Genomic DNA, 72089 nt, shown 5'->3' on the forward strand with positions numbered 1-72089 from the left:
ATGGTCTTTTTAATATAAAAAGTAATTACTTCATAGTTTTAGTGTTCAATGAACTCTAGTAATCCTATCTGAACTATATCAAGATATAGTTATTCTAATCAGGATGCTGGTTCCTGTTTGTGAATTTTAAAACAGGAGTTATCCCAAAGAATAAAAAGTAGCCTTGAATTTACCCAGTTTACCATGGTAACAGGTAAGAGAATATCACATGTGTTTTACAACTTGAAAAGGTAAGTAGCAACTTTGGGAGGGTGTATGGGGAAGGGAAATAAATTGTGCATCTTATTTAGTGCTATGCAGAAGCCTCAAGTAGACTTTTAGAAAGATTGTCTCAATTTGACTTGGCTTGTAGTTTTTCTTTCCTTTAATTTCTTTCTGAAGGGAGGATGATGAGGTTTTGGAAGTTAGTGAGTTGCTAGGCAACCACAAACTCGTGAGTCATCAAAGGCCACATGCAGAACATCAGTGAGCACAATCATTCTAGGAGTTTAACAGGAAATAGGTGTCTATTTCATATGGAAGAACAAATGTCCCTAAAACTCAGTTTGGACACAGAAATGAAAGTTTGGTTTTAAAATAAGTGTTTCAAAAAGCTGAAACAGAGGTAGAAAGTGTTTATTATTTTCCTGACACGCTTTCCCTAGGGAAAATTCCTTTTTTTTCCTTCCTTTTTTTAATTCCTTGGATTATTCCAAGTCCCAAATATTAAAAAGCAGTTATAGAACTACAAAGACAACGCTGGTAACTATACCAAGCAAGCAACTTTGATGCTCCCCTTCTCTGAGACCCTTATGTTGCTGTTGCTTCTGCCTTAGAAGCAGGCTTCTGTCAGGTAAAATAATGTATTCATTACAGGCATGCACCCTAATCTTACACTACAAGCTCTATAAACATATATAAGTTAGAGTGTGTACCTTAGCTCCCTGTTTTAAAGATCTGATAACAAAATGCTCAGAAAGCTTAATTTCTGGAAAAAAAATGTAAACATTTCCCCACCATCACTTCTATTTTTCCTCTTTTGAAGTGTCTCTGAAAATGAATGAAAATGAATATTTTTTTCTGGCCACTAAATTTTAAAGGCCCAAAATACAGTCTTAAGGTCTGTGCTCTCTTGCTGACAAAGTAGTTTTTCAGCCTTCATAGACACCTAAGTTCAGTACAAAGTATGTAGTGGGGAAATTCATGCCATAAAAAATATGGCGATATGTTTTCAGGATGGCATAGTAATCCAATTGCCTATTCCCTCTAAAAGCTGCTGTTATGTAGGGTACCCTCTGAAATTATCTTATCAATTTTCATTGACATCACCTGCTAAATATAATTATCTTTCTAAATCTCAGCTTAATTTTCTCTTTTGCTATAACTTTTGCTCCTGTGAGTGGAGGTTCTACATGAACATGGAAGGAAGAGATCTTTAACCCACTAGCAGGTTTCAAGACACAGCTGCAGTCAGACATTCAAATAAAATACAACAGAGGAGAAGCCCCCCATCTATGGCATCATGGTACAGTAAGATGATGTGAATTGAAAGAATAGGGAACTCTGGCCAAGTTAATAGAGTTAAATTCAAATCTGAGCTGCTTGCACACCAGTGATTCCATCTTGATCATGATTTCTTAACCTGTATTGGCCACAAATAACTTAGATTTAAGTAAGTAGATTTATAACATGATGCCAAAAGGATCTTTGATTTCAACTTTAAAGCATGTGCTTAACTTACTTGACTTTTGCATCAGCAAATAAAAGTACAGCTTGGGTTCAAAAGAGAAGAATTCATATAAAGGAGATTGTAAAGGAGGTGAATTTAGCATAACCTATGAGAACAAGGTTTGTCTTTAGTTTAGTGGAAGTTGAATGTCTGCATACCCACTGCCTAGGAGTTGTGTCTGTTTTTCAAGTCTTTTGAGAAGTGACCATGCTGTAGTAGATGTGATCCTGCTTCCATAAGAGAAGGCTGTGCTATCCATTTTTATTTCCTAAATTACTGTGATTCAGAGTGGTTTTGCTAAGGAAATTTAAGCACACTCAGCATGTACATCAAAAAGGAAAACAAAAACAAAATTCCAAGAGAGATAACAAGCATAATGACTGTAGAATCACTATGTGATAACCACAGGTCAACTCACCCAGTCAAACATATGTACACCAGTGTTTTGATTCCTTAAATTATTACCCCTGTCCCCTTAGCCCACCCTTTCACTCCCTTTTCCCTCCCCCTCCCCCCCAATGCATCTGCTTTCCCTCTTTCATCAGAGATAGTTAAGACTGTTGACTTTGCAACCTCTGGTATATGTGCTTTAGAAAAATGCCAAAGAGAGAACCTCTGAATGTCGACTATACAGCAGTTGCCTTCCTGTGCTGAAAAGTGGACCATCTCTGGGGCTTGTTTTTTTGTTTTTTTTTTTCTTTCATTTGTCTATTTGCTTCTGAGGGTCTCTGAAAACCTTCCTTTCTTCCTTCCATCGTTTCTTTCTTCTTTTTTACTTCCTTCCTTCCTCCCTTTCTCTTTTTTTCTTCTTTCTTTTTCTCTTCCTTTTTTTCCTTCTTTCCTTCCTTCCTTCCTTCCTTCCTTCCTTCCTTCCTTCCTTCCTTCCTTTCTTTCTTTCTTTCTTTCTTTCTTTCTTTCTTTCTTTCTTTCCTTCCTTCCTTCCTTCCTTCCTTCCTTCCTTCCTTCCTTTTTTTATTTTTTATTTTTTGGTCTTTTTCACTGTCCTGACCTCCTCTGGTACATCCAGGGTCTCACAAAGGATTTGCAAGGGATTTTTTAGATCGCTTGATCATACTGGGGTGAAACTCAGTGTGACGTCGGGCATGCTTCGTCAGATGGTCACTCCTCATGAAGCGCTTTTCACACAGCGGACACCGGAACTGCTTTTCACCAGTGTGGGTTCTGTAGTGGCGGGTCAGCTCATCTGAGCGGGAGAACTTTTTAAGGCAGTCCGGCCATGTGCAAGGAAAAGGTCGCTCACCTAGGAAAATGGAATCAAAACAGCATGAATTTTTTAAAAAGTATTTTTAAAAGTCACAGGAACACAAATCTAGAGCTGGAAGGGACCTTAGGGGTCATCTAGTCCAATCCCCGCATTTTACAGATGAGGAAACTGAGATAGAGTTTAAGTGACTTGCCCAAATCACAGTGGTAGTAAGCATTAGAGGCAGCATATAAATCCAGGTCTTCTGATACTAGAGTAAATATTCCTTCTCCTATAACACACTGCCTTCCATAAAACCATATATGTTCAATGCCATTAACATTAACTTGGGGAAAGCAATGATGTGTAATAGTACCTATATTCATATGGCATTTTACTGATTACAAAGGACTTTTTATAATTTATTAAATGTTTTTCAAAGAGATTTTCTCATTTTAGCCTCATACCATCTCTGAGATAAGGAGAACAATTATAATTATCTCTACTTTACAAATGGGAAAACTCAGGACTTACTTGACTGAGGCCATAAATAGAAAGTGGTAGAACTAGAACTCCAGTCTGACATGGTCCCTTCCCCCTATCCAGCTTCCTGAAACTTGATAAATTATGTTCTATGGAAATGGAATTGATATTTAGCACTTTTCCCTGGTCGCACAAAATCTTGGAGATTAGAGGAACTCCTTTTTCTTCATGTTCAGAACATAATGGCCACTAATTGGTTTGATTTGGGGGGCTTTATTTTTGTTTGTTTTGTCTTATAGCCAATGAGAGTCTAAAATTGCAGCCTTTAACCATATTTCAGAGTCATGAAATCTTAAAGTTGGCATAGACCTTATGGGTCATCTGGTCCAGCCTGCCACCACCTACTACTATCTGCCAATCCTTCTGCCAATCTAATAATAATAGCCAACATTTTATATAGTGCCTTAAAGTTTGGAAAGTACTTTACAAATACATATCACTTTTATTCTCACAACTACCCTGGAAAGTAGGTGTGATAATCTCCATTTTACAGATAAGGAAACTAAGGAGTTAAATGATATTCCCAAAATCACAGAGTTAGGTAATATCTGAGGCTGGATATGGACTCAGGTCTTTCAGATTCCAGATCAGCACTCTATCCACCTTACTATTAAGCTGCCCACCAAAACCTTGTGATTGAACAGTTATTGGGGATGAGGATTGTACTACTTATTAGGACATTGCCCACTGGCAACATGTTCCAATTGTTAGAAAGTTTTTTCTTATATTGAGCCAAAATCTGCCTTGCTGTAAACTTGTGCCCCTTGATTCTAATTCTGTCCCCTAAAGCAGCACAAAGGAGGATCTTTCCCCTCTTTCATGTGACAACCTTTTCATTTTCCATATTTTGGGGTCAATACCCTAGTTCTTTCAACTATTTCCCATAAAATTTAATTTTTTGATTCTTCATTAATTAGTTTAGTTAATTAACTAGCCCTTCTCTGGGTACACTCTGGCTTTTCATGTCCCTCTTAAAAATGTGCTGTCCAGAATGGGGGGGAAAAAAAAAAAACTGTCCCTGACGTGATCTGACCAGCAGAGATCTCTATGGGATTGTTTAACCCCAGCATTAGGAGGTGCAAACATATTTTAGCCGGTCTCCTCCCCCATCAAAACAAATAGGCCAAAGGAAGTTTTAATAAAAGAAAAATTCACCCCCCTTCCTTTTTATGAGATATTTCTTCTCACCTGCCTACCTACTTCTCATGTCTTTCCAAACATGATCAAAAGTGCCACTGATGGGAGATTTTACATACACAGACCCTTCTTCTCCACTGAACTTCCTAGAGACTCCTTTGGTAGGTGCAAGGAGTGACTTTTTCTCACTCCCATCCTCACCTTCCTGGAGCCCAGAGAGACTCACAGAGGCTGGGAGCTGTCCAGCGTGGTGCATCTGAGTCATCCAAAAATTATTCATTCTTTTTCCTCAGATTCTCTAACCTGTGCCAATGAGATGCAGAAATAAGGATAATAATAATAAATAAATAATTCTATCACCTTAGGGGCAAGCTATAATTAACTACATGCTCCCATCTCCCATTATTTGTTAAGAGGGACATTAACCATAAGGAATATTGACTTGCTCCCATCCAGACTAAAAGACAGGCCAGACTAAGATATAATAACTAACTCCACCCAAGACTGGAACATCTTTTTATAGTTGCAAATCAGCCAGAGCACATTCCAAACCAAAAAGCTATGACACTAAAAAGCAACCATAATAAACCTTTTGAATCCGGAGTTCTGTAGGTGAAATTCTCTTTATGGATTAGATATTATGGGTGTGAACATTCAAAAACAATGAATGAATAAATGAAAATTAATGAATGAAAAGGCATATATTAATTGCTTACTATCTGCCAAACACTATGCTCAATGCTGAAGATACAAATATAAAAACAAAGACAGTTGTGGGACCCTTAAAGTACTCATAATAAACAAGGTTTAAAATAGCACATCTTTTGTAAACTTCAGGGGATTAAACTATATTGTATCTTATTAAGTTTAGAAATGTTGAACTCCAAGGTACTAGACTACTCAAGGTGTGTATGTGCTCCTTGAAGGCAGAGATTGTGTCAAATACTTCTTTGTAACTCTTCTTCATTTTTCTCCTACACCCCTCCATAGAGCTTAGACAGGTTGAGCACATATAAGGTGTTCAATAAATATTTGTCTACTTTATATAATTAAATTGAATTAAACACAATGTTGTCCACTTAGGGTGAGCAAAGGGTTAAATTATGTCCCACTACCAATTTACTCTAGAGTCAATGGACTGCTACAAATAAATATTCAACTTGTTATCATTTTGAGACCAAAGATAAGGATTCTTGGCATACAGAAACAGAAGCAGTTTAACAAAGCTAATCTAAAGATTTATAAAGGACATGTTATTCCAAACTTGTATTAGGAAGACAGCTATTATTTTAAACTTATGTTAGGAAGACAGCTTTCCAGTAGTGACATCCACTAGAAATTTCCCATGAGCTGGAAAAAGGTATATAAATGAGAAGTGTATATGCATCTCATTTAGAGGTGTTCCATAAAAACTTACAGTCAATAGCCAATCAACTAGTTATGAAATTTTGTTTAAAATTTCAGGACTGTTTTTTCCTAACAGTGTAATTTCACATTTGTTTGTTTTTATAAACTCAATTGCTTCTCAACAGCCATTGTCACTGAGTCATATCTCCCCTATGCTTAATGCATATGGCAGAGCAGAAACCCACAGAGCTATGAGCCACTGAAGGCCACCATCATCTTCTCCTAGGCTTCTTTGGGAAAGAATCTCTTTTTAGTCTCTTCCTCCCCCTGCAATCACAAAACTGATTTTCAGTGCACTGAAAAACAAAAACAAAAACAACATACCCAAATTCCCAAAAGATATCTTAGAGAAAATGGTATTGAATGTTTGTCCATCTTCTGGTACCTTCTAGTAACAATTTTAATGCACATACCTAATCTAGCAAACAAATGTTCCTTTTCCATTTAAAGGTCAATCATTTTGTTCCTCTATAGAGTGAGAGAAATTTGTGAATTCTATTACATAATTAATACAATACTAAACAATATAATATGAAAAGGAATAAGGCATATTATTACCTATAAGTGCCCTTGTATTTTATGTTTTGGAAAACTAAAGAAGGGAGAAGAAAGTTAGGATGTCATGAAATTTGTAGAATCATAGACTATTAGCACTTGGAAAATGGGCATTGGAGAATATTAAGTCATGATACAAATGAGGAAATTGAGGGTCAGAGAAATCAAATGATTTGTCCAATATTAAAAGCTGCTTAGTAGACCCAGGGATTAGAACTCTAAATCTTCTCACTCTCAGATGAACTCAAAAGGAAAACATTCAACATTTCTAACACTGAAAGCATTTTCTTTAAGAGGGGACAATCATATACTAATGAAACTGTATAATAAATTAATTTATACTGTCTTCTGTAATGTTAATGATAATTTACATCAGAACCAGAAATCTTCCGTTTGAATAAATTGAACACCTGTAAATATTTTAGGTTAATAAAATCAAGAAAATGCACCTAGATCCTATAAACACACCAAACTCAATTATACAAAAAATATTATTGGATAACCTAACAGGCATTCTGAACTTAAACTGTTTACAAACTGTTCTTCCATTTCCATATTGAATTGAAATTCTCTGACAAATACTGGGCAAAAGAAGAAGGAAAAAAAAAAAAAAAAACAACCAAGGATTTTTTTTTTTTACAGTTATCTATTTCCCAGGGTACTCCTTAGTTTTTAACTCACAGCTTCCCTTAGAAAGTTCAAACTAGGAGAGGTATTCTTTTTCTGGATAAAGATTTTCCCGAAGTCCTGAAATGAAATCTTAATGTCTGATTACAGGTAATGTCTTAGTAGTGAACAAGCTCAAAGAAGAAATTGGCAGTCTCTTTTCTAATTTTTTTTTGATACTCATGCCCTCTTCAGGCTTAGTCATCTGCAACCCATCTCAAAATCAGGGAGATCAAGACAATTTCAGAGGTTTCTCCTCATACCTTCACATAATCATTTCTTACCTCCCTTTTCTTTCCCCCTCAATTTTTTCTCCTCCAGTGTAGGAAAGAATGAACTTTGGTCAAGGATGTAGAAAAGATCTAATGCTTCCACTCTATTCTACAAAAGCATTCTTTTGAAAAAAATCTTAATCACAAAGATTTTAGAATGTAGAGTGAATGTAGAGTGAACATCAATTTCTGTGAAGAATGATTGTTTCTGGCAGATTTGTAGAATGAGACTTTCTTTTGAAAGATCTAGTGTTTATTGATTCCTTAAAACCACAAATGCATTGTAGAGGAGATCAAAATAGAAGGTTTGGAGATATTCATTAAGGTCTTCCAAATTAGGTACATAGGTTATCTGGGCATATATTTTCTAAAAGATGGGTTTATCTTTTGTAGAGAAATGACTCATCCCCTAAAGTCTACTAAAGAGACAGTAAGAATGCTCATTATTTTGGATATAGTAAGTGTTTCCTGGGCAAGTACCTTTACCTGAGTGCCCTGGGGAAACTTATGTAAGGTGAAAAGTAGATGTTAATCTTTATTGGCAGAGAGAGTTTTCTCACATTTGTATCTTATTCCCTATCTCTAAAGCTTCATCAATGTACTGAAGGGAATGCTACTTTCTTAGAGTCTATGCCAGCAGAATTCAAGCCCAGGAAGGACCTACCAATATAGAAAAGTATCCAATATTGCTCAGGAATGGCCTACGTATGAGGCCAGTTAAGTTTGGAGAGGTTTATAATCAGAAAATTGACCACAAGGGTCAGATTTATAGCTGGCTCATTTTTCATGTGAGGAAACAGGCGCAAAGAAACTGAAAGATGTAGAATATGTATTCATGTCTTTAGAATTTCAAATCCAAGGCTTTTCCCACTGCACCATGCTACTCAATGATTGTAATGATCCTGGGGAGGCACAAAGGGGTGAAGGAATCGAGATCTGTATTAATGGTTATGAGTCCACAATAACAAAACTCATGGACCCCTGAATTAGTGATATATAACTGGAATACTTTCTAATCTCTACCAATTCACATGTCATATTTCCTTAATTAGGATCACCATCTCTGTCTCTGGGTGCCTCAGCTTTAATAAATCAGAATGTATTATCTATCATTTATCATAGAGTTTAAATCTAATTATGTGACTGTTTAAATTTAACTTTTAATAAAATGTTTTCTCAGTAACTCTCCAGGGATGTCACAAACGGTTACTAGGAATTCCAGGTTCTCCCCATTACTGGATTCACCTAAAACATTCTTATTCTGTATCTACCCAAAGTTTACCCAAGTTCATGTTATATTCTGGCTTTACCCAAATTTTATTGAATGTTTACATTTTCTGATATCCATTTCAATTTGACTTGTTTTCAAATTGCCCTCTGGGCAAAATCGCCAAACTCTGTATCTGTGGTTCCAATGCAGGTCTCTTAGTCTAAATCCTACACAATGATGAAGCCTAGAGGGAAGGGGAGTCACATCTCCTTTTTTGACTTGCTCCCCTCTACCAAACAACTTAAATTTTTTTCTAAAATTATTTTACATTTTGAAGTTTATTCTTGCAAACATCAGTTTTTGCTTTAGTGTGCCCAGGCCCAGGCCTCTACATCCTAAGCACTGCCCATCCCTCTCCTTTTTCCAGCTTCCCTCTATGTATAGTTTTCCCTCTTTATAATGAAAGCTTTTAGAGAGGCAGGTACTATCTTGTTTATATTTGTATCCTAGTAGTTAGCATAATGTCTGGCACATAGTCAGTATTTAATAAATGCTCACTCAGTCATCAATACTTAGAGAGTAGACTGAGGATTGAGTGTGGATCACAGCATAAATATTTTCACTCTTTTTGTTGTTTGCTTGCATTTTTCTTCTTTTTCTTTTTGATCTGATTTTTTTTGTGCGGCATATTTGTGGAGAAATGTATAGAATTATACATATTTAACATATTTTGGATTACCTGCTATTTAAGGGAGAGGGGGGAGGGGAAGGAAGGGAAAAATTTTTGAACACAAGATTTTGTAAGGGTGAATGTTGAAAATTATGCATATGTTTCGAAAATAAAAAACTTTAATTAAAAAAAAAGGCTCACTAACTCCATGCTACATAATGATTGTAATAATTCTAGGGAGGTCACAGAGGGGTGAAGGAATTGAGATCTGCTTTGATGTTATGGATCCACAAAAACAAATTCATGAACCAATGAAGTATTGATATGGGAAAATGAAATGGGAATACTTCCCAAATTCTACATGTCATGTCTCTTTAACTAGGATCACCTTCTCTATCTCTGTCCTTGAGATAGACACAGACCTGCACTGGAACCAAAGATACAGAGTTTACCTATTTTGCCCAGAGGGCAACTTGAAAACAAGTCAAATTGAAATGGATATCAGAAAATGTAAACATTCAATAAAAAACCTTTAATAGGTTAGAATTATCATTTATCATATTGTTTAAATCTAACTTTATATGATTAGAGAATGCTTGTATGCAGAATATTGCCTGACCTCAGTATCCAGGAATTCTACAGATGATTACTAGGAATTCTATCTCTGTGTCTGTCTATATATGTCTTTCTAATCTCTTTGTCTTAAGGTATCTTCCATTTGATTATGACAGAATGGTTTTGCCCTTTAATATTAATTGAGCTACAAAAAGTTATCAAACTGTGCATACCCTTTGATCCAGCAGTGTTACTACTGGACTCATATCCCAGAGATCTTAAAGAAGGGAAAGGGACCTGTATGTGCAAAAATGTTTGTGGCAGCCCTGTTTGTAGTGGCCAGAAACTGGAAACTGAGTGGATGCCCCTCAATTGGAGAATGGTTGGGTAAATTGTGGTATATGAATATTATGGAATATTATTGTTCTGTAAGAAATGACCAGCAGGATGATTTCAGAAAGGCCTGGAGAGACTTACATGAACTGATGCTAAGTGAAATGAGCAAGACCAGGAGATCATTATATACTTCAACTGCAATACTATATGATGATCAATTCTGATGGATGTGGCCATCTTCAGCAATGAGATGAACCAAATCAATTCCATTGGAACAGTAACGAATTGAACCAGCTACATCCAGTGAAAGAACGCTGGGAAATGAGTGTGAAACACTACATAGAACTCTCAATCCCTCTATTTTTTGTCCGCCTGCATTTTTGATTTCCTTACAGGTTAATGGTACACTGTATCAAAACCTGATTCTTCTTGTGCAGCAAAATAACTATATGGACATGTATACATATATTGTATTTAACATATACTTTAACATATTTAACATGTATTGGTCTACCTGCCAATTGGGGGAGAGGGTGGGGCGAAGGAGGGGAAAATTTGGAACAAAAAGTTCAAGGCTGAAAAATTACCCATGCATAAATCTTGTAAATAAAAAGTTATAATTAAAAACAAACAAATAAATAATATTAATTGAACTATAAAGCAATTTCTCCTAGATTTAGTGCATCTGATTTCCTTTTTTTCCTACCCACTTCTTCCTCTTCCTTTTATATTTCTACCTGCAAAAGAGAAACTCTTTCACACTTGAGTTGCCAAGATGGCAGTGCCAGTGTTGTTGGTCATGGAGAAAACTTATTGAGAAAATGAACAAAATGGAAAGAGGAAGAAAGAGAAGCAAGTAAATCTCAGAGAAGTACATAAGCTCAAAAGTTCTTGTCTCTGGGGCTGCCCCTTTACAAATACTTCCTTTGGAGGTGCCCTAAGCTACTGAGACAGCTTGTGGACCTTGGAATACAGAAAAAGTGATCCATTAACTCTGGAATTTTTCTAAAAGAAATAATTACTTGCAGATACAAATTTAAAGAAGCCACTTTTCCCTCCCACAAGTACAAAATATTCCGGTTCATGGCCAAATTTTTTTTTAAGTAGTTTGCAGCATTTTCAGGAATGGAAAATATACTTATTTCTTCTTTGCTAAAGAAGTCATTCCCACTCATCCTAATTTTGAACATCATTAAGAAACAAAACCCCTCCTGTTTTCTAGAAGTATAGTTGGTTATACAGAGATTTTTATGTAAGGATGAAATAGTCTTATATACTTTAAAAAAAATACCCTTGCCTTAATGCCAACATTTCATTTCATCAGTCTTGTGCAGTAATGTAATCATCTTTGTGATTTAGTTTTCTTATCTATAACAAAGATTTAGTAGGGCTAATCAGCAACATATAGTTCTTTTTTTTTTTTCCTGAAGCAATTGGGGTTAAGTGACTTGTCCAGGATCACATAGCTAGGAAGTGTTAAATGTCTGAGGCCAGATTTGAATTCAAGTCCTCTAGACTTCAGGGCTGGTGGATAGAGATCCCTGTATCATCTAGCTGCCTCATAAGTTGTTCGTTAAGGAGGATTCTGGACTTAGAACTGGAAGGGACCTCAGAGAAAACTTAGTTCAATCCTTTCATTTTACAGATGAGAAAACCTGAAGCCCAGGAAGGCTCTTAATTGTCCAAAGTCATGTAAGAATAAGCATCAGAGGCAAAAATATGAATTCAGGTCCTCTTATTCCAAAGCCAGGAGTTTTTCCTGTGTACCAAGCTGCTACCCTCCTTTATCCCAGTGTTGGACAGTCTAGGAAGTGTGAGTATATATGACATTCCCTCTCTAACATGTTCTAGTATGTCAACATCCTTCACTCAATTCTACTACCTGTTGTAACCTTAAATGTGCCTTGTGGTGCCAGACCTAGCAGTTACTGGCAGTGGAGGGAGTATGTGGTATATGTGTGTGTGTGTGTGTGTGTGTGTGTGTGTGCAGTAGTAGTAATAGTAGTATAAGTAATTTTTAAAATTAGACACAAATATATATACACAAATGCATACACACATAACACATATGTATAAATGAATTTGGTGGTATGCATACACATGTGGGTATTATGTATATGTATATGCATATAGGTACATAACTAAATATATACATACACATGTATGTATGTATGAATCTGGTGGTACACATACAATTATGTATATGGAGGGGTTGTCCCTTTTTACAGGATAATATATATGAACCATGATGGAATAACCTGAACATGAAACTGGCATTTTAAAATTGCAATCATTTAATTCTTTATACTTGCATCCCCAACACCTGGTATAGTGCTTGGTACTTATTGCCTATTAACTGACTGATAGGAGATGAAACAGAATCTAAATTAGAGAATTCCTGAAATAATAGGGATAGAGGGCTACCAGAGGGCTAGAATTTAGTCTAAGAAGCTCAGTCTATAGGAGAAACTGTGTTATGGGACTGTATAGGAACTCAAGAACTCTTGGAGAGGAATCATGGCAGTCTTGTTTGCAGGGTAGAAGAGGGAAAATCAAGACATTAATCTAAGATCAGTCAATAGTAGAAGGCTTTTCATTAATAAGGGAAGATGCTTCTGGCTAGTAAATTTGCTTTTGGCAAACCAATTAGCTTAAAGATTAAAGTACCATAGTTCTAGAGTAGAAAGAATTTAAAGGTAATCCGATTCAACAACTTTATTTTAAAAAGAAACTGAGGCTCAGGGAAATTAAAACCTGACCTAGGGACCTTAGATAGCATCTAATATGTGCTCTCATTTTACAAATGAGGAATCTAAAACTCATGAAACTAAAGGAATGTGTCCTATAGTAAGTAGCCACTTGGACTTGGGCAGAAAACCCACAAGAACCATCTGGAGGTCCTGGAAGAAAAAAAGATCTCATAAGTTTAAGGCTACCATCCACACCCACTGCTACAATCAGCCGAGTAGATTCTGAAAAGATTGAGAAAATAAGTGACCATCCAAGCAAAATCTATGTTAAGAAAGGCAGGACTAGAGCTAACATTCTGCCCAGAGGGATATGACCAGCTAGTCCTGATAAGATTAGAAGAAGTTTAACCAGGGCAAAACAGAGGGACTATGAAAGATTTGGGCTCAATTCCCCACATATTTGCAAATCTGACAAAGCTGAACAGTTAGAAATTCTGTAATAACATTATCTGTTTATTTATACTGCTCCCCATCCTGCCCCCCAAACTTTTTTCCCTCAAAGAAAAAAGTACTGAGTCATCTATTTGAGTTCCAAAACTATCTCTTCCATTCGCTTTCTAATGACCTTGGAAAAATCACATAATCTCTCTGGGCCTCATTTCTTTATCTACAAAATGGGGGAGGTTTGATTAGATGGCCTCTCAAATCTCCAGATCCAGCCATATGAGCTTATTGACTGAAAGGAAAGTTGTGTGCCCTTTTCAGGAAGCAAGTCTCAAGAGGAGAAGAAAGGTGGCTCTTTCAGAAACTATCTTCTCTTGAAGGCTGAGTAGGTATAGAGGATAAGAGCTGGTCATGAGAAATCAACAGGAATGTGTGTATATGTAGATAGAGTGCCTTCATCTTATTCAACTCTACTCTTTGTTACATACAGATGAGGAAAACCAAGGCCCACAGAGATTAAGTGACTTGTCCACAATCACACAGATACTGTGTCAGAGTTAGGATTTGAACTCAGATAGGTCTCATGATTCCAAGTTCAGCAAGAAAGTATAGCCACTCTTCCTACTAAATCATTGAATCCAATCCCTTCATTTTACAGATGATCAAAGAAACTTGCCCAAGAGATCTTTAAAAGCTCTGCATTTTACACATGAGGACAATGAGACAGGGACAGAGAGACAGAAGTGATCTGTTTAATATCAAATAGCTGGTGGCAGTGTTGAAATTAAAAACCTAGGTCTCTGTACTCCAACTTCTGTATTCTTTCCACTTTCCACTGTCTCAAAACAGTAAGAGGACCCAAAATAGTTGGTAATATTTTAACCATGTATGTATTAAAAACAAAAAACATAGAGACAATGAAACATGAAATTTATAGCTAGAAGGGCCCCGTGTTCTTAACTTTTTATGATTGCGTAGACTCAGAGGTGGATCTTGCTGGTAACCTCTTAGAAATTTCAGTGTTACTATTTACCTTAGAAATCAGCAAAGATGCAAATGAGAGCTTGATTTATTGTTTTTTGTTGATAGTCTAGACTTAAAATCAATGGAGAAAATGTTAATGATGCACATTAAACTTAAAAGTGTACTGTGTACTATATACCCCCAACCCCCAAGTCAGTTGTTAAACATTTACCAGCATATTACTGCACGGCACCATTGTCTAATGAAATCTACAGATCCTTTTCCAGAAAAGTGTTTTTGAATGCATAAAATAAGATACATAGGATAACAAAGTATATTATATTGAAAGTATATTTTATCCATGTTAGATATGTACTATCTTCATTATATATCTAATATTATATATTGACATATATTTATCAAAATATTTATTAAATTCACACAATCAGGTTAAGAATCCCTGATTCTAATTATAGCTTCTTCTGATTTCATTAAAGAAAAAGCTAACTTTTTCCCTTTCATATAGAATACTGTAAGTTCAAAATGATTCTTAGTAATCACCTAAGTTATAAATTGTTTTCACCTGTGACATGTGTAAATGAGGTAGGTGACTGAGACACCTAGTCTGAATGATATTTGGCAAAGAAGAAAATCATCTAGAGTACTTTTCAGCTGCTGGGGGTGGGGTGGGGTGGGGTGGTCGGGGTCTGAGTTGCTGGCTAGCCAAGAGGCAAAAACATTCTGACCTGCTACCATTAAGGCCTTTGGGTTTGGTGAATAGTTGAGTAAAGAAATGATTGAACTCTTGTTTATAAAGCTAGTAATATTTCCCCAACTTTTTTCACTTAAGGATCCTTCCTATAATATAGAACTCAAGTTTCTCAAGACCATTGATAACCCTTGATTAGGGATGGATAGAAGCGGGTCTCTGAGGAAGTATTTTTTTAAATATTACTATATAGGGTATAAATTATAAAGATATAGATAAGAACTTCCTAGCTGTGTGACCCTGGGCAAGTCGTTTAATCCCAATTGCCTCAGGAAAAAAAAAAAAGATATAGATAACATTATATCTAAGGTCCTTTGATATCACTTATATCCTTAGTGTCCCAGATAACTAAGACACTAAACTAAGATAACTAAGCATAATCTCTCTTCCTTTCAGAAATCCAAATAAAATATTAAAACTCTCTAATCTCTACCTTGCCTCAGTTTCTCCAACATTACAATATAAGCTGAAAAGATGAGATCAGGTTCACAAAATCATAGAACTGGAAGGTCAGTGGAGGTCACAAAGTCCAACTTCCTCCCTTCCTTACTGAGGAAACTGAGGCTCAAAGAGGTAATAAATGCCTAAAGTAGGATTCTAACCCAGATCTTCCTGACTTCAAGCCCATCATTACAACATACCATTACAGCATCCCTTCAACAGCCTGGCATTCATTACCATGAATACCAAATGATCAAGCTCTGGTTGGAATTCCTTGTAGTCTTTTCCCCCTTAGGTAGAAGGTAGGAGGACAACTGATCCAATAGTGTTTACTAGGACCACATCTTATCAACAATAAGAATACTCAGGGAAGCATTGTCCCACAGTGCTTTTAGCCTGGGCTGTTAATACAATGGAGGACATGAGAGATTACCAAGTTAGCACAGAAACAGTCTCCTCTGCTGACATGAAACTGATTTTCACTATACATGCATCTATAACTAATGACAATAAGGAAATAAGACTGGTAATAAAAGAAAAAACAAGACTGTTCTCCAGCATATCTTTCTCCCTTCATTACTGATATTCAAACAAACAAGTGATGGTCTCAAAACTCCTAATGCCTCACAATGGTGTCAGTGTAGGGCTTTGAGCCGTTTCTCTGAATGTGTTTTTAGGAGTTATTTTTAAGTACAGAGATTTATTGTTTTTGCCTCTAAAAATGATTATGGTGCTATGATTGTATACAGTGTGGTTAGCTACTTCCTAAACTCCAATACAAACTGTTAAATAAATAATTCAGTTTCAGGTACTATAAGTCTTTAATATATAAATATATATTAGCATATAGGATAACAAATGCTCATGTTAACATGAGATATTTATATCCATCTCCAGGCAATTAAAAACAAACAAAAAAAAATTCTGAAAGTCAGATCAGAAGAATGCATTTATCCATTATCTATTTGTTCTACTTATTTCTTTGGAACTGAATTCTGGAGAACCCATCTGTAGAAACTCCCAAAAAACAACTCTTCAAACAAAAAAAAAAAATTGCTTTTTCTATTAAAGTATTATTCCTTGGGGATTAAACATTAATAAAAGATAAAATATTATCTTGGGGCATAGAATTCTAAACCATTCTGAATGGCAGAATGTTATGACCTTGGAAGAACCACAGGGCTTATCTATTCTAATGCCCTTATTTAGCAGATCAGGAAGCAGCCTTAGAGAGGGCTCAATCCCAAATGTCGCATTCTTTCCATCTTTCCATGTCTCTTCCCTTTAGCTTTCCTACACAAACAGCAGAGGAAACTTCTATTTTACTTCCTACTTGGACTATATTATTTGTAGTCTTTAATAATCTATATACACACAATTGAGTTAGCTTTGGATGAAAGAATATGGCTTTTGTTCTGCTCAAAGGAGACAAGACTCAATAGCTGAAGAAAAGATTGAGTGGGTAAAGCCTAAAATTGCAATATTACACTGACCTGCCAGCCTTACAGAGAGCAGCAACAGAGAAATGGTGTCTGACTTTCAGACCAGATCCAATTGGGCTTTGGGAGAGAAAGGTGGGATCCATGCTTATTGGCAGGAAGCCCAGATAATCCAACCTGGATTCCTATACGTCCAATTCCAAGACTACTGGGGAAAATTACAGATGCTTCTATTGCTCAATGACTTATCTACAACAAGCCCTTATTTAGTCCAAGGTCTCTTAGGCATCCCAAATCACAGGATCATAGATTTAGAGCTAGAAGGAAAACTTTGAAGTTAATTAGTTCAATCTTCTTATTTTATGGAGAAAAGTGAAGCAGAGCCAGAACAGGACCCTAAGTCCTTTCTGACTTGTTCCTTCCATACTGCCCAAAGAGCATTTTTCAAAGCCTATCAAAATTGTCTAAAAATTTTAGCTAGAATATCTGAAATCTTAATTAAAATATGAGGAAATCAAGTGGCCATGGGCATCATATGTAAATCTTAAGAGGAAAGAAGCTTTTTTTCTAAAAGCCCTCTTCTGCTACAAAAAGCTATTCATCTAGAAAAGATGTCAGCAACTTAGCAATGACTTACTTAAATCTTACCCTTCTTATTCAATAGTCCTTTTTCAAAATCAAAGATTTAAAGCTAGAATGAACCTTAAAAATTACCAAGTCCTGGCTCTTTTCAACAACGAGATGATTCAAGCCAATTCCAATAGACTTGTGATGGAAAGAGCCACCTGCATCCAGAAAGAAGCCTATGGGTACTGAATGTGGTAGTATTTTCACCTTTTTATTGTTTGCTTGCTTTTTTTTTAATCTGACTTTTCTTGTGCAACTTGATAAATGTGGAAACATGTTTAGAAGAATTGCACATGTTTAATCTATACTGAATCACTTGCTGTCTAGGGGAAGGGGGTAGGAGGAAGGGAGGGAGAAAAATTTGGAACACAAGGTTTTTCGAGGGTGGATGCTGAAAATTATCTTTGCATGTATTTTTTTTATTAAAGCTTTTTATTTACAAAACATATGCATAGGTAATTTTTCAACACTGACCCATGCAAAGTCTTCTGTATCCCCTCCTTCCCTCCACCCCCTCCCCTAGATGGAAAAGAGTCCAAAACTTTGCACCTATTTTAAAAATAAAAAGTTATTTTTAAAAAAGTCACCAAGTCCAAATCCTTCATTTTATAGGGAAGCATAAAATGATTACAGGATCATAGATTTAAAAGAAAGGGATCTTAGAGGCCATTTAACCCAACTCCAATTTTATGAGGTCCAGAGAGGTTAAGTTACTTGCCCAGTGTCACACAGCTAGTGTCTGACATGGCATTCATTCCTGAGAAGCCCGACTTGACAAGGGAGATCTTATGCTGAATTTCTGCATCCATTTTAGCTTTTTTGCCTCACTGGCACACTTGGCAGGAGCTTTCTCTCTCAGGGATCTGCCTGTATAAGCCAGAGGTGAAGAAAGTAGGACTTATCAGGGGTCCTCAAACTACGGCCCACGGGCCAGATATGGCAGCTAAGGACGTTTATCCCCCTCACCCAGGGCTATGAAGTTTATTTAAAGGCCCACAAAACAAAGTTTTTGTTTTTACTATAATCCGGCCCTCCAACAGTCTGAGGGACAGTGAACTGGCCCCCTATTTAAAAAGTTTGAGGACCCCTGACCTAGATCAACATTTGCTCATATTTGTCTTAACAAAAAAACAGGATGAACCACATTTCAGTTTGTTTCTTCTATAAAACCAAAATTTCTCTCTCACTACATTTTTTAAAAAGGTCATTCTTAAATTTGCTTTGGATTTTATATATTTACTTTCTCAATCACCATAAAGGTTTAATATGATTATTCAAAGACATTCCATTCTGTTGTCTAAATGTCCTGTTATTCTCAGTTTTATCCAGAAGCAGAAAGGCTGGTTAATCATGGATAGTGATCATATGGATATGCTAGAAACAATGTCCAACATCCTTAGAACTCCAGTCTCAGATTCCCTTTTCCCACATGCCACATAAGATTTCCAGTAGTCTTATCATTAGGCTTAGGAAAAAGGACTCCTGGTCACATGGCACATGCATACACCTGACTTACAAACAGAAATAAGTAGCTTTCACTACTGGAGGCATGAAAAATATATGTTTCTCCTTCTTTCCTTATGAGTTGTCTCAGTGGGAAACGCCAACTCTAAAGGTCAGAATGCACCAATTTCTCATTTGCTCCAGTGATTTGCTGGAGGGAAAAGGTTGAGGCTAGCATTAAACATAAACATGAAAAAAAGAAATGCTTAAAATGGCATCCTAATGGACTCTGCCTTCATCAGTCAAATGGCATTAAGAACATTCTGATGAAATAAAAGCTCTCAGGATGGGTGGAGTCAGAAAAAAAAAAAGGTGGTTGTTCCAGTGAGGTGTGCCAAAGGACATTTGAGGGATACCCAGTGGTCAGGGGCCACCAGGCCTACGGTATAGCCTTCTGTTGAACTATCACCATTTTCATCCAGCTGACAGGAGGTGGTTTAAGGCCAAGGTGTTAAACCTTGGACTGGACTAGTCTATTTCAGGTCCCTATGGAATCTTTTTCAGGAATGTTTTTTTTTGTTTTTTTTTGTTTTTTTTTTTTTTATCAAAACAAAAAATTTCCATCTGTCTCAGTAGGTCCCTTTTTTCCTCTGAAGCTACCTTTCGAGAAAGTAATAGCTTAGGTGGCTATCAAAATTCCTTCCAGACCAAAAATTCTATTACTCTCTACCAACCTATTACCATAGAAGTGCGTAGAAAACAGTCCCAAGTTAAATCTGGTCCTCAGGGCTGAAAATTGGGCACAGAACTAAGACAGTAGTTGTTTTCAAAGAAGAAAACAGAACAGGGCAGTAGTACGAAGCTCAAGATGCTCAGGGTTGAGAGTTTTGCTCCTTTTTTTCATGCTTTTTGGGCTTGTGGTTCATAGCACAATGATCAACCCAGCAAGGATTTATGGTCTCAAAGTCTATTCAGCATTAAGTTAGAACAGAATATTCACATTTGTGCAGTTTTTATTCTAGGTTTTTTATGTATATAATCTTGAGAGGCTTGCTAGGGAAATATTACACAAGGGTTGGGCCTTAGGAGTTGTGGTAACTGGAGGATGAAATGATTAACTGGACATGGAACTTATTCCATCCAGAATACTAATAACTAATACCAGTAATCAAATTGACAGATTAGAACACAAGCTCATTGTAAGGCCTGCCAGGTTCTTTTTAAGGATTCCTGAAAAAACAGATAATGTTGAGAAATCCAGCCATTTCTCCTAGCCCCACCCACCCCTGATGAAATTACTCAGGAAGACCCTCTTTTTCCAAAATATAATATATAATACCATCTGGGAATTTCCCACAGATATTATGGAAGAATTAGTTCTTAGAATATGTCTATAGTATTTAGCAGAGACTATAATTCTAATGAATAACTCATTTTAGAAGGCCAAAAATCTACTCTCCTCAGGTTACAATTCTTCCTCTAATGTGCCTGAATTGAAATGGGTGTTATATAATACACCAATGTACTTAAAAGGTTGCTGTGAGCAAATCTTTAATTCCTATACAGGATCGTGGATATAAGTTTGGAAGAGACCTTAGACATAATCTGGTGCCAGAATAATAGAATCTGAGAGCTGGGACATCAGTGGTCATCTAGTTCAACTATACATCAAAGGAATCACATACCTGACAAGTCACTGTTCAGGCTACTTGTGTGCTTTAAGTCAAAGAAGGGGAAACTCACCAATTCTTGAGGCAACCCAGTCTCCATTTTAATAAATAGCCTAACCCCTCCATTTTACAGATGCAGAACTGAGGACAAGTCCAAGATCATATAGGTAGTGATAGAGCTGATATACAAACTTAGGACTGATGATTTGAAATTTGGTGATCTTTTCAACTTTTTACTTTTCCCCATTATTTGATTAATAAAGATCTTGCCTCCCCCGCTTTCCAAGTTCCCCAACAATTGTACTTCTCCCTCTTTCTACAACTATTTTGAGAAGACAAGGGAAATAATCTTACTGAATAATTTAGGCAGAAATCACTTTGTCCTTGGCATGGCAGACATAGGATTAAGTGAAAATAGTAGCTAGCTGCTTGCATTGACCATGAGGTTTAGACAGTAGTCTTTCTTGGCTCAGAATTCCACCCTTTCCTTCTTCCTTCTTTCCCCGTCCCATTCTGGCCTTTCTGCTTGAAATTATAGCAAAGCAGATGAGGCCTTCTTGGAATCCCCACCTCAGGATACACCTGTTCCCGCCTTGGAGATGGAACAGTCATCCTAGAACTTCATATGTAGCAGTTGCTGGTCCTTTCCCTTTTTTTGGTCATCTGTCTTTGGCATGTGAGACTCAACATCAAAACTTAACCTTCTATAAATCATCAGGCCCTTAGGATGTTTTGCAAGGCTGATTACACAATCAATTGTGCTTAAGCTCCAAACCTAAAGCTTAACATGGAAAGCAGAAATCCTGCAGGTAACCATTACTTTGTACTTGCTGGCCAATTGTTTTCCTTTGCAGCCTAATGCCTGCTGCAGTCTCTTGTTCTATTTCACTAATGTTAACTTTTATTTTTTTTCCCCAAGGAGCTTTACATAACAATGCAAAGGTTAGGAATGACCTGGCAGCTAAGTGGCAGTGGATTATCTGGCAGTGAATAGTGTCAGAAAGACCTGAGTTCAAATTCAGTCTCAGATTAGCTGTGTGACCCTGAACAAATCACTTAAAACTCTGTTTGCCTAATGCAATGGAGCAGAAAAGGGAAAGCCACTTCACTATCTTTGAAAAGAAAACTTACAAAGGATCACAAAGAATTGGACATGACTAAAAATGACTGAACAATAAAGCCCTCTGTTCAGCTTCAGGATTTTCCCAAGACATAATAGTACTACTTTGATAAAATCACAATAATGAGATACTGAGGGCTGGCATAAGACATATAAGGTCTGAAAGTCAAAGACTTAAAGATTAAGAGCTAGAAGGGACCTCCTCCCCAACCGAACCCATAAATGAGACTTCTCAAGGTCACACAAGCAAAAAGCATTGGGGGCCCAATTGAAACCCAGTTCTTCTGATAGTCCCTCAAGCAACTGTCTGGATGCAAGAGGGCCTTTTGAGTCAGCAAACATTTATTGTGCACTGGCTGAATATAAGGCACTATGTGTTCATTCTTAAGGAGGATTGAGATCATCTTTGTTATTAAAAGAAGGGCACCTTGGCAGACAATGATTCTCAAAGGCCTTCTTTAAAGTGAATGCCCATGTATATAACCTGAATCAGATTGTTGGCTGTCTTTAAGAAGGGGAAGGGAGGGAAAGGAGAGAGAAAAAAAACTGGAACACAAAAATCTTACAAAAATGAATGGTGAAAACTATCTTTACGTGTAATCAAAAAAATACTATTGAGGAAAAGAAAATGAATGCCCAAAATCTGGGGCCAAGAATTGAGGAGAGTCATATTCTTTAAAGATTTTGACTCCTGCTTAAAGTAATAGCTCCATTCAAATGACACTCTTCAGGTCTTGGTCAGTCACATTCAATCAAATGACTACAGTATTTTTCATGGAACAAGTAGATAAGAAATCACTGGCTTCTTTTAGGATATAGCTCAGATCCTACCAGATCCTTCATCCTATAGGAGTCCTTTCCAAATCCTCAGAGACATTTATTCTCTCCCCATCTTGAAATTGCTCTGTATTTTTGTTTTCCTTTGCTGGGGTAAACAAAATATCTGTTATACATATTCCCTAGTAAAATGCAAGCTTCTTGAGTGTAAACACTATTTCTGTTTTGGAACTTCAATTCTCAGTGCCCAAGCACAGAAGGTAGTTAGTTAGTATTTGTTTGCCTTGAAAGTGCTAGGGAGGAGAGAAAAGAGAAGAGCAAGAGAGAGAAACAGATAACTGAATTAACATTTTCAAGGAACTGTGAACTCAACCAGGATCAGGCTTACATACTTTTTTATGTGGCCAAACTGCCTTCTAGAAATCTTGGTTGAGTGCACTAGCAATGATAAAGCATAAATAAAAAGGGAAGGAAACAGCAGCCATCCATAAAATTTCAAATGCCCTTCTGAGCTGACCACCAGGCCAGACTGTATGGAACAATGTTTACTTCAAACTGAGATTTAAGTATCTCCCAGAACCATAAATTTAGTAGGAGGATACCAGAGGCAGGTCCACCTCCTTTATTATACAGATGAAGAAACTGAAATTGAGAGAGGTTATGTCATTTATCCAAGGTCACACTGGATAGTGTGGATAGTAAAGGATAGAGTTAGGGTTTTGAGGTCTGATTCCAAACTCAATGGCACACACATGTATATGCCATAGAGATACTATACACATGTATAGATGTGTATGTTGATCTGAGATCAGAGGGCCAGGCCTTCAATCCTCGGTCTGTGACTTTGGCCAAGTCATGTCATGGCTCTAGGCCTCAGGCTCTTCCCCTGTAAAATGAGGCTAGATGGTTTCTAAGGACACAGTTAGCTCTAAATGTATTAGGATGTAAACATAGATGTGCATATATACTTATAGAATACCTGATGCTATGTATATTTACATAGGAAACCATGTGCAGGCTTAGGCTTGAATAATTATGAGAATGTATACATATACATGTGCATTACATGCATGTATACACATACACACATATACATGCTTTCCTACACAAAAATTATGCATATGAATACTAATAATAGGGCACACATAAAACATATATGTACTACTTAATATACACTTGGAGTAATTAGGTGGTGCAATGAATACAGCCAGGCCTGGAGTCAGGAAGACTCATCTTCCTGAGTTCAAATCTAGCCTTGGACACTTACTAGCTAAAAGTATCTTTGCCAAGAAAATCCCAAACAGGATCACAAAGACTTGGACATCATTCAAACAACTGAATAACAACAAGCGATTCATGAACATATCTTCACATAAAAATATTTCTCACATAGATATATATCATGTGTGTATGTATATATAAATATGTATATACATACATACATATATAAATATATATACATACATTATATATATATATCTTAATCACAAGATTATAGACTTAGAAGTAGAATGGATTTTTGATATTAACTAGTCTCATTTTGAGAGGAGGAAGTTGAGGTCTAAAGGGTTGACTCAAGGTCACAGGAGTTGGAAATAACAGACCTGGGATTCAAATCCAAGTCCTTTTACTCAAAATCATGTGTGTGTGTGTGTGTGTGTGTGTGTGTGTGTGTGTGTGTGTTTGCGTGTGTCTGTGTGTGAGAAAAACTTTCCCCTTTTATACAAATGAAACCAGAAAGATGAACCTTCCAGAGCCACTACTGGTATAGCTGGACCAGCTCAGTATTTGGAGTGCAACATGGTTCTTGAAATATGGGTGCTAGGTAGAGCTGGGGACATAGTTTTTGGAACTTGCAGAGAGACTGAAGAATTTCCTCTCTTCTTGTAATTTGTAGGCCATTATTATGTATTTAATTTCTCTTTTTCAGAATCTTGAACCAATAAAAACTACAATTCTTAGATAATCTGTGAAGAAGAGAGAATAAAAAGACTGAGGAATTTAACAGATAATTTTAGTTTGAAAGTGCATTTAAAACTTTGGGGGAGTTTGCCACCAAAAATTCCTTTGGCCCCTACAAGGACCTTTACTTATGGTATCTTTAAATCTGCTTCCTGCAGTGGGTGTCCACTTTCCATTTATATGGGCCAATGGCCCCATTCAATTACTACATGAGGATTATAGGCCTGCAGATTATAAACAAGGAACCTGCCATCACCATAGTTATAATTTTTAAAGGAGAATTTTAAATGGTTGTCAGCAGATTTACTTATATGTATATACATAAGTATATATGTATGGGTATTTATGTGTATAGATATACATATTATACATTCATACACATACATACATATCCTGGAATTTGGAGTTTCTCAATTTTCACTAGGCAAAACATCCTATTGAGGTAGCTTGAGGCTTAAGTCTGGCTAATTGAATGGCTGCATACAGACTCAAGGAGTAACCATTTCTGAAGAAAAACTGTAAGTAGCACTCTCCACCTACAGTCCCAGAGATGGGAATTCTTATGCTCTTATTTTAAGTCTTAGGAAGCAGCAAAAATGCCTCTTCTCACCCTCCCACTTGACCTAATGGGGTCTCTCCAGATGGGGAATGTTGACCTTTGAGTTCATTCTCTCTTTAGACTGTTAAAAGTGGCAGTCAGTAATGTTGTGGACTCCTGCCTACCAGGGAACAGGCCTGAGCCTGCAAGGCCAATATAAACAGCTGCTGGGTGATAACCATCTCTGGCCAGTACAGTACTGTGATGCAATGATCAAAACTAAACTCATCCAGTTATTTAAACTAAGAAAAACCAAATTTTAAACCTTAGATAACAAGCTGTAACATGGGTGGAGGGTGGGGAGCTTTACCATGAAAATATGAGTAGCAGTTACTTGCCTTTTCTTTGAAAACAATTTTTAAAAATCCCAAACCAAAAGCAAATCTCCCTCCCCACCCAACCTATTCCCATCCTAAAATTGAAGAGTGAAAGCATTATCTTCACACTTTTCATTTACTGCCTCAAAAAAGGTCTATTAAATGCTTTCTTCCATACCATAGCTAAATCTTCTAAAGAGTATCATGCTAATAATGACTAGCAAAGGTGATTTCTCAGTGGCCAGGAACCTGTTTTATCAGAACAGCAGGTGTAACTGGGCCCTCTAAAGATGGTGGATTAAAGTCTCATAGTATTAAGGTTTTAGAACTTTTCCCTGGTGTGTTTGTCTAACAGCCAGATTTGGCTCATTAAGGGACTTGTAAATCTCTCAAGGAGAATTTTATACTGCAGATGTCTGTTTTCTTACTATCAGTGATCCAGTTCTTTATTCCCTTTTCATTTCGCTTTGCCTAAGAGCACACTTCGACACTGTTTCTAATAAGAGTCTCCTAACATTCATTAGTCAGGACCTCTGAAATGAACCACACCCTGAGTCTCACTGCTTGGCTCCCGGGTAGGAGTGACACACATAACTGAATAAGGAGAATTAATTCATATATCTGATTCGGTAAGGAGTTAACCAAGCAATGTAGTTGGCTCGTTGTCCATCATTTAGGCAAAATGCTTTGCTGCTTTAAGCAGTGTTATTTTAAACCTCTCCTGGGACTTTTGGCCAAATTTAAAGCCATCTTGGCAAGCCCAGAAAAGTAATCAACAAAAAGCTAAATGAGAGGCACATCCTCTCGCAAACAGCTGTCTATTAAACCTTCGATTTTGTCTGATTTACTCCACTTCCCTAAAGGGAAAGGTGAAGAGGCGAGAGATCCTTTTTAAATGCCTTTCTGAATTTACCTATCCAGGCAGGATACTCCAATTGTAGGGATGTAAGGAGTCTTGGGAGTAAGACAGGAGAGAGGGAAAGATGGAGAAAAGAGAGCGAAGAGAGGAAAAAAAAGAGAAGAAGGGGGGGGGGAGTGGGAATTAGAGGTGAGTCAAATAATCTGCCCAACAGGAAACCACTTCACAACCCTTTTTAATGCCCTTGGCACTCAACAAACAATCTGCACATGAGGTTTTAAAAACGTGCCATACTTTTAAAAGGTGGGATCTCATTTAAAAAGTTTCATTTTAGGATTTTTCAACAGGGTGAAAAAAAAAAACAGTAAAATAAACTCAAAGCAGGGAGGAGAAAAGTTTAAAAATTAAACAGTTAAATTATTTTAAAGAGTTCAAAATAGCACAAACTATCTCACTCAATTTGTTTCTCTCTCTTTTCCTCTCCCAAATCTGAAACCTTTAAGGAAAAGTGCAGCGTCCTTAACTACCGCCAATGTTGCATACGGCCGGAGGCTGGCACGCAAACAGTTAACCCCAACAGCACCTTCCGTTAAGTGAGAGACCACCGCTAACCTGTATGCACTCTGTAATGGGCTTTTAGATGGGAGGATTTTCCATAGACTTTGCCACATCCACTGTATGGACACTTGTGCCTCTTTTCGGAGGCTAGTTTCCCTTTCGCAGACATTCCAGGGTGGAGGAGGGAGAGAGACCCGGGCACCCCACCAGAATCCTGCCTTTCCTCGGGGCTGTGGGAAGGGCTCGACCCAGATTCAGTGGTCACGTCGCTGTCGGATCCCAGGTCCTCGTCGGGGCTTTCGACACTGTCGCTGCAGAGGGAAGGGGTCGCCAAGGGTCGGTATTTGTTAAGGTCCAACAAGCTTTTGGCGATGGTGACCAAAGCGCAGTAATCCTTCCAGGCATCCCCGGGGTCACCGTGCTCCTTCGTCCCTTCCCGCTCGGGCATCTTCAGCCTCTCCGCCTCGGCGGCCCCGTGCTCCGCTCCCGCAGCGCGGTTGGAAATAGAGACCAGGCACTGAGCGGCCACGAAGTCCATGTAGGCGGCTGCGGACATGGTGCGGGCCCGAGGGCGCAGGGAGGAGCAGGAGGCCCCTAAGTCCGGCAGCGCCAACTTTCCCCCGCTCCGGTCGCGCCTCCCGGGCTTGGCTTGCCGCTTTATTATGAGGATTATTATCAGACTTATTTTCTCCCTCTGGTCCCCCTCCGATCAATCAGCTCGCCCTCTCTCCCCAGACTAGCGAGATCGCGGAGCCAAGGGGGCGGGGAGGAGAAAGCAGCGCGCTTTGGAATCCGCGCAAGAAGGCGACCTCAACCCCTCATCTTTACGTAACAACCAGTGACTCCAAACGCAGCATCCACTACCCAGGGCTACGGCGGGGGCTTTCTCACTCTCCCAAAGCCCTCCCTTCCCCGGGACTAGCGGGCCCCTGCAGCTTTCCAAGACAATCCCAACAGACAAGCGCAACGGACTCCAACAATAAGGTTGTCTTGGAAAGATGCCGCACGGGGCGATTTCAAGTTATGATTTCTATGGGAGGAAAAAAAAAACTCAAGACGTTCCGGGAGAGGTAAGAGCTTTTAAAAAAACGCAGAAGCGGGGCTCCGCGATCCCCAGCCGTCTAACTGTCTTCCTAGATTTCTCAACGCAGACCAAGCCCAAAAAAAAAAAAAAAAAAAAAAAAAAAAAAAAACCCGGTTTGGAGATAGCGGGAAAAATCCAGGTCTAAGAAATACTTTTGCCACAGCGCACAACCCGCCCCACGACCCCCCTCCAGCCGGTCCTCACTGTTCCGGCATTCTCTTGCTCAGTAACAATTTCGCAGAATCCCATCACGTCACAATCCAAACGCCCTCCAATTGGCCAGTGAGAAGGGTGATTCAACTCTGTTTACTTTCTCCCCCCGCCAGTCAGAATGGCCTTTTGGAGGAGAGGGTGCGTCTATAACTGAGGCGTGTGGCCAATCTGACAGTTCCATCTCAATGCCTCGTGCTGCCGCTACAGCCCTTCCACCTGACGCTTAAAAGGGTGATGGCCAGGGGATGGGGGTGGGGATGAGAGAGGAGTAGGATTCCGTCTCGGCCAGCTTGGAGTCTTTCTCTAGATCCTTTTTCCCTTTGCTAGACCGGGTGCCATCCTAAACGAGGGTTTCCGTAACACCGACCGCGGTCCGTGGGCCGAGTCCCGGGAACAACCATAATTTAGATTTCCATTTCCGGTCCGTAAGCAGTTAAATGCCTTGCTGCAACGGCTACAGTCCCAGCAACGAGCCTTCCAATCAAAAGTAAGCTGGCTGATGTCACTGACATTAGCTCAGCCAATCAGAATAGACTCTCTAAAAAGTAAGTGTTGAACACTTGTAAACCGACTAAGTTCATTACAGTGCTGCAAAGAGAGAGCACTGTTTTGGTTTGGATAAAAGCAAAAATTTTAAAAAGATACAGAAATGCTCATTTTTAAAAAAATCCACAAAGCATAGTTCTTACTGGGTGACATTTTTTTGGGGAAAGAGTATAGGTTTTGAGTGAAGGGATGCTCCATACTAACTTTTTTAGGTGATAGATGTGGGAGTTAATCCTTCTTGCCACTTAAGTTTAAAATGTTATACCCCATGTACAAAATCATTTCCCCTTCAAATACATGCAATATTTTTTGTTTCCTTTTTATCCCCCACCTTTTTTTGGATGTAAACAAAAAAAGAAAAAAAATTTCATTGTTTTTGAGGAAAGGGCGGGGGAAACAGTTCATTGATTTTCTTCATGTGGCTAAGACATAAAAAAGATAGTGATTTGGAGGGAAGGTACTTTTGAAAAAAATCTTTTACAAATATTTCGTCCAGTTAAATATTTGAAAGAATAGTTCCTGATTTTGTGACCAATTAGTTTTTAAAATATAAAATAGATAAAAGTTTAAGACATGTCCAGATAATTAGAAATCAAGGGAGTATAAAACAGTATCTATCACGAGAGGTTCTTTTTTATAGCTTTTTATTGACAAAACATATGCATGGGTAATTTTTCAACATTGACCCTTGCAAAAACTTCTGTTCCAACTTTTCCACTCCTTCCCTCCACCCCCCTCCCCTAGAAGGCAGGTAGTCCCATACATGTTAAATATGTTAAAGTATATGTTAAATACAATATATACATATATATATATATATTATATATATATATTTATTTATTTATTTATTTATTTCTTGCTGCACAAGAAAAATCAGATTTAGAAAGAAGGTAAAAATAGCCTAGGAAGAAAAACAAAAATGCAAGCAAACAATAACAGAAAGAGTGTAAATGCTATGTTGTGGTCCACACTCATTTCCCAGTATTCTTTCGCTGTTCATTACTGATCAATTGGAACTGATTTGGATCATCTCATTGTTGAAGAGAGCCACGTCCATCAGAATTGATCCTCACGTAGTATTGTTGTTGAAGTGTATAATGATCTCCTAGTTCTGCTCATTTCACTTAGCATCATTTTGTGTAAGTCTCTCCAAGCCTCTCTGTATTCATCCTGCTGGGCATTTCATAAGAGAGGTTCTAAACATTTATGAAAGTTCAGAGAAAGGGGGAATTAGAAGAGCAGAAAGTTTTCAAAGATTAGGCAGTATTTGAAGAATGGGCATGATTTCACAGAATAATAGAGACAGAATCCTCAAAGCAAAATAACTCTAAGCTAGGGCAACATGGGTAGGTATCATAGGAACAGTGTGAACAAAAGGAGCTGGATTCAGGAAATAACCTAATTTTATCAGGGTTTAGGCCTAAAAGAAAGATATAGTAAGAGATAGGTTGAGGCCAACATAAGGATTTCTGAATGCCAAGTTGAGTTCAGGCTTTGAACTGAGAGAATACATGAAAGTTTTTGAATGAGAGGGTGGTGGTACAGAGATTGTGATTAAAGCTTTGAATTAGTACAATTGGTGTGGGAGTAGTATATAGGATGAGTTTGAGAGTGAAGAGAACAGAGAAGGGGGTAGACTTGCAATAGTGAAAGAAAGATGAGAACAAATTTACGAAGCTAGTAGGAATAAAAAGGATGTGAGGAATTTTATCAATGGATGATATAATGACTGTTTTCTTATGGCCACGTACCCTGAAATTATTTAAAGGGAACTAATTTTAGTTGGGAAATTTTGTGACATTCCTTAAGATACGTGGAAACATGTGATAGTACCATCAAAAAAGAAAGGTAGGAAGAAAGAAAGAGACTCTAAAATGTCATGAATAAGGCTTTATAGTCTAACTTCAACACTTTTATCACCATTATTCATTATCTTTCACAGCATCCTGAGAAGGCACTGGAAGGGGCCCAGTCTTTATAAGTGAAGAGAACATCTATAATGATGAGATGACGGTCCAAGGCAAAACAGCCTGCTGAGATAGGAAACACAGAAATCATCATTATCTCAGGGGAGGAGAGTGGAAGAAATACTGAATGTTAGAACATATGGTTTTGAATTCTGGTTGTATTTATGTCTCTTTGATTTTAGCAAAATAGCTATTCTCCTCATGCTGCTGTGTAGCCTCTCAGCCCTGGAGTAGTCCTGTCAGCCCCATATTGTAACCTATATCTGCACACTTCTTGGTCTGTCCTTCTATTCTGACCTGGGCTAAACAAAAAGCTCACTTTTTTCTTTACTCTGTATTTCTCCATCAGAATTTGGTCTCTCACACTATAGATCTTGTTTGGAGGAATTGTAGACCAGAGCTCATCTGCATTGTGTGCTTCTACTCTGCTCTACTTAGTTTCTTTCTTTCTTACTTTTTTAGTAATAGCTTTTTATTTTTCCAAATATATGCAAAAATAGTTTTCAACATTCATCTTTGCAAAAACCTTGTGTTCCAAATTTTTCTACCTTTTTCCTCTCTCCTAGACAACATGCAATACAAATATCAGTTAAACATGTGCAGTTCTTCTAAACATAATTCTATATTCATCATGTCACATAAGAAAAATCAGGTCGAAAAGAGAATAAAAAACCAACCAAACAAACAAACAAAAAAGGTAAAAGTCTTGTACTTTGGTTACTCATTCGGTCTCCATAGTTCTCTCTCTGGATGTGGATGGTTTTTTCAGTCACAATAAAGACTTCAGTTTCTAATCTTCCTACCTCTCTGATTACTCTTTTCTGTAGAATAAAGAACTTGGATTCTAAATCCTTTAATCCCATTTGGTAGAAGAGGAAATTAAGAACAGAAAAGTTGAGACATTTACTTACGTCACACAGCTAGTTGATTTTATGTCTTAGATTAGCACTCTCAGATCTCTTTGATTTTCAGGCCTTTTCCCCTTCCAACAGAACAAAGTGCCTCCTCAGTTAAATGATGCAGTTACAGTATCACAAAATAAAATGTTGTTATGAGATTAAATGAAATATGGCCAGACTCTCCTAATTTGTATGGTAGATTATGTGCCATTATGAAGAATAAGTTTTCTGTGATGCTATAGTTTGAGTTACTCAATTAGAAAAAACAACTGATTTGAATTTTGTGAGTTCTTCTCCATCATGATAGTTGAGAAAAGCATCTAGTGTCAGTTTATCTTGCAGGAAGCACAATGTCAGAACAATTGATTAAAAATACATTTACTTTCCTAGTTGGGTGTGAGTTACTTGCCTCTTCTATGTAAGGATGACTCCAAGGGGATTCACACAATGGCTATCACATTGGCCTCCTGTCTTTCAGGAAAGTTAACAGCCAGTCTCTAGAGAAGAATTCATTTTCTGAGCCTAGTTCATATATGTATGTATAATGATATATATATATTTTAAGTTTTATTTATCTTTTGTATTTGTGTATATGTGTATATATGTATATATGCCATACTCTTTAAGTTTTATCGATGTCTTGTATTTATATAATAGTAAATTTATGATATATACAACTCTCCATTAAACCCTTTTTTGTAACAAAAAAGTTAAACAAAACCAGTTGATATAGCAAAAACAGCTGATAGCATATGCCAAATTCCTTACCTACAACCCACCTTTTTTCAGAAATGAAAAGAGTGTGTTTCAGCATCTCTTTGCCTAGACTAAGATTAGTTATTAATATTATAATTAATTAATCAAAGTTCAGTCATCTTCTTGTATTTTAATTTATATTATTCTATTTTATTAGGTGTGTATATGTATATGTAAACACATATATACAATATATGCACAGATATACGTATAGATATACATATATGCATGTACATATATGTATTTACCAAATACACACACACATATGTGTGTGTGTGTGTGTGTGTATTTGTTGTTTAGTTGCCTTTCAGTGATATCTGCATCTTCTGTGACCCTATTTGGGGTTTTCTTACTAAACAAACTAGAGTGGATCTGCCATTTCCTTCTTTAGCTCATTTTACAGATGAGACAAACAAGGTTAAATGACTTGACCAGGATCACATAGCTAGTAATTGTCTAAAGGTGAGATGATTTTTCTTGAATCCAGGTCCAGCACTCTATATCCATTGTGCCCCTTAGCTGCCCCCCTTGGTTATGTAAATACTAAATGTACATCTATCACACATATATCTATATGTACACACATATATGTGTGTACATATATGTGCATATATACTCATACATATAGACATATAGACCAATTCTAGTCTACTAACCATATGGTAGATAGCAAACTCTTTGATTAGTTACAGTTGTAGAAACAGAACAAGGACCTAAAAGACAAAAGACCTTAGGCAGCCAGAATCTGTTCTCCCCAGAGAGTGAAGTGCTATAGGGGGAGAGCTTATCTCTAAAGTATAGGGAGGAAATGTTTGTTCTTCTGTTGTGGTTTATCTAAATATTCTTTTCTAAAAGCTAATTGATATTAAATGGGGTACACTGGTCATTGTTATTGATTGAGAACCAATAATATTAGAGAAGTAATATCTCAAAACACCTCAGGGTTATCCTAAGAGGTAGATACAGTTGGCCTGATTCTGGGAGAGTGAGTTTAGAACACCCTTGATGTAAGTGTGGGGGAAAAGAACCTGAAAATTAAAGATCAGTCATGTCAAACTTAAACAGAAATACAAGTCACTAAACCATACATAAAGATTTAGGCAGACTACATATTAACTTAAGTTTTAAAATGGAATATTGCCTATGTTTTATTATATTTTTATTTTATTAAATATTTACCAATTATCTTTTAATGTGGTTTAGACTATACTGGGTCACATTTGACCTATAGGCCTCCTTGTACAACCCCTTTGTATTAATTATAATACAGTTAGGTGGCCTAAAAACTGGTTGCCTTTGTGTGCCAAAGGAATGTGCCTCTAGCCCTATGCCATTTAATAACTTTATTAATACTTTTAACTAATCCATTGACATATAAAAAGCTAGATAGCAAATTTATAAATGACATAAAATAGCTAGAAGAACTACCATGTTGAATGAAAGAATCTGGATTCAAAAGGGTATTGACAAGACCAAAATGTTAGATGAAATGAAATAATATGATATTTTATAGGAATTAATATCATGAGAAGAAAATGGTAGAGGCATGTCTAAAAGGGTGTTCATTTGAAAAAGACCTGGGGATTTTGGTGGACTGTAAGCTCAAAGTCAGTCAGTGGTGCTAGCCAAAAAAGAGAATATGATCTTGGGCAGCATTAAGAGTGGCACAGTGTTCAGAATTAGGGAGGTGATAGTTCCCTTGTACTCTGTCCTTATCAGTTTACATCTGGAATATTGTGTTTAGTTCTAGGTGCTAGGAAAGAAACTGATAAACTGGAGAAGGTACCAACTAGGATGGTAAAGAGTCTTGAGATCATGGCATATGAAGATCAGTAAAAGAACTAGGAATGTTTGGTGTGGATAAGAGAAGAGCTAGAGGGAGATATAATAAGCTATTTCCAAGTACTGGATTGTCATGTGGAAGAAGGATTTCACTTCTTATTCTTGGTCCCAGAAAGCAGATGATAGGTAGAATTGGAGAGGTAGATTTAAACTTAATTTCTACTTCAGAAAGCAAGGAGTTCTTCATTGGTGGTCTTTGAATAAAGGTTAGAAGACCACTTATTGATATTTTAGGTCTGATGTGCTTTAGATTAAATAGATTCTGTACTTCTTTCCAACTCTGAGAATCTGAGATTTCATGAGGCTCGATTGGATTTGAGTCCTAACTAATATTTTATGTGACCCTGGCAAGTTACTTCAGCTCTCAATTATATCATCTCTAAACTAAGTATTGGGCTGGGTATTTCTTAAGGTTTCTTTCATTTATACCAATCAATGACTTAAAAATTTGGCCATTTGCACCCGATTGTTGCAAAGTTCAAATAAGATGATGGTATAAAATTTTTTGCAAACCATATAAAGTTCTATGTAGAAAAGTCAGTTATTATTTCTTCTGATGAAAACTTCCCTAGTCTTGAGATAATTAAAAAAAAAACAATAATGATAAAATTATATAATGATAATAAGGTAAAGGAATAGTGGGGTCAAAACTTCTTTTGAATATGTAAAACTTCTATCTTGAATTGTGAATTGCCTATTGGATGTGAAAAACAGGATGTCCCAGAGTATTTAAAACTTAACATGTCCAAAACAGAACTCATTATCTCTGCCCATCCCTCTTCCAAACTTCCCTGTTCCTGTCGCAGGCCATCACCATTCTTCCATTCTCCCATATTCAAATGAGGCAAACAAGGTCTGCCAAGCTGCTCTACTATTGCATAGAAATGGGCAAGCTGTATGGCACCTGAACTATTTTCAGGGCACTGCATCTTTGTTGGATAGATCTATCCCCTGGACTCTGTGGGCAACTGCAGTCTTTTCCCACTGGCTTGGTAAGGGGGTACTGGGCTTTCTTTAGTTGTGGCATTAGAGTTCTCTTATCAGCTAGAGTGCTATGGAGCTCTTTCAACTAGGGAAAGAAACTTGGCCTAGACTAGTCCTCTTTCACTTGCTCAGACTTTGTCTCTAAGGTCTTATAGGCATAAAATAGAAGAGACGACCTCAGAAGAGAAAGTGATGCTGCTAAGTGCACATCCCTCCTTCACTTAAATCCAATTCAATTGCGTGCCATGGCATCATCTCCCTGATGTCATGGTCCTCTTCCAGAACAAAGGATAACAACTGGGTTCAGAGGCAAAAGGCAACTTTTATTAGAGAGATCAGTCTCAATTTAGTTACCTTTTCATATTCCTCAATGGATCTTCAAATGGATAGTTAGAGACAAAGAATGTGGTGTGGGTGCTAAATAAGCTCATGATCTTGATGGTTTCTTCAGATTCAGTTAAGATATGTATCCAACCATCAGAACCCTTCTAAGGTAGAGATCGTTGGTTGTGCTTCTGGAGGTCTCCCTACATCTCTTTGCCTCTGACTTTTCATTCCTTCATGGACTGCAGATCTCATCAGATCTTATCTCCCCTTTTTATACTTTGTATCTGTGTCCTAGCACAATGCCTAGCACATAATAGGAGCTTAAACAAATGCTTCTGAATGGAATGATTGAGAACAAGAAAGTAATGGAGGTTGTTTCCTTATATTGGCCTCATCTAGCATTTACCAGAGGTAAAAATGGTGAGACTATTGAGATTATTCAATGGCTAAAGCACCAGTCTTGAAGTTAGGGAAAAACTGAGTTCAAATCTGACATCAGACATATACTAGCTCTGTAACCCTAGGCAAGTCACTTAATTTTTATCTTTCTTATCTTCTTACCTGTAAAATGGGGATAATAATACCTATCATCTAGAGTTGTTGTGAGGATCAAATGAAATAATTGTATGTCACTTAGTATGGTACCTGTCACATAGTAGGTGCCATAAATGATGATGATGATGATGATGATGATGATGGAAGCCCACTCAGTTCCACAATTCTACTTCAGAGGACTGATTAAACATGAAACACTGCTACAGTCACTTAATGTCTTCTACTTTAGGAACAGAAGCATATAGATGGGACCTAGAAGTTCAGTACAGAATAGGTTCTCAAAATATATTTGCATTAATTGTCAGGAAGAATTGACATAATCTCCCCAAAAGATCTTCCTGTGGTACTTCATATTTCAATACTTCTTTAGCTTAAGGTTAAAATGCAAATTCCTCTGGAAAGAGTAATAACTTAAGTTGTTATCATTGGATAGTATTATGATCATGGATAATCAACCTCCCTTACCTATCCTCATATGTAAAATGGGAATGATAATATTTGGCCTAGTAGTTATATATAAATGTTAAATTATAAATGTTTAAATGCTATGTGAATATATATATTATTATTATTGTTTCCCATCCTTCCCTATAGCAGATTTTGTGGATGCTGAGTGCCATAGGGAAGGATAGAGACACATGGCATAAAATAAGATGAGGAAATTAGATTACAAAATTGCAAATAGGGTGGTCAAACATCAACTTTACCTATTTCATAATGTGGCCCAGGGCCACCCTTGTTATCCAGGGTACCATACGGCACCTATTGCTTGTTTGATATTATGTGTGCATTAAATGTTTGCTGGCTTACTTAGATAAGCACAAATATTAGCAATTGCTTCATAACTTTAGTACAACATCACTACCAATAAGTAACAAATATTGTACTTCTGACAGCAAACAAAATTCACTCCACTCACCAATACTGGAACTCTGAGAACAGGCTCAGGTTATACTTAGCATGTAGTCCAATAAAAAGAATCCTAAAGAAGTCAAAGCCATTTCCTAGTATGAATCTTTTTGTTGGAACTCTGCTATAGAACTAGGGTTTTATGGCCTGGGAATCTTGACTTTTGCTATTTTGGCAATGTGCCCAACAAATTACACACATTCAAATTTCTCCTTCAAAACAAAAATGGGTATTCATTGAACATAAAATTTTAAAATATACAACATTTCCTTTGGGCAGAATTTCAGTTCAAAAACAAATAGGCTCAAATACCCAATTGCTTCTTTCAATAGGAAATTTTGTTCTGATAAAATCCTTACCATTCACTCAGAGGAAAAAAATACAGAAGAAGGAATTGGGAAAGAAATGGATTTTCCTAAGAATTGCTCTGGATCATTCTTGAAGTTTGTGGTGCATTAAAAATCCTTATATCTTTAAAGAACTAAAAGGGAAGAAGAAAGAGAGATCATAGAGAAAAGCTGCTAGGAGCAAGATAAAGGAGATTAAAAGAAATTGTCATATTGGTCCAAATACATGCCAGAACTGAAAAATGAAACATTTTTAAAAGGAATATACACTTATAATATGCATATGTTCACATATTACATGCAACATACAATATGCATATGTTGTATATTATGTATAATATGTTATATATAAAACATATAGTTGCATATCAAAATACAATTATATAAGTATATATAGATATATTTTTATGTGGGTGCATATACACCATAAAATAATGCCACCCTTCAATTTTATACAAAGTAAGATTTGGGGGGAAATAATTTCTAAATATCCTTTTCTCTACTGTTTTTGCTCTTGTTCTGTAATTCCTGCATAGATAGAATTTAGGAACTTCAATACTTGGTACTCCCTGAAGGGTTGCAACCAGCTTCGCTTATAAGCACTCATACTCACAAAGCTTTTTTAAAAAAGATTTAATTACACAGAAAGGACTAGGTAATGAACAATATATTTAGCATTTAGAGCTGGTAGGGACTTCATGAGATAGTTCAATTCATGAAAAAACCAAGGCTGAGGGAGGTTAATTTGTTTATAGTCATAAAAGTAGCAAGCATTAGAAGCAGACTGTGAAATTAGTTTCTTTAATTCCAGAGTCAGTGTTCATTCAACTGTACTACCCTAACTCACCTTGTAACATCCTGATCCCTTTGCACAATCCTGATGACTTACAGAACAGTCCTGAGGGCTGGGGAGGGACAGCAAAGGGGATATCAGATTTTGCTCCTCCGTACTGGGGATCTATGTTATGTTTCTCTTTCACAGGACACTCTCCTCTATTCACTACTTCCAGTTAGTATTTCTCTGTTACACTGTTAAATTCCTGAAGGTATTGTGGACTGTTTTTGTTGCCTTTATTGTTCTCAACTCTGTTTAGCAGGTCACATTTGTCTGGCTAACATGCAGTAGCTGGTACTAGATTTCTCTCCAGTCATTCCCTGATAGATGCACACCTCCTCAATTTTCAATTCATTACCACCACAAAAAGAGCTGCTATAAATATATTTTTTACATATAGGTCCCTCTCTGCTTTTTTTTCCATCTCTTTGGGATACAGACTTAGTAATAATAATGCTAGGTTAAAGGATATACACAGTTTTTATAGCTCGTTGGATATAGTTCTAAATGCTCTCCAAAATTTCAGTTCAGGAGTAGCTAAAGTAGTTCCTAAAAGCTTTTACTAATGTGCGAGTGTTGGTTCTAAATGGTATAGGATGGATTACAGTTAGTATTGAAGAGGGACCAGCCTGAAGGCCTAGGTCACAAAGATGTCCTAATGGAAGATATAAAAATATGAGAAATCTACAAATGGATAAAAAAGAGGGGTAAGTGAACGAGATTGATTGAATAAAGTTTTCTCAGTTTGAGACTAAGTCACATGATCCCTATTCCGAGAACTGGAAGATCAGGTCTTGGATCTTGGATTGCAGGGAGTCACATAGTCTCTAAAGGTCAGACTTACAGGAAGTGACCTGACCTGTGGGAAGCAGACAACATTGGTGACCATTGGTCAAGGGTGGTTACGATCTTTTAATCTATCCAATGAAAATGCTTGGGTCTTTTGCTATTTAAAACCAAACAAACTGGTCAGGTTCTATAAGCACATGGCAGGAGCTGGGATGGCTCCCAGGTGTGTATCTGGGGTTCTCCCTGCAGGGATTAAATAAATGCTTTCTCTTTGAACCTGAAAAAAAAAATAGTACATTAATGTCCCAATTTTTCCATGTCCCTTCCAACATTAATCATTTTATATTTGTCATATTAGCCAACCTGATAAGTTTGAGGTAGCACCTCAGAGTTGTTTTAATTTGCATTTCTCTAGTCAATAATGATTTAGATGTTTTAAAAAAAAAAAGAAGCTTTGACTTCTAAAAACTGTCTATTCATTTATCCTTTGACCATTTAGCTATTGGAAGATGACTCATATTCTTATAAAATTGACTCTGTTCTTTATATATTTGAGAAATGAGACCTTTAGCAGATTAACTATAAATCCCCACACTTAGCCCATTTTCTCTTTTCCTTTAAATCTTGACTGCATTAGTTTTGTTTGAGCAAAACCTTTTTGACTAAATCCTGTACCCATTTTGATCTCACTGTCATTTATAGTGTAAGATGTTAGACTAAAACTAGTTTTCCCACCAGTTGAGTTTTTGTCCTTAAAGACTGGATCTTTGGATTTATCAAGCACTAAATTAACTATGGTAATTTTATTACAGTGTTTAGAATTGCACATATTTAACCTACATCAGATTGTTTGCTGTCTTGGGGAGGGGGAAGCGAGGAGGAGGAGAGAGAAAAATTTGGAACCCAAGGTTTTTCAGAGATGAATGTTTGAAAACTATCTTTGCATGTATTTGTAAAAATAAAATACTACTGGGAAAAAAAGAAATAAGAATGTAAAGGGAAAAAAAAAAAGAATGATAGTTTTGTTTCCTCATTGCCTATTTTAATGACCCTTCCATTTTTTTTTTTCTCTTTTCTTAATGCTATGGTTAACATTTCTGCTATAACACTGAATAATACTGTTTATAGTAGGGATCCTAGCTCCATCTTACTGAGAAAGTTTCTATTTTATCCTCATTACAAATAATCCTTGCTTATGGTTTTAGATAAATATTACTTAACATTTTAATGAAAGCTCCATTTATTCCTGTTTTCTAGTGTTTTTCATAGGAATGATTACAGAATTTCATCAAAAGCTTCTTCTGCATCTATTGAGATAATCCTATGGTTTCTTTTAGTTTTGTTGTTGATATGGTCAGTTATGCTGTAGTTTTCCTAATGATTGAACCAGTTCTATATTCCTGGTATAAACCCTACCTTGTCATTGTGTGTCATCTTTGTGATATATTACTGTAATTTTCATGCTAGTATTTTGTTAAAATTTGCATCAATATTCATTAAGGAAAGTGGTCTTTAATTTTCTTTCTCTGTTTTATCTCTTCTTGATTTGGGTATCAATATCATATTTGTGTGGTAAAAGGAATTTTTAGGACTCCTTCTTTGCCTGTTTTCCTTAACAGTTTATATAAAATTGGAATTAATTGTTCTTTAAATGTTTGGTGGAATTCACTTGTGAATCTATCTGGCCCTAGGGATTTTTTCTTAGGGAATTCATTGAGGGTTTATTTAATATCTTTTTCTAAAATATGGTTATTTAAGTATTCTATTTTGTCTTCTGTTAACCTCAGCAATTTATATTTTTGTAAATATTCTTCCATTTCACTTAGGCTGACAGATTTATTGGCATGTAATTGGGCAAAAATTGCTTTGATTTCCTCTTCTTTGGTGGTAAATACTCCCTCTTCAGTTTTGAACTTTTCTTTTAAAAAAAAAAAAATCAAATTAATCAGGGGTTTCTCTGTTTTACTGTTGTGTTTTTAAAAAAATAATAATAAATAATGCCAGCTTCTAATTGTATTAATAGCCCAGTGGATTTTTCAATTTTATCAATCTCTCCTTTCATTTTTAGGATTTTCAATTCGGTATTTAATTGGGCATATTTAATTTGTTCTTTTTTAGGTTTGTGGTTGTTGCATGCCAAATTCATTGATCTGCTCTTTATTTTATTGAGCATTTAGAAATATAAATTGTCCTTTAAGTACTGCTTTGGCTGCATCCCCAACGTTTTTATATGTTCTCTCATTGCTGTTATTCTCTTTAATGAAATTATTGATTGTTTTTATGATTTGTTCTTTGACTATTCATTCTTTAGGATCATTTACTTAAGTAATTTTTAGTCTATCTTTCCACAGTCCTTTATCGAATGCAATTTTTATTGCATTATGAACTAATGCATTTAATATTTTACTTTTCTGCACTTGATTATAAAGTTTTGTGCTCTAATACATAGTCAGTTTTTGTGTAGTATTTTTCAGTAAATGTTAACTAAATTTAATTGTATCCGTTGACTTGTGGAAGAAAGGGACCTTGGAGAGCATCTTTTTTGTTATTTAGTTATTTTTTAGGTGTGTCTAACTCTTCATGATCCTTTTTACCAGAGTTTTCTTGAAAAGATAATGGAGTAGTTTGTCATTTCCTTCTTCAGCTCATTTTACAGTTGGAGAAATTAAGCAATCAGATAGTGATTTGCCCAAGGTCACATAGCTAGTGTCTGAGGTTGGATTTGAACTCAGGAAGTCTTCTTGACTCAAGTCCCAATACTCTACCCATTTCCACCTACCTGCCACAGATCATCTAGTCTCCTTTATTTTGCAAATTATGTAACTGAAAATCAGAAAGGTGAATACCTTGGCTAAAGTTACAGGGCAGTGTCACATAGCATAAGATAACACAGGAATGAGTCAAAGGATCCATGTTTAGATTCCAGCTTGCTACCTGTTGATCTTGGGCAAATTATTCAACTTCTCAGGGCTTCACCTTTTTCATCTGCAAAATGGGTTTTCGGATTTGATGATATGAGGTCCCTTCTAGGTAAAAAATCTATTAAACTATAAGAGTCAAGTGGAATTTAACTCAGTCTTTTGATTCCCAATCCAGGTTCTTCCCATTATACCAAGCATGACACCTATCAACAAAGAGCTGTATACATAGGAAATCAGAAGATTTGAGCTCAGCTATGCTCCTCAATAGAGAGCCCTGGGATAGACAAATCATTTTGTCAACTTTGGATTTCCTCACCTAAGAATGAATTAAATTAAAGATAATATCTCTTCTAATTCTAAAAAATTCTGAGTATGTATAGATTTCATTCTGTGGGATGAGCTTGTGTCTTATGTTAATTAATTAACTAACAAGTATTTAATGCCTACAGGTTCAAGTTTCTTTGCTAAATCAAAATGAAAACTAGTGTGCCTAGGGTTGGTTTGAATTAGTGTTTTAATACTCAGGATAGAAAATGTTATTTATATCCAGAGTCTGAATGCAAATTGAGGTATACTATTTTCAATTTTGTGTTTGTTTTTTTCTTTCTTGTGTTTTTTCTCTTTTGTTTTGATTCTTTTTTTCCATTACTTGACTAATATGGAAATATGTTTAATATGATTATACATGTATAATCTATATCAGATTGTTTGCAATCTTGGGGAGGAGAAGGGAAAAGAGGGAGGGAAATGTTGAAAAATATTTTTACATGTAATTGGGAAAAAATACTATTAAGTTCTGGGGGGATAATTAGTCTTTTATAAATAGTATTTTATTTTCCCAAATACATGCAAAGGTAGTTTTCAACATTCACCTTTGCAAAACCTTGCGTTCCAAATTTTTCTCCTTTTCTCCTCCATTCCCCCTCCCCAACAATAAGCTAAAAAGCTAAATTATCAGGATATTTTAAAAAGTTAATTCTTCTCTTCCATTTTTTTTTTTTTTTTTTGTCTTCAAAATTATTTGAGAGATCGGAGGCTCAATATCAGTTATTGCACTGGCCTGTTGGCTATGCTAAATTTTTCCTTTCCCCCATCCTCTTCAGGAGCTTTTCTTTCCTTCTAGCTCTAGGGCAACATACCTTTCAGAAGAAGGAATCTCAGTCTATAGGTTTCATTGGTTTAGACAGCAGTTACTTTTCTTACTTGTGGGAGGAAAGGAATTGAAAAGAATCCCCAGTCTCTAGCGAGAAGTCAGAAGATGGGCTCCATGGCCCGAGGGAAAGGGGCAAAACATGTCTTGTTTTTTGAACTTGAGTGGGTCAGAGGAATTTTCCAGTCTGACTCCAGGCCTTCCCCTTGTTGACCCTATTGGCTCAGTTATCCCATCGAGGCATATAAAATAATAAAATTAAGGTAATATAATAATAAATTACCCAGAAATAAAATTTCTGTTTGTTGTGGAGTGGTGTGGGATAGGGTTTGAGATGCGAGGGGAAAAAGCTAATGAATAACCCCTGGAGAACTTTAATATGTACTGCTAATGGCATTATAATGCTATCTGTGAAAATCTCCATTGCATCCAAAAATAAAATCCAACGTAGCTGGGAATGGGGAAGAGGAGAAGGGTATAAGGGATGTTCTAAGTATGAGAGAAGATGCCATAATTTCTGCTTAGCACAACCACATCCGTCAATCATCAGAGAGCAGCCTTTTAAACCTCCCCTTTGCCCCTCGGCTCCCCTCCCCTCCCCCCAAATCTTTTCATTTAAGGCAGAGAAAGGCCACCCATTCATGCATATGCAAGAGACTGTTTAGCACGCAGCCTCCCATATTCAGTTCCCTGCACAGAAAACCCGGGGTAGGCGGTAGCTCGGTTCCTGTTGCAGATCCACACGGATTGCAGCCACTTATTCGAGAGGTAGCCTTGGCATTGCCCTTTTAAAAAGTGTTCCGCAGGCAGCAGCGGCGGCAGCAGCAGGAGAGTTCATCTGAGGACAGTCCCAGTTCTCAGAAATCCCTTCCCTGCTGGAACATTTAGCTCCCTTGACTGCAGTTGAACAAACTGCCCTAGATTGGGGGATGAAGAACCCGCCCCACACTCGTGCTAGGAGCTTTGGGCGCCTGGGACCACGTGAACAATCCTGAAATTAGCGCCTTCACCTCGGAGAAGAGGAGAGGGGGGATAGGGCTGAGGGGGGAGAGGAGTGTTGAGGGCATCTTGGGTGGGCCGACAGCTCAATGTGCTGCCAGCCTCTCACCTCCACCTGGGCACGTTGTACGTGTTGTGGCTATCCTCTGCCTATCCAACGCCTTAGATCTTGAGACTACTTTCTCCATATCTTCCCCACCCCCTTCTCCTTCCCTACTCCCCAAGAATACAGTGAAAACCTTCGAAGCGTCAGCTCCCCACTAAGGCACTGCAGAGTAGGATGCCTGGGTGACATCAGTTTCTATACATAGTCCATATTGCACCCTAACTCGGGGAGCCAAGGAGAGGAGGGGGGAAGAGGATGGCAGGCGAGGTGAGAGTAGCTCGGGCTGGGGTGGGGATGACTTTGCAGGAATCGTGCTTACAAAAAAAGATACAAACTGATGGAATGAGGAGCCTCTTTCCACATCCTCTCCCCCCCCTCCCCGACACACACACACGCGCGCGCGCAAACTGAACGCTTTCATGTCAGGCACTTTTATAAATAAATAAATGCATGAATAATAAACAACGCATTGGACTTAGTAACACGATCGGGGAGGGGGGGTGATCCGTAGTTGCCCCCTCCCCCTCCAACTAAGCTGCACTCCCGGGGTTAAGACTGCTCAGGCCTCTGTGCAGCTCGCAGCTCGCAGCCCTCCCGATGTTTCCTGTGGTTGTTGTTGAACAGTTTGTCCTTTTTGCACCCCCACCCCTCCTCCTACCGTCTCCTCCCCCTCGGTAAATATAGCGCTCACGTTTCATCATCTTTGTCCGACTAGCGCCAGACACCCCAGCCCACATCCCCCTGCCCCCTCCCTTCCTCCTTTCTCCCTCCTCCATCCTCCTCCCTCCCTCCCTTCTCCTCCTCTCCGTCACCTCACATAACCCTGAGCTGCGGGCTGATTCCCAGAGCCCCCGCCCCACCTTCCTTTACCTTTCCGGGCACTTCTGCCGTCCTTCCAAAAAAAAAAAAAAAAAATCCTCCCTCCCTCCCTACGAACCGACCTCATGGGAGCTTCTAGTGCCCCTTCTCCTTATCCTAGCTGTTCCACCCACATCTGGCATCTGCCCCCTAAGCATGTCTTCTAACAACCACCGAGAGGTGGAGGTGATGAGGACGGGTGGGGAGGAGGAAGAGGGGGAGGAAGGGGGAGGGAGGTAAGGGAGGGGCTTGTATCCCCTCTTTTCCCCTTCTTTCCAACCGGGAGAAACTACATAAGAGTAATGGGTGCCGCCCGCATCCTTTTTAACCGGGGTCCCAGGCAACATGCGGCGTAGACAATTGTCTGAAAACACCCACAGCTGAATCAGTCACCTATGCATGGGGGCGGGAGCTGTGTCCGTTAGGGTGGAGGGAGGATAGGGAGAGAAGAGTAGGTGGAAGACTTTCTGTAGCAGCAGCTTTTTAATTCCACCCCCACTCCCAAGAGATTGGTGTTCTATGAAAGCAGGGGACGGGTTCTACCCATGGTCCCTTCTGCTTATTTCCCTCCTCCACTTTTTCCCTCGGCCCTTTTCCCCCTGCACTTCCTCAGCCCCTAACAGCTGTGAAACCATCAATAAAGCACTGCAGTCATAAGACATTCTAGACCTGAGGCGTTTGCCCTGCTCTATATCCTCCATGGGAGACTTCTTTTGTCTTTGAGAGGCTTTCTAGCCACCAAATTCTGGATGGGGAAAGGCTGAGAGAGGGCACTTGCTTCCCTTCCATCTTGACATGGCATCAAGTATAATTAGTTCTGTAGGGATCAGCCTGACTGTCTGCTTGGCAAAAAGAGATTGATAGCCTAGGAAGGAGCTACCTGTCAAGGAAAGGATTGGAAAAGAAGCAACATTTCTAAACTCTTATTTCTAGATTTTTGTATTGAGTTCTTCTGCACCTCATTTGGTTTTGTTGACCAAGGTTTTTGGGTAGATCAAAAACATGTCTCAGGGAGACTCCCTATTCCTGGTCAGTCTGGCAGATCCTGCTCGGTAAAGTTTCATTTCTAGTAGCACAGAATTCTGCCTCTCCGCTTTAATTTGTGTTTAAAAGGTAGAATAAAGGCCTTTAGAGTTTGAACCCAAGCCATTTATTCTATTAAAAACCACTCCTCTCTCTTTCACTCATTCTTGCCATTGCCATGGCTACCAGTTACTTGGTCCCTCCCTTTTTCTGCAGCTTCACAAGTTAACCCAAGTAAAATCAAGGAAAACACTTTTTTTTTTTTTTTATGGTACTTTAAGGTTTTATTTTTTATGCAAAGCAACTCTTTACATTATCTCATTTGTTCCTTTTAAGTCATGATGATCAATGCTATTATTATCTCCATTTTGTAAATGAGAATATTTTTTAAAATTATAGCTTTTTATTTACAAGATATATGCATAGGTAATTTTTCAGCATTGACAGTTGCAAATCCTTTTGTTCCAACTTTTTCCCTTCTTCCCCCCACCCCTACAGTATATGTATGCATGTACAAAAAGATTCGACTTTGAAACAGTGTACAATTAGCCTATGAAAGAAATAAAAAATACAGGCAGACAAAAATAGAGGGATTGGGAATTCTATGCAGTGGTTCATAGTCATCTCCCAGAGTTCTTTCCCTGGGCGTAGCTGGTTCAGTTCATTACTGCTCTATTGGAACTGATTTGGTTCATCTTCATTGTTGAAGAGAGCCACGTCCATGAGAATTGATCATCAAAAAGTATCGTTGTTGAAGTATATAATGATCTTCTGGTCCTGCTTATTTCACTCAGCATCAGATCATGTAAGTCTCTAGGCCTTTCTGAAATCATCCTGCTGGTCATTTCTTACAGAACAGTAATAAAGGAAAACACTTTTCAACATCCAATTTGATCATGATGGGTAGTCCCCAGAATCCTAAATTATAAGTACTTGGCAGGGATCAGAATCCTTTCCAAATCATAACGCAGGAGACCTCTCAACTTGTTCACTTTTAATGGTCAGAGGACAGAATTAACAAGTGTTAAGCACTTATTATGTAATAACAAATACAGCCAAGCACTGGGGATACAAAGAGATATACCCCACACCCTCCAACAAAATAAAACTAAAAACTAGTCCTTTATCCCTCAAAGGCCTGAATTCTAAAGGAGGAGGCAATGTATAAATCACTAGATGTGAAAATGAGATATACAAAGTAGATGGACGTAATACAATGATAGCTAACATTTTATATAAGTCTGTACCGTGCTTTATGCTAAGAGATTTGCAATGATTATCCCATTTGATACAAGCCTCACAACAAATCCTTGGAAATAGGTGCTACTGCTATCCCCATTTTACAGACCAGAAAACTGAAGTAAAAGGAAATTAAGTGTATTCCAGAAGTATTCACAGATATTAAGTGCCTGAAATGCTATTTGAACTCTAGGTGCTGCACTCTATCCTCTTTACCACTCAAACAATTAAAAAGCTATTGCAGTAGGTAAGAGGTAATAAGATAAGGGCATGAACTACAATTGTGTTTATTTGAGTGGAGGGAAAGAAATGAGAGATATTATGAAGAAAAAAAAAAACAAGATTTGGCAACAGGTTGGATATGTACATTGAGGAGAATAAGGAGTCAAATATGAGCTTGAGTGATTGAGAAAATGGTATCTTTTACAGTAACAGGACTGTTGGGAAGAAGGAAGGGTTTGAGGGGAAAGATAAGTTCTGTTTTGTATATGTTGAGTTTAAAATACATCCAGGGAATGCAATTTGAGACATAGAAGAGGCATTTGAAGATGTTAGATTGTAGTTGAGTAAAGACATTAGGAGAATATAGTTACGGTTAAAGATAAAAATATGAATATGAATATGGATATACATGGGAGTTACCTGGTTAGAAATGATAACCAAATTGATAGAAGTAGGTGAGATTGTCAAATGAGTTGATGAAGACCAAAAAGATTAAGTTCAGGATGGAGCCTTGGAGGACACATATAGTCTGGGCATGTCATCAATAAGAAACAGCAAAAAAGACTGAGAGTTCACGTTGTTCTCTCTTGCGTTTGCTGCTTCTTTAGGATTTCTTCTATGTGGTACTTTATCTGCAGCTATCTCATTATCTTGAAGATTACTTGATTTTGGAGTTGGAAATGGAAATACTATGGTTAGTCAGCCTCTTAGCTGCAGGGGAAAGTCACTGTTTTTGTTTCCATTTAGCTCTTTCTGTATAATGTTAGGCCTTCGTTATAAACTTCAGCTAAGATAATTGCTTCTTAGCTACTTGCTTACTCTGTCTGGAATCTATTGGAGTATGTTGTGATTAGTAATTATCCCTGACAGAGAAGGACTACAGTTTTATTAGAAGATAATCTATTGTGCAAAATGCTTTTACTAGGTTTATGATTAGACATTGTTTGAACCCAGAATATCACTCTGATCTCAAAAACTCTAGGAATGCCAGAGATAGTTTTAAGCAGTATAACATTTTATGCTTTGAGTCCAATCACCCAAATCTTGTTTTGGGTCCACCCAAGCTTATGTTTTGGATTTTCCTTATGTTTTGACTTTGCTCAAATTTTATTGAATGTTTATATTTACTGATATATATCTTAATCTACCTTGCTTTTCATACTGACCTCTCTGGCAATTTATGTGCAGATGCCCTGGTGTGACTTTTATATCATGTAAACCTCCAAGAGCCTAGATGAGAGGGAGTCACACTATTTCTGAATTACTCTCTTCTATCAACTTAATATATATATTTTAAAAAATTTATTAAAACTTTTTTATTTATAAAACAAACAAATGGATAATTTTCAACATTAACCTTTGCAAAAACCTTGTATTCCAATTTTCCTTTCCCTTTCTCCCACCTTCTCCCCTAAATGGCAAGTAATCCAATACATGTTAAACATGGTAAAAATATATGTTAAATCCAATATATACATACATACATATTTATACAATTATCTTGCTGCACAAGAAAAATAAAATAAAAAAAAAAACTGAGAAAGAAAATAAAATGCAAATAAACAACAAAAAGAATGAAAATGCTATGTTTTGATCCACACTCAGTTCCCACAGTCCTTTCTCTGGGTGTAGATGGTTCTCTTCATCACAAAATCATTGTTGAAAACAGCCACACATCAGAGTTGATCATCATATAATTTTGTTGCTGTGATCTCCTGGTTCTGCTCATTTCACTTAGCATCAGTTCATGTAAGTATTCGGACCTCTCCAAAATCATCCTGCTGGTCATTTCTTATAGAATAAAAATATTCATAACATTCATATGCCATAATTTATTCAGCCATTCTCCAACTGATGGGTGTTCACTCAGGTTTCAATTTCTTCCCATTACAAAAAGGGCTGCCACAAACATTTTTGCACATGTGGATTCCTTTCCTTCCTTTAAAATCTCTTTGAGATATAAGCCCAGTAGGAACACCACTAGATCAAAGGGTATGCAATTTGAGAGCCCTTTGGGCATAGTTCCAAATTGTTCTCCAGAATGGTTGGATCAATTCACAACTCCACCAACAAGGTATTATTTCCCAAATCCCCTCCAACACTCATCATTCTTTTCCTGTCACCTTAGCCAATCTCAGAGATGTGTAGTAGTACCTCAAAGTTTCTTAATTTGCATTTCTCTGATCAATAGTGATTTAAAAACCTTTTCATATGGCTAGAAATGGTTTCAATTTCTTCATCTGAAAATTGTTCATATCCTTTGACCATTTATCAATTGGAGAATGGCTTGAATTGTTATAAATTTGAGTCAGCTCTCTATATATTTTAGAAATGAGGTCTTTTTCAGAACCCTTGAATGTAAAAATGTTTTCCCAGTGTATTACTTCCCTACTAATCTTGTCTGCATCAGTTTTGCTTGTATAAAAACTTTTAAACTTAATATAATAAAAATTATCTATTTTGTGTTCAATATTGAACTCCAGTTCTTCTTTGGCCACAAATTCCTTCTCCACAGATCTGAGATGTAAACTATCCTTTGTTCTTCTAATTTTGCTTATAAATATCATTCTTTATGATTAAATCATGATCCCATTTCAATCTTATCTTGGTGTATGATGTTAAGTTTGGGTCAATGCCTATTTTCTGCCATACTAGTTTCCAATTTTCCCAGCAGTTCTTGTCAAATAGTGAGTTTTTATTTCAAAATCTGGGGTTTGGGGATTTGTCAAACATTAGATTACTATAGTCATTGTCTATTTTGTCCTGTAATCTAACCTATTCCACTGATCTACTACTCTATTTCTTAGCGAGTACCATATGGTTTTGTTGACTGCTGCTTTGTAATGTAGTTTAAGGTCTGGGACAGCTAGGCCACTTTCATTTGCTTTTTTTTCATTAATTTCCTTGGAATTCTTGACCATTTGTTCTTCCAGATGAACTTTTTTATTATTTTTTCTAGATCTGTAAAATAATTTCTTGGGAGTTTGATTGGTATGGAACTGAATAAGATTAATTTAGGTAGTATTGTCATTTTTATTATATTTGTTTGGCCTACCCATGAGCACTTGATATTTTTCCAGTTGATTAGATCTAGTTTTATTTGTGTGGAAATGTTTCGTAGTTTTGTTCCTATAGTTCTTGACTTTGTCTTGGCAAGTAGACAACCAAATATTTTGTGTTATGGTTATTTAAAATGGAATTTCTCTTTGTATCTCTTGCTGTTGGATTTTGTTATTGATGTATAGGAATGCTGATGATTTATGTGGATTTATTTTGTATCCTGCAACTTTGCTAAAGTTGTTCATTATTTCTAATAGCTTTTTTCAGTTGATTCTCTGGGATTCTCTAAGTATATGATCATATCATCTGCAAAGAGTGTTAATTTGGTTTCCTCATTACCTAGTCTAATTCCTTTCATCTCTTTTTCTTCTCTTATTACCAAGGCTAGCATTTCTAATACAATATTGAATAGCAATGATGATAGTGGGCAACCTTATTTCGTCCCTGATCTTATTGGGAATAGTTCTAGTTTATCCCCATTACATATGATGCTTGCTGATGGTTTTTAATAGGTGCTACTGACTATTTTAAGGAAAAGTTCATTTATTCCAAAAAAATTGGAGATTTTTTTCTAGGGAGTTAATTAATAGCTTGTTCTAGTTCTTTTTCTAAAATTAGACTAAGTAATTTATTTCCTTTTCTCTTAACCTGGGCAATCTGTATTTTTGTAGGCATTTCTCCATTTCACTTAGATTATCAAAGTTGAGCAAAATAACTCCTAACTATTGCTCTAATTTCCTCTTCATTGGTGGAAAGTTCTCCCATTTAATTTTTAAGATTCACAATTTAATTTTCTTCTTTCCTTTTTCTAGCTAAAGGTTTATCTATTTTGTTGGGTTTTTTCATAAAACCAACTCTTAGTTTTATTTATTAATTTAATAGTTTTCTTACTTTCAATTTTTTTAAATTCCCCTTTTATTTTCAGAATTTCAAATTTGGTATTTAATTGAGGGGTTTAAATGTGTTCTTTTTCTAGCTTTTTGATCTTCTCTTTCTCTATTATATGCAAGTAATCATCTAGAGATATAAAATTTCCCCTAATAACAACTTTCATGGCATCCTACAAATTTTGGTATGTTTTTCTCACTGTTGTCATTCTCGTGGATGAAATGATTGATTGTGTCTATGATTTGTTGTTTCACACACTCATTCGTTAGGATAAAATTATTTAGTTTCCTATTAATTTTTGGTCTATTTTCCCTTGACCTTTTATTGCATGTAATTTTTATTGCATTATGATCTGAGAAAAATGCATTTACTATTTCTGCCTTAATGCATTTTATTTTGAAGTTTTTATGTCCAATACATGGTCAGTTTTCATATAGGTTCCATGTACTTCTGAGAAAAAAATATATTCCTTTCTGTCTCCATTCAATTTTCTCGGAAAGTTTATCATTTCTAACTTTTCTAGGATTCTATTTACCTCCTTAACTTCTTTCTTACTTATTTTGTGGTTTAATTTATCTAGTTCTGAAAGAGCAAGGTTGAAATACCCCACTAGTATAGTTTTGTTATCTAATTCATGTTACAGCTCTCTTAACTTCTCTTCTAGGAATTTGGATGCTATAGCACTTGGTGCATATATATTTAATATTGATATTACTTCATTATCTATGGTACATTTAAGCAGAATGTAGTTTCCTTTCTTATCTCTTTTAATTAGATCTATTTTTGTTTTTCCTTGATCTGAGGTCGGGATTGCTACCTTTTTTTTTTTTTTTTTTTAATCTTAGTTGAAGTCTAATAAATTCTGCTTCAGTCTTTTACCCTTACTCTAAATGTATTACTGTTTTAAATGAGTTTCCTATAAACAACAAATTGTAGGAGTCTAGCTTTTAATCCAGTCTGCAATCTGTTTCTATTTTATGGGAAAGTTCATCCTATTCACATTCACAGATAAAATTACTAACTCTGCATTTCCTGCCATCTTGTTTACCTCCAGTTATGTTTTCCCCCTTTCTCTCCTCCCCACTATTTTGTCACTGATCATCCTGTCCCTCAAACAGGCCTCTTCTTTTCCAGCCCCTTCCTCTTTTTTATACTTTCCCCTTTCTACTTCTGTTCTCCCTTCTATTAGTTTCCCTCCTTTTTTCCCCCCTTTCCTCCTCCTCCCAATAGGGTGAAGCTACTCTGTGAAGCTAAAATGCTCATTTCTCCTCATCCCTTTCCATTAATTGCAATAAATCTTTTTTGCCTCTTCATGAGAGGAATTTATTTTTCCTCTTCTTCCAGTAGAATCACCTTTCCTCCTCTAGTTTCTTTTTTAAATCATCACAATAAAATAAAATCATACCTGCACCCTCTAATTATACCCATAACAGAGATACAGACCTCATATCATCTTCCCTTATTTTTTCTTTCATTTTTATTTTTTTTATGCTTCTCGAGTTCTATATTTGATGATCAGATTTTCTATTCATCTGGGGTTTCTTCATCAGAAATAGATGAAATTCACCTGTTTCATTGAATACCCATCTTTTCCCCTAAAAGATGATGCTCAATTTTGAAGATAGTTGATTCTCAGCAGCAATCCAGGTTCCTTTGCCTTTTAGAATATCAGATACCAGGCACTTCGATCTTTTAAAGTGGAAGCTGCTAGGTCTTGGGTAATCTTGATTGTGGCTCCTCAATATTTGAATTGTTTCCTTCTGGCTGCTTGCAATATTTTCTTCTTGATTTGCTAATTCTGAAATTTAGCCGCAATGTTCCTTAGAGTTTTCATTTTGGGGTCTCTTTCAGAAGGTGATCTGTGAATTCTTTCAATGGCTATTTTACACTCTGGTTCTAAGACATCAAGTCAGTTTTTCTTGATTTCCTGAAAGATGATGTATACCTCTTTTTTTCATCATGGTTTTTAAGAAGTCCAATAAATTCTTGATTGTCTCTCCTAGATCTATTTTGCAGGTCAGTTTTCCCAATGAGGTATTTTACATTTTCTTCTATTTTTTTCATTTTTAAAATTTTGTTTGATTGATTCTTGAAGTCCCATTAAGTCATTGAATTCTATTTATTCAATTCTAATTTTTAGTGAATTATTTTCTTCAGTTAGCTTTTTTATTTCCTTTTGCATTTGGCCAATTGAGGTGTTTTGTTCATTGCATTTTTTCCATTTTACAAATTCTGTTTTTCAACAAATTGATTTCTTTTTCATATTTATTTTATAAGGAATTATATGCTTTTTCCATTTCATTAAATCTAATTTTTAAGGAGTTTTCTTCAGATATTTTCTGGTTTCCCTTTTCCATACCCACTTGTAATGATCACATTTCCTTTTCCCACTTTTCTTCTCTCTTTTAAGATCCTTTTAAAATTTTTCCAAGAGAGTCTTATAAAATGGGGACCAATTCATATCCTCTTTCTGTTCCTTTGGGGCTTCATCTGGAGCTGATTTGCCTTTAAGAGCCTCAGAGTTTGAAGTCTGTTTTCTCTCTTCATAAAAGTTGTCTATGTTCAGAATTATTTTTGCTTTTTTGCTCATTTTTTTAAAAAGGTTGAGGTCTTCTCTTAAGACAGAGGGATGACAGCTGGTTTAGTTTGCCCTGGGGCCCGTGCTGCTGATTGACTTCCAGTGCTGGGTTAAGTGCAGCTCAGGCTCAGTGGCTCATGATTTTGTCTTTTGTATTTGCTTTGGGTGTCTTAAAGCAAATCTGCTGATCCACTGGCTTGTAACCAGGACAGAGTAGCCTAAAAGGCTCACACTAGATTTCCCATTGCCTGGACACTGCAGTGCCCTGGCTTCCTACCCCAGTTCCTTATCCCAGCTTCCCTGTACTAAGGTTTGGGCTCAGCAGCCTCTTCCCCTGGGCAATTGAAACAGTCCTTTTCTGAAGTTTTGTTAAGAATTTAAGAATTATATGAAGTATAAATAAGACTTGGGGGAGGTCCTATGGCAAGACTCTATAACACAACTTGGATAAAAGTCATTCATTAGTATCCAAAGTATCTTCTGGAAATTTGTTGGGTGTGTTTTGTGGAATATTTGTGGGCTCTGTCACTCTAAAACCAGTTCAGAGGCTTAATCTGTTGTTGATTTGAGGGAAGCTTGGGGAAGGTCAGATAGAGACATGTCTACTCTCTGCCATCTTCACTCTGCCCCTTCTTAATATATTTCTTTATAAAACTACTTCAGATTTTGGGGTTTGCTCTTGTGACTGATATTATTCACTTATCCTTAATCAATCAACTATCATTTATTAAAAGTGCCAGCTATGTGCCTGGCACTGTATTAAATGCTGTTAATACAAGAAAAAGCAAACAAAACAAAACAGTCCCAGTTCTCATGGAGCGCACAGTCTAAAACAGGAGTCAATATAGAAACATGTTACAAATAAAGCATATACAGAACACCTTGGAAATAATCTTAAAGGGAAAACATTAAGATTAAAGAAACTCTTCTTGGAGAAAGTAGGACTTTGACTGAGACTTAATGGGATTTTAGGAAGTTAAGGGGGAGATAAGGAAAGAGAACGTTCTGGGAAAGGGGGACAGCCAGTAAAAATCGTTTGAAATTGAGAGAGTGTCATATGCGAGAAATAGCAAGGAGGTCAGGGTTGCTGAATCCCAAAGTAACAGAGGGAAGTTATGAAGAATTTTTATATCTTCTGAAAAAGAAGATGTCAGTTATCTATCTTTGACCCTCAATGCTTTTTATAACCCAGACCCTTCCTAACATTTTGGTTTTCTTATATTTTAAGCATTCCACTATTATTCTGGTGAAGGTGACAGGGGCCTAAGCTAGGATCATATCCACTTTTTAAATTCCTCTTAGACTCCTCTGACTACTGTTCAGTTCATCTATCATTAATTTATGGTTAGAAACTGCTTCCCACCCCACCCCCATGAGCCTTAGAAATAGCTAGTTTAATTTCCTGAAATGTAAAAGTTCCCGAATGAAACTATAGTGTGGGAAATTGCTTTAAACCTCACTCCAACTGGGTCCCACTGATATTTGCAGAATGATAAACACATTGGTGAACTTTGTATTGCTTCTTCATAATTAAAAAAAAAATCATGGCCTTTATATATCATCAATATGTGTTTTCCTTTCATTGGCTCAACAGTTCAGATGATAATCCATTCATATCTTCTACTAATGAATGACTCTTATCTATGTTCTGTTATAGGTCCTTGCCATAAGACCTCCCCCCAAGTCTTATTTATATTTCACAAGTTACAATGCAGCATATGAGGTGTTCATTTGTTATTAGTCAACCATACTACCTGTCTTATGCTGTTTCCTTACTGATTATATGCTTCTTGAGTAATAACCCTCATAAGACTTTTTGTGCACTGGTTTGTATCCAGATAACCAAAACATAGTGTAAATATTTTGGGAGTGAGGATTATACTGTCTGGGGTAGCTCTCTGGAGGGCATCAGGATCAGTCAGAATCAGGATCAGTCAAAGTCCTTGGTCTTTAGGAGGAAAAGTGAAGCAGGCAGGCAAGCTGCCATATGGCTTGCCAAAGATGAATCCTGGACTCTGGAGTCTGGAGCCTGAAGTCCTCTCTCCTCAGTGTGCTGCAGTAGAGAGGCTATGACCCTTTCCTTCATCCCTCCAATTCTTGCCTCTGATTACCTCATCACAACACATTCAGCAAGCACCAATCCTGAGGAGAGGCATCATATCATTATATGTTTATAGAACCATTATCACACCTTAAGTATGTAATTACCCTTAAGTGCTCTACTGTCTTAGATTCAAATAAACCTTTTCAGAGTTCCAGGGCCTTACAGGGGATTATTCAGTAAAGTAATAGATTTAAGTCTAAATACTATGGTTCCTTGTTGTTCTTCAGTCACATAAAACTCTCAAACCTCCATTTGGGATTTTCTTGCCAAGGATACTAGTATGATTTACTATTTCCTTTTCTAGCTCATTTTATAGAAGGAGGAAACTGAGGCAAACAGAGTTAAGTGACTTGCCCAGAGTCATACAGTAAGTTTCTGTGGCCATATTTGAAGTCAAGTCTAACTGACTCCAGGCTCAGTGGTCTAAAGTCAAGTTTAATTGACAACAGGCTCTATTTCCTGTGCCACCTTATTTTTTCTAATTACAAATAAAATGGTTTTCATCATTCTTTTTTTTTTTTAAAGCATATTTCCATAGAAGTCGTGATGGGAGAGAAAAATCAGAAGAAAAGAAAAAAAAAAAACACAAGAAAGAAAAAACCAAAAAAATCATGAAAACATTATGCTTCAATCTACATTCAGTCTCCATAGTTTTCTTTCAGGACTGGATAGATTGGATTTTCTAATCCAGTCCAATTCCAATCCAAAATTTATTGGAATTACCTTGGATGATTGAATTGCTGAGTAGAACTAAGTCAATCACTTGGTTGAACATTGCACAATATTTTCCTGTTTGTGTTTGCATCACTCAGCATCGGTTCATACAAGTCTCTCTAGGCTTTTCTGATATCAACCTGCTCATCATTTCTTATAGAACAATAGTATTCCATTACATTCATATACCATAATTTATTTAGCTATTTCCCAATTGATGGGCATCCCTTCAATTTCCAATTCCTTGCCACCACAAAAAGAGCTACTACAAATATTTTTGCACATGTAACCTCCTTCCCAGAGGTTACTGGTTATCAGTCTTGCCTAATTCCCAGGCCTTCAAAAATCTCTGGCCACTTTCTCATACCGTGTTTCTTTACCAATCTTAACCAAGCATAGGTGTTCAGAAATCTCTGGCCATTGCCTCTCCAAGTGGTGGTTCTCACAACCAACAAAGCACCCGAAGACAGTGGCTCACAAGTTCAAGTCTTTTTTTTTTTTATTACATGTTAAACATGTTAAAGTATATCTTAATTACAATATTTGTACAGTTCTCTTGTTGCATAAGAAAAATCGGATTCAGAAAGGTAAAAATAACCAGGGAAGAAAAACAAAAATGCAAGCAGTCCACATTCATTTCCCAGTGTTCTTTCTCTGGGTGTAGCTGGTTCTGTTAATCATTGATCAATTAGAACTGAATTGAATCTTCTCATTGCCGAAGACATCTACTTACATCAGAATTTATCTTCATATAGTATTGTTGTTGAAGTATATAATGATCTCCTGGTTCTGCTCATTTCACTTAGCATCAGTTCGTGTAAGTCTCTTCAGGTCTCTCTGTATTCATCCTGCTGGTTATTTCTTACAGAACAATTTAATATTCCATAACATTCATATAGCACAATTTACCCAACCATTCCCCAATTAATGGGCATCCCTTCAATTTCCAGTTTCTAGCCACTACAAAAGGGATGCCACAAACATTCTTGCACATACAAGTCCCTTTCCCTTCTTTAGTATCTCTTTGGGGTATAAGCCCAGTAGTAACATTGCTGGATCAAAGGGTATGCACAGTTTGGTAACTTTTTGAGCATAGTTCCAAATTGCTCTCCAGAATGGTTGGATCCGTTCACAGTTCCACCAACAATGTATCATTGTCCCAGTTTTCCTGCATCCCCTCCAACATACATCATTATCTTTTCCTATCATTTTAGCCAATCTGACAGATGTGTAGTGGTATCTCAGAGTTATCTTAATTTGCATTTCTCTGATCAATAGTGATTTGGAACACCCTTTCATATGAGTAGAAATAGTTTCAATTTCATCATCTGAAAATTGTCTGTTCATATCCTTTGACCATTTATTTATCAATTGGAGAATGGCTTGATTTCTTACAAATTAGAGTCAGTTCTCTATGTATTTTGGAAATGAGGCCTTTATCAGAATCTTTAATTGTAAAAATGTTTTCCCAGTTTATTGCTTTTTTTCTAATCTTGTTTGCATTAGTTTTGTTTGTACAAAAGCTTTTTTATTTGATATAATTAAAATGTTCTATTTTGTGATCAATAATGATTTCTAGTTCTTCTTTGGTCACAAATTCCTTCCTCCTCCACAAGTCTGAGAGGTAAACTATCCTATGTTCTTCTAATTTATTTATAATCTCGTTCTTTATGCCTAAATCATGGACCCATTTTGATCTTATCTTGGTGTACGGTGTTAAATGTGGGTCCATGCCTAGTTTCTGTCATACTAATTTCCAGGTTTCCCAGCAGTTTTTGTCAAATAGAGAATTCCTATTTCAAAAGTTGGGATCTTTGGATTTGTCAAACATTATATTGCTGTAGTTATTAACTATTTTGTCCTATGAACCCAACTTATTCCACTGATCAAATAGTCTATTTCTTAGCCAAAACCAAATGATTTTGGTGACCGCTGCTTTGTAATATAGTTTTAGATCAAGTACAGCTAGGCCACCTTAATTTGACTTTTTTTCCTTTAGTTCCCTTGAAATTCTTGACCTTTTTGTTCTTCCAGATGAATTTTGTTGTTATTTTTTCTAGGTCATTAAAATAGTTTCTTGGGAGTCTGATTGGTATAACACTAAATAAATAGATTAGTTTAAATAGTATTGTCATCTTTATTATATTCACTCACTCTTGTCAAGAGAACTTAATATTTTTCCAATTGTTTAGATCTGACTTTGTGTGGAAAGTGTTTTGTAGTTTTCCTCTTATAGTTCCTGACTTTACTTTGGCAGATAGAGTCCCAAATATTTTATACTATTGACAGTTATTTTAAATGGAATTTCTCTTTGTATCTCTAGCTGTTAGTTTTTTTTTTTTTTTTTTTTTTTTTGGTGATGTATAAAAATGCTGAGGATTTATGTGGATTTACTTTGTATCCTGCAACTTTGCTAAAGTTGTGAATTATTTCTGATAGCTTTTTAGTAGAATCTCTGGGGTTCTCTAAGTATACCATCATGTCATCTGAAAAGAGTGATAATTTAGTTTCCTCATTACCTACTCTAATTCCTTTAATCTCTTTCTCAACTCTTATTGCCAAATCTAGCATATCTAATACAATATTGAATAGTAATGGTGATAGTGGCCAACCTTGTTTCATTCCTGATCTTACTGGGAAAGGTTCCAGTTTATATCCATTATACATGATGGTTACTGACAGTTTTAAATATATGTTCCTGACTATTTTAAGGAAAAGTCCATTTATTCCTATACTCACAAGTGTTTTTATTAGGAATGGATGTTGGATTTTATCAAATGCTTTTTCTGCATCTATTGAGATGATCATATGGTTTTTGTTAATTTGATTATTGAATATAGTCAATTATGCTAACAGTTTTCTTAATATTGAACTAGCCCTGCATTCCTGATATAAATCCTACTTGGTCATGGTATATTATCCTGGGAATGATTTTCTGTAATCTTTTTGCTAAAATTTTATTTAAGATTTTTGCATCAATATTCATTAGGGATATTGGTCATTAGGGATAGGGATAGGGATAGGAAAATTATAATTTTCTTTTTCTGTTTTCAATCCACTTGGTTTAGGTATCAATACCATGTCATAATATCTGTGTCATAAAAAAATTTGGTAGGACTCCTTCAATCCCTATTTTTTCAAATAGTTTATATTTCATTGGAGTTCATTGTTCTTTAAATGTTTGGTAGAATTCACATGTAAATCCATCTGGTCCTGAGGATTTTTTTTTAGGGAGTTGATTAATAGCTTGTTCTATTTCTTTTTCTAAAATGGGTCTGTTTAATCAATTTACTTCTTCCTCTATTAATGTGGGCAAGCTATATTTTTGAAGGTATTCATCCATTTCATTTAAGTTATCAAATTTATTGGCATAAAGTTGGGTAAAGTAACTCCTAGTTATTGCTTTAATTTCCTCTTCATTAGTGGCAAGTTCTTCTGCCTTTTCATTTTTAAGATTAACAATTTGATTTTCCTCTTTTTTTTCTAATCAAATTTATTAAGGGTTTATCTATTTTGTTGTTTTTTTTTTCAATAGAACCAACTCTTAGTTTTATTTATTAATTCAGTAGTTTTTTTTTACTTTCAGTTTTATTAATCTCTTCTTTTATTTTTAGAATTTCAAGTTTAGTGTTTGATTGGGGTTTTTAATTTACTTCTTTTCTAGCTTTTTTAATTGCAAGCCCAATTCATTGACCTTCTCTTTCTCTATATTATGAAACTAGGCTTCTAGAGATATAAAATTTCCCCTTTTTATTGTTTGGCCTTCCATAATCTATCTTTAACCTTCTCTTCTAGCCTCATTTCATATTATACCATTTTAAAAACTCTATATTGCAGTTAATTTGGTTAACCACTTACGTGATCTCATCTTGCACCATTCTACCTCTGTGAATTCATGTAAGCTATTTTATTACCCATGTTTAGGATGAATTTCCTCCACATACTGGCCTGCTGAAATCCTGCTCTAATTTTTCCAAAGCTCAGCTCACCCATAAAACCTCTGACAGTCTTTCACCTCTCCATAGCTTCCCTCCACCTCCATGAAAGTTATATCTTTCCTAAAATTTTCCTACAGCACAATATCTCTCCTTTATCTTTCTTACTTTCTATCAGATATAATGCCTTTTGTAAAATATGTGTTATTCCTAGGCAACTAGGTGGCTTAAGACAACCAGATCTCAGTTTAAATCTTGCCTTAGACACTTATGGTGACTTTGAGCAAGTTACTTAATCTCTTTCAACTCATTTTCCTCAATTGTAAAGCCAAGTCAAAAAGCATCTATTTTTCCTTTTTTCTGATACAATTTCCTTTCCACCTTTAGCTTCTTCTTTTATATTATAACAGTAAAACCAAATTATACATGTATTCTTTATGTATACTTGTAACAAAAATATAGTTCCCAAGATTTCTTTTTACCTTTTTATGTTTCTCTTGAGTCCTATATTTGGAGATCAAACTTTTTGTTTAGTTCTGGTTTTTTCATCAGAAATAGATGGAATTCACCTATTTCATTGAATGTTCATCTTCTTCCCTGGGGGAAAAAAAAACTGCTCATTTTGTCTAGGTAAGTTATTCTTGGCTGTATACCAAGTTCCTTACCCTTTCATAATATCAGATTCCAGGCCCTTCGAATCCTTTAATATGGATGCTGCTAGATCCTGAGTAATCCTCATCGTGGCTTCTTGGTATTTGATTTTTTTTTTTCTGGCTGCTTGTAGTATTTTTTCCTTAGTCTGATAGTTCTGGAATTCTTGGAGTTTTGATTTTGGTATCTCAGTAGGTGATGGATAAATTCTTTCAATGTCTATTTTACTTTCTGTTTCTATAACATCTGGGCAGTTCTCTTTGATAATTTCCTGGAAAATAGTGTCCAAGCTCGTTTTTTCATCATATTTTTCAGGGAGTCCAATAATTCTCAGATTATCTCTCTTAGATCTGTTTTCCAGATCTGTTATTTTCCCAAGTAGGTATTAATATTTTTTCAATGTTTTCTTTATTTCTTTTTTTTTGGGGGGGGGGGGTTTGCTTGACTGATTTTTAGTGTCTCCTTGAGTTAGTTATTTCCATTTATTCAATTCTGATTTTTGGTGAATTATTTTCTTCATTTACTTTTTTTGTTTCTTTTTGTAATTGTCCAATTGAATTTTTATTATTTTTTTATTATTTTTTTTAAATTTAATAGCCTTTTATTTACAGGATATATGCATGGGTAACTTTACAGCATTAACAACTGCCAAACCTCTTGTTCCAATTTTTCACCTCTTACCCCCCCAATTGAATTTTTAAATGAATTTTTTTGTTCTATAGAATTTTTTTCCATTTTGCCAATTTTATTTTTTAGGAAGTTATTTTCTTTTCCCAATTCACTAATTCTGTTTTTCAGGGAGTTGATTTCTTTATCCACTGTATCTTTAATGAGAAGGATGACTTATCCAGACCCTCTTGCCAAGCTTGCCCTTCCTTTCCCCATTTTTCTCCTAGTTCTCTTGTAAGAGCCTTTTTAATTTCTTCTGTGAGAGCCTGGTGTGGTGGGGACCAGATCATATTCACCTTTGGGGTTTCATCTAGAGACAATCTGCTTTTAGTCTCCTCAGGTTTGAAGTCTGCTCTCTGTCAGTATAGAAGCTATCTATAGTTAGAGCCCACTTTAACTTTTTACTCATTTTGACAAAAAAGGGACAAATAAAACAAAAAAACAACTGTGGTCTGCTTTTGGGTTAGTATGGTATTACCAAGCTTCCTCTACAGACAATAGGAAGTAGCAGTGAAGCAGCAGTGGGACAGCAATGCCATGCTGCATCTGCAGAGTCTTTGTGCTCTAAGAGCCTGCTGAGTCACTCCAGGTGTTGTGTGGATGTGTCCAGGTCCTGAGAAACTCTAGCGTTTCCAGGTTATAGTCTTTATCCCCTGTGTTCATAGCTTTTCTGCTGATCTACTGGCTTGCTGCCAGAGCAAAGTATTTCACACTGTGGTAACGTTCTCCACACAAATTTTCCGCTGGCTGAGACTACACCCTAACCCCCTCCAGTCTGCTCAGCATGAGTTGCCTTATGTGCTCTCACTGCCTAGCTGTCCCTGCCCTTGAGCAAAAATAGACCTTTTCTGGCGAATTTCAAGGATATCTTCTGTTGGTAAAGTGTTGTACTCCCAATATTTGTGGGTTTTTTCAGTCAAGCACTAATTCCTAGGCCTTTCATAAAAGAAGTAGTATGAAGTAAAGGAAGAGCTTAGATAGATGTGTGTGTCCTATCCATTATCTTGGCTCCGTCCCCGCAAGCTCAGTTCTTTATTCCACTTGTTCATATCCTGCCTCTGCTTCACTTCCTGGTCCTCACTCCTTATATTGGGTCTATGAGGTCACACACAGAGCCAATAAAAGAAGGAGATGTCTCCCATTCATGATGCAACCTCAATGTGACCGGAACTTCTGCTCACAAGGTGGTCCGTGCTAATCACAGAAACCATATCCAGGTGTCTCAGACAAAAAGGCCTCTTTACTTTCTGATTGAGCTGTGCGGGTTTCCTCTCCAGACCCTTACATGCACATGTGGATCCCTTTCCCTCTTTTATAATCTTTTTGGATTATGTGTGGCACTACTGGGTCAAAAGAATTACACAGTTTTATCTAATCTTATGTTGAAAACCTTCCTACCTTCTCACCCTGTACTCCCCCAAATAAATTCCTTATACTTTTGGTCTCTTCATTTGTTTAGTAAAAGAAAGAAAGAAAAAAGAACAAAAAAGAACTGTATTGTAACTTTCTTATGTCATTAGAGAGTGGAATCAGTATAAAATAGGCCCATCTTGGACCTCCTACCAAGGAGTGATGAAGGGGAAAATGCTCATTAGCAAAGAACGTAAAACATTAGATTGTAAAATGGAGATACATGGAAATGTTATGGATACTTACAAGGAAAGTTACAGTGAAAATTTCATGTGTTTGGCCCCATCATCAGAAAATAGTTCTGGTTACTGTGGTTCTAGTCCTAGAAGAAACATACTTTGGCTCTAAGAATTGTATACCACCAGCATATGGAAGGAGGAGACAAGGAAATAGGTTGTTTTGACTGTCACTACTTCTATCCACTATTGGATTTATAAATACATGGGCAATCTGCAGATTATATGAAAGTAAGAAAATGTTCAAGAGGAGCAGGAAAAAAGGATCCTTATTCTACTGTTGAATTCTTTGATAATGGCCCATTACAAAGACATACAGAAACAAACCCTCAGTTATTAACTCCAGTGGAGGAGAGCTCAAATATAGACAATCCAATGGTAAATAATTGCAAAATTCAATTTTGGGGAGGGTCTCAGGTTGGAGTGTATTACATGTCAATTGTTTTACTTTTACTAATTATGTTTTCTATGTGCTAATAATTAAATTATTGTTACCAGGACAATTATCCTGCTATACAGGTTCGACTTGACCACTCCCAGCTAAAACAAAACAAAACACAATCCTTTGGTAGCTCCTTAATGCCTATATGATAAATACTAGTTAATTCTGGCATTTAAGACCTTCCATAATTTATCTTTAACCTTCTCTTCTAGCCTCATTTCATATTACACCATTTAAAAAACTCTATATTGCAGTTAATTTGGTTAACCACTTACGTGATCTCATCTTGCACCATTCTACCTCTGTGAATTCATGTAAGCTATTTTATTACCCATGTTTAGGATGAATTTCCTCCACATACTGGCCTGCTGAAATCCTGCTCTAATTTTTCCAAAGCTCAGCTCATCCATAAAACCTCTGACAGTCTTTCACCTCTCCATAGCTTCCCTCCACCTCCATGAAAGTTATATCTTTCCTAAAATTTTCCTACAGCACAATATCTCTCCTTTATCTTTCTTACTTTCTACCAGATATAATGCCTTTTTGTAAAATATGTGTTATTCCTAGGCAACTAGGTGGCTTAAGACAACCAGATCTCAGTTTAAATCTTGCCTTAGACACTTATGGTGACTTTGAGCAAGTTACTTAATCTCTTTCAACTCATTTTCCTCAATTGTAAAGCCACATCAAAAAGCATCTATTAAATGCTTTAATTGTTTCTGAGCATTGGAGATAAAAAGAAATGTAAAAAACTGTTTCTGTACTCAAAGAACTCATCAGTCTAATGGGGGAAATATGGAAACAAATATGTACAAAGATATATAAAGAAATAATTGGAAATAGTCCACAGAGAGAAAGTACTAGTTTTAAGAGGAATTGAAATAGGATAGTTGCAGAAGGCAGGATTTAGCTAAGACTTGAAGGAATTCAGGGGAGACAGGTTGAAGAAAAGAGGATGGAAAGAGTTCCAAGAATAGAGGACAGTTAGTAAAAATTCAGTTAGACGTTGGAGTGTCTTGTACAAGGAGCAGCAAGGGAGGCCATTATCGCTGGATTATAGAATATGTGATAGGAAGGGACAAGGAGCAAAAAGAGGAAGGAATAGATGCTAGAAGCCAGATTTTTGAAGAACTTTGAAAACCAAATAGAAGATTTTATATTTTTACTTGAAAAAACTAGGGAACTACGAAGTTTATTGAATAGCAGGTGATATGGTTAGATTTTTACTTTAGTAAGATCAGTTTAATGGCTGAATAAAGGATGGATTGGAATGAGGCAGGAATACCAGCTAGCAGGATTGCAAAAGTCCAAGTGTGATGTGATAAGGCACCAGGGTTGTTGTAGTATCAGAGGAAAAAAGGGAGTGTATATGAGAAATATGATAAAGGTAATACCTACAAGATTTGGCAACTTATTGGATATAGGGAATGAGAGAGAGAATGAGAGGAGTTGAATATGGCAGAATAGTTTAGTCAGCTATACCAGGCTACAGCTCACTCTTGTCAGTATAGATCACCCACCACCTGCTTTACAATTTATAGTACTATTGAATTGCTTGGACTGCGGAAAGGTGGGATAACTTGCCTCCAGGGTCATGCAAGCAGTATGTGTCAGAGGTGAGACTGGAACACAGATCTGCTAAAATTAAGAGCCTGGGTTTCTAATCATGCTCTAAGACTATAAGTTGCAGTAAAGGTGTCAACTTGCATTGATAGAGAGAGTTTCTTATTTGTAGTTCTCTATACCAATGAAATCACAAATCTAGTCTCTATCTCTTAAAAGTTCCTGTTAGCTCTAAATCAAAATGAGTCTATTATGATACCCATTCTAGACTACTGTACTAATTTAGCTCGTACCTTCAAGGGTTGGTATTTCAGATTATGGCTGCTATATTTGGATTCTAGCCAACCTGTAGCTCATGAACTCCAACTAGTATGCTTTCTATTAATAATCAGTAAGCAATTAATTTTCAACAAAGACATTTACTAGGATGGTATAGTAAGGATAATTGTTACAACATATCTCTCCCTGCTGAGGCAAAGTTGCCCACAAATAAACCATCCATGGAAAGATAATGCTTAAATTTAAAGTACAATGGTAGCAAAGCACAGATGTAAGATTATTTATATGACAAATATAGCTCACAACTTCTAGCACTAAATTGTGTGGAAGCTCTTTCTCTTTTTGTAGAATATTCACACAGCTGTGGTTAGTGTATAGATTAGTGTATATGCTGGGAAGGCAATTTAGCCAGATTCTCAGATTTTGCTCCCTTCCCGATCAGATTTGAACTCAGGTCCTCCTGACTTCAGGGTGAGTGCTCTATCCACTGCACCACCTATATAAAACACATGATGTTTTATAAGCTCTACTAATTAATTGCTTAGTCTTTAAACCTGAATTTTTTGGATGCCTTTCTTTGTCCTTTTCAGGTGGTTGGTTACTAGGTGATACATTTTTTTTTTTAGCCTTACAGACTCAGAAGTGTGTCTCCTAACTCATAAAGGGGTCATGTTTTGTACTACCTGTAAGTACTGAGTTGGCAACCTAGGATTAAGCCCAGGACTGTTTTTTTTCCTTTTATTTATTTTTATTTTTTAATAACTTTTTATTGAGAGAACCTAGGTAATTTTTTTTACATTATCCCTTGCACTCACTTCTGTTCCGATTGTGCCTCTCCCTCCCTTCACCCCCTCCCCCAGGTGGCAAGCAGTCCTATACATGTTGAATATTTCACCATATATCCTAGATAAAATATATGTGTGCAAAACCGAACAGTTCTCTTGTTGCACAGGAAGAATTGGATTCAGAAGGTAAAAAATAACCTGGGAAGGAAAATAAAAATGCAAATAGGTTACATTCATTTCCTAGTGTTCTTTCTTTGGGTGTAGCTGCTTCTGTCCATCCTTGATCAGTTGAAACTGAGTTAGATCTTCTTTGTCGAGGAAATCCACTTCCATCAGAATACATCCTCATATAGTATCGTTGTTGAGGTATTATAATGATCTCCTGGTTCTGCTCATTTCACTTAGCATCAGTTCATGTAAGTCTCTCCAAGCCTCTCTGTATTCATCCTGCTGGTCATTTCTTACAGAACAATAATATTCCATAACATTCATATACCACAATTTATCCAACCATTCTCCAATTGATGGGCATCCATTCATTTTCCAGTTTCTAGCCACTACAAACAGGGCTGCCACAAATATTTTGGCACATACAGGTCCCTTTTATAACTTTTTATTGACAGAACCTGGGTTCTTTAGTATCTCTTTGGGGTATAAGCCCAGTAGAAACACTGCTGGATCAAAGGGTATGCACACTTTGATAACTTTTTGAGCATAGTTTCCAAATTGCTCTCCAGAATAAGCCCAGGACTGTTAAATTGGAAAGACCTGTTCTCTGAAATGTCAGGTAGAGACTTCTTGGCAGGGAAAAGAATTCCAAGATCCTATAGAATAATAAAAAAGGAATGCCCCATTGTTTGATTAATTTCAATTAAATAAGGATTGAAATAAGTATTCTAAAGTCTCACTCATCTTGTGTAAAGAGAAATTTAAGGTTATTTCATGGTTGTGCTTCAGTTTTGTATTGACAGGCTATATCGAAATGTCAGCTCAACTTAACTTGGCTGATCAGGAGAGAACATCACCTTCTGGCTTACTTTAAAAATGTAGTGACATCATGACATAAGTTGTCCTGATGTTCCACAAGAGTATCCATCACTTGTAGTGAAAGTAAGCTGGATGAAGAAACAGATATAAATTGACTTTCATTTTTTGAATCAATTGAATCAATTTTTGAATCAATTCAAGTGAATTGTTGAATTTTTATTGTGCTAAAAAGAAAAACCCAAGGAATGGATTTATTATTTTGTTGATTTCTAGACCTGAGAAAGTGATAGAGAAAATGTTAGGAATGCATATTAAACTTAAAAGTACATCATACTGTTATTCTATTCTATTTTCATTCTGGGCATTCTTAGCCATTTTTCCCCCTTAAATGTTATTTTCATTGTTGTAGGGTCTCCAAAGAAAGAAAACTCCCTTTACCATGGTGGATTGGCACATGGTCTACAGTTTGACTAGGTAACTTGGTAACCATGTGTCAATGACCTTAAATAAAGAATGCATGGGTAAATGTTTAACAAACAGCTCTCAAAAAAAAATTACAGTATGACATACTTTGACAGAATTACACTTTGGGGCAGTCAGGTAAAGGGCTCTGATACAGATCACTTTAGCTTAGTGTCCCACCCTCTGTGAAAGTCTCATATTGCTGAGATCAGTCAAGAAATCCAAGTTATGTCAACCTCCTGAGGCCCACCACCTCAGCTTGGGGGTTGTAGGCAGCCTCTTTGTTATGGCTATTTCCTCTCAGAAATCCCAGAAATTAAATTTCCCATATAAATCTGCTTATGGATCTATGCTCTCTTTGCTGCATTCCTTTGGGTCAGTCTGCCACAGTACTGTGCCTCATGACATCTTTTCCTTTACCCCTCCCAATGTCAAGTTGTATATCTCCTCTGAACCCCTACCATGTTTCATAGTATCTTTCTCCTTCTTATATAGCTAATTAATTCTATGAGAGTGCTAAATTCCTTTTAGGATTTTGCTTGCCAGCTAAGGGCATGCCCCAACCTCTTGGAATGTTCCCTTTCTCCTGGTTAATTGTGAGTTCCAGTAGGGAACTTGCCCTTACTAACATTAATTATTAAAAACTCTTTCCTTGCTATGTGCTCTGCTACTCTATTCCATATATTTTTTTTCCCCTGAGGCAATTAGGACTAAATGACTTGCCCAGGGTCACACAGCTAGGAAGTGTTTGAGGCTAGATTTGAACTTAGGTTCTCCTGACTTCTGGGCTAATGCTCTATCTACTGCACCACCTAGCTTCCCTTCTATTCCATTTTTATCACTCCTAGTGTTTATTGTATTTTTTCATTTTGTCTGTAACCTCTTCCCTAAATAAGCCTATCTTTTGCCAAAGAGAATGGCTATTTTTCACATGACTGAACCCTCCAACATTTGCTTCTCCTAAAGTACATTATCTGGTGCTACATTAGCTACATCAATTCTACTTGGAAAATCTGTCTCTTTGTTGTTGTTCCATAATGTCCAACTCTTCCTAACTGTACTGCCCATGGGAATCTCTTGGCAAAGTACTGGAATGGTTTGCCATTTCTTTCTCCATTAGATTAAGCCAAGATTAAGTGACTTACCCAGGCTCACACAACTAGTAAGTGTCTGAGACCAGATTTGAACTCAAGTCTTCCTGATTCTAGGCCAAGCATTTCATCCATTTAATCATCTAGCTGCAACCTAGGCAAATAGAGGCTAAGTGGCTTACCATCTGAGGCTGGATTTGAATTCAGGTCTTCTAAACACTAGGCCCCATGCTCTATCCACTTAGCTTTAAAGCTGCCCCATTTAAGTCTTAATCCAACTATACAGTGATTTACCATATGGTACGTTGCATACTGCTAGTTTGCTAGCCTGAAAGCTCCTTCATTGTGGTTTAAAAAAGAGTAAAACTTCAAAGGTTCAGAGCTCTCCTCTTTGGAATCAGCTCAATTAAAATGTATCAAGTACATTCTCCTAGAACCAGCCCCTTACAGTTGTAGGGTTCCTTGAGAAATGTAGAGTGCCTCTTCCATAATGCTGACACTTATTAGTTATGTGACCTGGGGAAAGTCACTTAATGTTTTTTGACTACCTCTGTTTTTTAACTATAAAATGAGGATAATAATAGTATTTATTTATTTATTTTTTTTTTAATTTAATAGCCTTTTATTTACAGGATATATACATGGGTAACTTTACAGGATTAACAATTGCCAAACCTCTTGTTCCAATTTTTCACCTCTTACCCCCCCACCCCCTCCCCTAGATGGCAGGATGACCAGTAGATGTTAAATATATTAAAATATAACTTAGATACACAATAAGTATGCATGACCAAAACATTATTTTGCTGTACAAAAAGAATCAGACTCTGAATTATTGTACAATTAGCTTGTGAAGGAAATCAAAAATGCATGTGTGCATAAATATAGGGATTGGGAATTCAATGTAATGGTTTTTAGTCATCTCCCAGAGTTCTTTTTCTGGGCATAGCTAGTTCAGTTCATTACTGCTCCATTAGAAATGATTTGGTTGATCTCGTTGCTGAGGATGGCCTGATCCATCAGAACTGGTCATCATCTAGTATTGTTGTTGAAGTATATAATGATCTCCTGGTCCTGCTCATTTCACTCAGCATTAGTTCGTGTAAGTCTCTCCAGGCCTTTCTGAAATCATCCTGTTGGTCATTTCTTACAGAACAGTAATATTCCATAATTTTCATATACCACAATTTATTCAGCCATTCTCCAACTGATGGACATCCATTCAGTTTCCAGTTTCTAGCCACTACAAAAAGGGCTGCCACAAACATTCGTGCACATACAGGTCCCTTTCCCTTCTTTATAATCTCTTTGGGATATAATCCCAGTAGTAACACTGCTGGATCAAAGGGTATGCACAGTTTGATAACTTTTTGAGCATAGTTCCAAACTACTCTCCAAAATGGTTGGATTCGTTCACAACTCCACGAACAATGCATCAATGTCCCAGTTTTCCCACATCCCCTCCAACAATCATCATTATTTTTTCCTGTCATCTTAGCCAATCTGACAGGTGTGTAGTGGTATCTTAGAGTTGTCTTAATTTGCATTTCTCTGATTAATAATGACTTGGAGCATCTTTTCATATGACTAGAAATAGTTTCAATTTCTTCATCTGAGAATTGTCTGTTCATATCCTTTGACCATTTTTCAATTGGAGAATGGCTTGATTTTTTTATAAATTTAGAGTTAATTCTCTATATATTTTGGAAATGAGGCCTTTATCAGAACCTTTGACTGTAAAAATATTTTCCCAGCTTATTGCTTCCCTTCTAATCTTGTCTGCATTAGTTTTGTTTGTGCAAAAACTTTTCAGTTTGGTATAATCGAAATTTTCTATTTTGTGATCAGTAATGATCTCTAGTTCTGCTTTGGTCATAAAGACCTTCCCCTTCCACAGGTCTGAGAGGTAATAATAGTATTTAGCTCCTAGGATTGTTGTGAGGTTCAGATAAAAAAAATTATGTAAAGTCCTTTGCAAATCTTAAGGCAGGACAAAAATGCTAGTTTATTATTATTATTAATTAGTATTATATACCGCGTCATCTCTGGAGAAAGTGGACTCAAGACTAAGTTCGGTTTGTATGCAATATTAGTATGCAAAATTAGTTGTTTAATTCATAAGCTTTTATTAAATGACTACCATTGTGAAGCACTGTGCTAATCCCTGGAGATACATGTTATGCCACAGTCTCCTTGAATTGTTCTACCTCAGTTTCCCTGCATTCTTTTCCCTGAATTATAATATCTCAGTTTCTCTGAATTAGCATACAACCTCCCCCTTTTTTTCTGTTTAATTAGGGCTGAGATAATTAGGGCTGTACTAGTCACTCTAACATTCCAAAAGATAAGACTCCAGATGTCCTATCTCAAATACCTAATTGACATCCTCTGCCTCTATTTCTTCTAGACTTTCTGTCTCTAGTTGGACACCTCCTTAACTCCCAATTAGTAAGAATTTATAGTTCTTACTCCCAATTTGTCAGAACCGAATTTATGGTCCCTCCCTAAAAATTCCCACTCTTTGCCTTCTGCCTTTGTTTCTCTTCTCACTGAAGTCCTATAAAAAAATCTTGGAGTCTCACATTCAATACTGGATACTTTGAGACGAGAGTCCAATCCAGTCAATCAATTAAGCTCTCCAGTAAATATAATATTAAAAACTCTCTTGTAATGTACTTCTGGAGGTCCTTGTTCAAGCGCCAAAATGTAGTGTCCAGACTAGCT

General features: G+C 36.7%; 1 protein-coding gene and 1 long non-coding RNA gene across 2 annotated transcripts; one reads left to right on the top strand and one right to left on the bottom strand.

Moving 5' to 3' along the window:
- Nucleotides 1-2716: 2716 nt before the first annotated feature.
- On the bottom strand, nt 2717-28364 carry KLF9 (Kruppel like factor 9). Its single transcript, XM_003761647.4, has 2 exons — nt 26995-28364; nt 2717-2969 (listed from the first exon to the last, which is right to left on the bottom strand). Exons 1-2 carry the CDS (start codon nt 27494-27496, stop codon nt 2740-2742), a joined length of 732 nt encoding a protein of 243 aa, XP_003761695.1. The 5' UTR covers nt 27497-28364; the 3' UTR covers nt 2717-2739.
- A 5-nt stretch (nt 28365-28369) lies between these two features.
- On the top strand, nt 28370-42267 carry LOC100922793. The gene is made up of 3 exons (XR_004230372.1): nt 28370-28782; nt 30726-30879; nt 42090-42267. It is a non-coding gene; the product is annotated as an uncharacterized LOC100922793 (long non-coding RNA).
- Nucleotides 42268-72089: the final 29822 nt, after the last annotated feature.

Source organism: Sarcophilus harrisii, chromosome 1 (assembly GCF_902635505.1).
Source record: "Sarcophilus harrisii chromosome 1, mSarHar1.11, whole genome shotgun sequence".
Classification (NCBI taxonomy): Eukaryota; Metazoa; Chordata; class Mammalia; order Dasyuromorphia; family Dasyuridae; genus Sarcophilus; species Sarcophilus harrisii.

Bases quoted from the DNA above. Each gene is read 5' to 3' on its own strand.
- KLF9 (XM_003761647.4), bottom strand. From the start codon at position 27,496: ATGTCCGCAGCCGCCTACATGGACTTCGTGGCCGCTCAGTGCCTGGTC. The intron at 2,970-26,994 runs GTTAGCGGTGGT...CCATTTTCCTAG, and splicing joins CCATTACAGAGTGCATACAG to GTGAGCGACCTTTTCCTTGC.